At 44.1% G+C, this 72,089-nt stretch overlaps 1 protein-coding gene across 1 annotated transcript; it reads right to left on the reverse strand.

The window, feature by feature from the left end:
* Positions 1-33,325: 33,325 nt before the first annotated feature.
* Positions 33,326-48,530, reverse strand: LOC311239106 (uncharacterized protein). Its single transcript, XM_084327350.1, has 7 exons — positions 47,633-48,530; positions 44,407-44,500; positions 43,145-43,764; positions 42,781-42,849; positions 35,733-36,573; positions 35,345-35,405; positions 33,326-34,734 (listed from the first exon to the last, which is right to left on the reverse strand). The coding sequence occupies exons 1-7, from the start codon at positions 48,023-48,025 to the stop codon at positions 34,698-34,700; spliced, it is 2,115 nt and encodes a 704-aa protein (XP_084183476.1). The 5' UTR covers positions 48,026-48,530; the 3' UTR covers positions 33,326-34,697.
* Positions 48,531-72,089: the final 23,559 nt, after the last annotated feature.

A 72,089-nucleotide genomic window follows, 5' to 3' on the forward strand; every position in this document is an offset into this window, starting at 1 on the left:
TTGGTTTAGAACCATGAAAGTAATAATGTTGTCTTGTGTTACGTATTAGAAATTCAGATTGTTGTCTTAAAATGGCGTTAATCTCTTTTTTTAACACATCGATTTGAGATTCCAATCGATCCAAGTAGTTGTATTGTAAAGAGGAAAATAACGAAGAGTAAAGCGTTTCCAGCTCTGCCAGTTTTGAGCAACGATTCTTGCGTAGTTTGGAAGAAAAGGTATCTGTGGAAGTCTTGATAAATCCCTTTACCGACATCCATAATATTCTGGGGTCCTGCATCGATTCCGCATTCTCCCGCAGGAATTCAACAAGTGCTTATTTGAATTGTGTAGTAAATTCATTGTTTTTCAGCAATTTCGAGTAAAATCGCCATCTTGGGGCCCGGGATGAATACCAAATGATCCTTTTAGTAGTAAATAGCAGTGATCTGATAATGCATTGGGAACCATTTCCACCTCATAATTATCAAATAGTCTAGGCCCTAGACTCTAGGGGATGCAAAAACATAATCTATCCTAGAGAATGTCTTGTGTCTTAAAGATTGACAGGAGTACTTTCGGGTCATTGGGTTTAGTGATCGCCATAGGTCATTTACACCTGTATTCTTAGACCAATCCTTTAGTGCATTAGATGCTTTTTTTTGCTCATTGGAAATAGTGGGATAAGATTTATCCATCCCGGGATCCCAAATGGCATTAAAATCTGCGCCTGTTATAAATGAGTATTCAGGAAGGTCTAACATTTTTCTAGTGAGTGTAGCGTAGAAGTTAGCCTCATAAAGATTTGGGGCATATGCCGCTACCAGCGCTATTTTCCTGTTTCTGTATATAATTTTAGCTATGGTTATCCGACCATCTGTATCAGACCATACGTCCTGCAATTCAATATTCAACTTCCTTTTCACGACTATAGCAACTCCACTGGATCTCGTTCCAAAGGAAGAGTGGCTAATGTTATGGTATATGTTGTCCGCTAGCCTTACTTTATCTTCCACTAAAAGGTGCGTTTCGCTTAAAAGAGCCACATCCACCTGTTCGTTTTTCATCAGTGTGAGCACGCTTTTGCGTTTATTTCGGTTGTTTATACCCCCAGTGTTCCAAATCATTATATTCAAACTAGCCATAATCTATACAAGTTGTTGTGTATTTGTTTGTAATTCGTCTGGAGTACGAATTCACTATGGATATATATCCAATCATTGAGGTCCTGTTGAGCGCCGAGCTTAAAAACATACATATATATAATCCCCTGATCCCCCCTCCCTTAAAGAGCCGTACAAGGTACCTATTTGATACAACTCGCGTACAACTCCATCCTGTCTTGCACCTCCGGTCAGCCCAGAATGAGCAATTTATCCTAAACTTTCCTATGTAAATTACCATAGAATCTAAACTTTTAATTCTAATTTAATAGAATGTCACCTGTGGCCAAGCCACTCTCCCGTTAATGTAATTAAACAAAATGAAAAATATACCTCAATTAGTATACTCATTTAAACCTATTTTAATTTTTTTTAAACCTTCTACTAACATGTATTAGTTAGAACATTTCAGAAATAAAGAAAAAGAAGGAACGATGTTTAGAATTAGATTATCGAAATCCATAAAATCAGGGAATAACTACTTAATTTAAATTTTTTTTTTAAAATAACTTTGCATGTTTACACATCTAGATAACAAGGAGGTTTTTAAATATTTGTATGCAGATCGTCCCCCGTCAAGAGTGGTCATTAATCTGTTATTGTGGTCACTGTTCTTCATATCTATTTCATGTACAAGTCTCATATCGTTGTTATTTTCCAGGGCCATCATTGAAAAAGGCATTGTATTCCAGAATGCTGTCAGCCGATCATGACTTGCAGATTGTTGTTGTAATGTTCCAGTACATTCCTCGTGTCATAGACCAATATCAATCCAGTGTATTCCAGTATATTCCATTATGACACATAGCCTTCAAGTAAAAAAAGAAAATAGAAAATTCTAGAATGTTCCAAAAAAGTCGGTATCAAATCATGACCTGCATATTACCATGAATCTATATAATTTATATATTGTTTAGCGTTTTATAATAAATTATTTTATTTAAATAATTTACAATATTATATATTATATAATCTGTATGTAATGTGCTCCTTATCCCATACATATATATATATAGTATGTATGTAATGTGCTCCATATATCCCATACATATATATACATATACGATATACCCTGTAATGTGCTTCCTTATCCCATACATATAGCCTGTATGTAATGTGCTTCCTTATCCCATACATATATATACATATAGCCTGTATGTAATGTGCCTTCTTATCCCATACATACATATAGCCTAATGCTTCCCACCTGAAAGAGAGGAGGGCGGAACACATCTTCTATTCCACCTGCCTACTTTGCTATCGCAATCTAGTGAGTTAGATATGGATCATATAGGCAGCGTGTTGGTAGTAACATCTAGTGAGTTAGATATCGATCCTGTAGACAGCGTGTTGGTAGTAACATCTAGTGAGTTAGATATCAATCCTGTAGACAGCGTGTTGGTAGTAACATCTAGTGAGTTAGATATCAATCCTGTAGACAGCGTGTTGGTAGTAACATCTAGTGAGTTAGATATCGATCCTGTAGACAGCGTGTTGGTAGTAACATCTAGTGAGTTAAATATCAATCCTGTAGACAGCGTGTTGGTAGTAACATCTAGTGAGTTAGATATCGATCCTGTAGACAGCGTGTTGGTATTAAAATCACCACAACAAAGATTTGAATGTATTTTTTGTGTGTATCTCTAGGGGTATAATGTATGTAGCCATACACCACCACTTCCTTCTCTGGCCAGTGTGGCCACTTAGCCTATACCTACCTATCCTGATGATCATTACAATACATAGGAATGTGCAATCTGTCATGGTTTTGGCCTTATTTCACCTTTCTGTGAGGGACAGCTGTCTATTTCGCCTTTCTGTGAGGGATAGCTGTCAATCACTGGCCTCTGTGGTTAATTGCCTCATGGGTCGGCAGGTGCGTGGGCTTGATTGCACCTGATGCAGTGCAGCTGTGCCTAAAGCTGAGTCTATTTAGGTTTGAGTCTTGCAGTGTTTGCTGCTTTTTCATTTCCTTTGTGTTGGTTATCCTTCTGGTCAGGCTTGTTATATTGAAGTGTAGTGCTGATCCCTGCCCTATTTTTCTTTTGCCCACTATGGCACATAAACTCCCTTGGTGGAGGTTTATTGTTTTATGTTTTCAATATAAACTGTTTTTAGGAGTTGCCTTTGTGGCTTATTTATTTTTCTACAATACCTCTTTATTGAGTGTTGTCCTGTTTTTTGGACTTGACTTATTTTCTTAAATACTCACTGAGGCTTACACCTGTAAAGGTTGTTTTTTATTGTCTGCGTAAGCAGTTTAGTGGTTATTCGTTACACGGATAACTTAAAGAGTCCCTATTATCTGTTTGTGACCCACACACACATGCAGCCCTTACACAATCAGCAGACTCTCAACACCATTCAGTTTTGTGTTATGATTGTGTCATGACACTGTTATTTCACAAGCATAATACATTAATAGATGGAAAAATGAATGCGTTATTATTAATGTCCAGTTAATTAAATGCATTACAAAATGATTGTTTATCTGCATTTAAAAAAAAATTATATATATATTTTTTCCCCTTTAAAACCTCTTAAGCCCGGAGCCTATTTTCTGAAAATCCACCTAAAATACATACCTAAGTAAAGGGAATATTGCTCCACTTCTACAAGGCCCATTTGCATATTATTGGTATCTAGGGTCATCTATGGACCTCAGTGAATGTATTCCCAGTGTCAGAAATATTGTGTCTATTACTAGGCTTGCTTAAATTGTGATGAAACAAAGGAGAATATGAATTATGATTTTTCTTTGCATATTTGACAGTGAATAACACCATGCTAATAATGACCAAACATTAAAAATGTCCACTGATCTCATTCAGTACCTTCTTGAGATCATGTGTACAAAAGATCTAAGGAAATTAATAAAGGGAAGATGATTAAACAGAAGGTTCTGTAGATAAGAGTACTGAATTCTCCCATCCGGACCAATGCAATTTGAAACATTATTATTATTATTGTTGCTCCCCAGGTGACTCTGTCAACAGTTATTAAAAAAATGCATATATAACTATGAACTTTGAACCCCATAGAAGTGTAGTTTTAAAAAATTCCAACGCAGATCCAGAGCTATGGATGTCCGCTACAAAATGGCCACAAAAAAACGACAATTCCCATGATTCAAAGTTTTCCAAAATGGTCGCCTCTCGCAAAATAAAAAGACACTTCGAAAAGGAAAACACTTTAACCTATTCCTAAACTAACGTAGTGATGATAATATACATTATAAATGCTGTTGTGACATGGTTATGAGGTTTATACTTGAATACGTTTGACCAAAAAAACTATACTTTTGTAGAACATTCTGGGGATATTGATTCATGACATGATGTCATTTTGAGGCCGGTACCGGTCCCGTCGGGTGGAAGAGGTTAATAATATGTAATGTTGCACTGTACAACTTGAATAGGAGCATTCCAGTGAATTACACTGCTGGTTAGGCTACACATCGAAGCGTAACGGATTACATTTTGAAAGTAATCCTGCCACAGTCATATATGTTGTGTAGATTTGTCTCCGACTTGCTTCCTTGGATGCCCGACCTTTGTGCATTCATGTGCTTTTTTCAATTGGCATGAACACACACACACACACACACACCTTCATACACATACACACTCACTTGACCTCCATGCCCAATTTCAGCCTCCTAGTGCGAAACCTGTGGCTGCTAGAGGGTGGGGAAATGTTTGTGGACCAACCAACCAATGAACCGAGAGAGTGACCTATAGAGCTGCCTGTCACAGCTAACTAACATGGAGGTCTTGGAGATCTTATTTGGTTATCAAACTATGTATTGTGAATGCAAAATTGTGGTTATTGGTTTACAAACTGCATGATTTTAATAGCTTCTCATGGCTCATTCTCACCAAAAGCAGCCAAGTCTAACAGTGTGGCTGCTTTCAATTAATTTCCGATGTAGAGGAGCGTATGCAGCCACAAGGTACACAATGTAGAGGAGCGTATGCAGCCACAAGGTACACGATGTAGAGGAGCGTATGCAGCCACAAGGTACACGATGTAGAGGAGCGTATGCAGCCACAAGGTACACGATGTAGAGGAGCGTATGCAGCCACAAGGTACACGATGTAGAGGAGCGTATGCAGCCACAAGGTACACGGTGTAGAGGAGCGTATGCAGCCACAAGGTACACGGTGTAGAGGAGCGTATGCAGCCACAAGGTACACGGTGTAGAGGAGCGTATGCAGCCACAAGGTACACGATGTAGAGGAGCGTATGCAGCCACAAGGTACACAATGTAGAGGAGCGTATGCAGCCACAAGGTACACGATGTAGAGGAGCGTATGCAGCCACAAGGTACACAATGTAGAGGAGCGTATGCAGCCACAAGGTACACAGTGTAGAGGAGCGTATGCAGCCACAAGGTACACGATGTAGAGGAGCGTATGCAGCCACAAGGTACACAGTGTAGAGGAGCGTATGCAGCCACAAGGTACACGATGTAGAGGAGCGTATGCAGCCACAAGGTACACAGTGTAGAGGAGCGTATGCAGCCACAAGGTACACGATGTAGAGGAGCGTATGCAGCCACAAGGTACACGATGTAGAGGCACGTATGCAGCCACGAGGTAATAATAATAATAATAATAATAATAATAATAATAATAATAATAATAATAATAATAATAATAATAATTAATAATAATAATAATAATAATAATAATAATAATAATAAACTTTATTTCATACTAAACTTTCATACAAGAATTGCAGCTCAAAGGGCTTTACAACAGAAAAAGACAGGCATAAAATGAGCACATAAAGTGCAGACATATAAAATCACAGTTTTTCACATTAGGATAACATCCCAATAGGCCACCTTGTTTATGGTTTAAAAACTAGACAACAATAAAAAGAATGAGATAGAATAGACAGAGTAAAATAATGCAATAGTGCAGTGCAATAAAATAGTAGAATAGAATAGACATAAAATGAGCACATAAAGTGCAGACATATAAAATCCCAGTTTTTTTACAGTGCAATAAAATAGTTCTGGATTACTGTTAAGTCGTCTTTACCTTCTCTGTTTGGTATCCACAGTTTAAAACCTGACAGTCTTCCCCCCTGTTTGATACCCACTTTGACCCTTCAAACCTCCCACTCAGGGCAAACCTCCCACTCAGGGCAAACCTCCCTCTCAGGGCGCAGTTCCCTCGGTGCAGTTCTAGGCCTGGGTCCCCCACACAGTTTTAAAACCTGACAGTCTTTCTTCTTACTTGATACCCACACAGTTTAATACCCGACAGTTTAGAACCTGTAATAAAAAGTAATATAGAATGGACAGAGTAAAATGATGCAATAGTGCAGTGCAATAAGATAGTTCTGAATGACTGTTTAACAGTTTAAAACCATCTTTACTTTCCCTGTTTGATATCCACAGTTTAGAACCCGACAGTCTTTCTTCCTGCTTGATACTCACACAGTTCGATACGCCAGGGACGCTGGAAGGGGGGGGGGGGGGGGGGGGAAATCTGGAGACGCTGGGCTTGCCTGTTCGAGCCCAGCGCTCCACATTTGCTTTCAGTTTAGCTGGTCGTCCGTACTAATACACATTGGCCGTATTAGGGGGTGGGAAACTGATGGGTGGGGATCGGGCGTTGTGGACAGCGACTCCTACAGGTCGGTTGGTGCGCCTGCGCAGTAGAATCAGGATGTGTCGGGGGCAGCGTGAGCCTCCCACGCGTTACTCCTCGCCACTGAGAGATCGAGCTGCGCAGGTGAAAAGATGCGACTGCTGTTACCTCAAGTACCGGAGGGGACTTGTGCTATGTATGACTTAGTCCACATTGCAGCCGGCTTGTGGGAGGCAAGAAACAGCGTTCGTGACAGGGGAGGGTTGAATTGGATGATACGAAATTGGGATGGGAGAAAATATAGAAAATGGGAGAAAAAGTGGATAAAAAAAAATATTTGTATATACTGTAACTGTATATAAGCCTAACCCTAACTGTAACACTGTATATTATAAGTTTATCCTGCTCAAAGCACTTCACCATTTTAATATTGTGTGTATTGAGCCGTACTGTATTGTAGCCATTCTCCAATCTGTTAAATAAAGTTTTCATTCATTCATTACACTACTGTATGTACACAATCATACGTGTAAAACCGAGTAGATTTTCGAGTGATGACAGACTGTCACAGACTGATTGAATGACAGGTGAAACAACTAATTGTATTCACCTCCCGTCTCCCGCCCTTCCCACGCGCCACGAACCACTGAGCTACTGTGATACAGTGCTTGCGCAGTCAGTCGATTTTAGCTAGTAGTCAGACTTTGCTAGCACAGAATGTCTCACTTGCAGAAAAGAAAAATATCAGATTTATTTTCGAAACGTCCCGCCGGTCCCAGTGACAGTCTCACTAAATCTGATAAACGTCAGAGAGAGACAGAGACGACAGGTTCAGCCTCAGCATCAGGTATTGAAGAGTTAACTGAGTCTGTTCCCCTATACCCCCCCTCGGGCGCCAGGGGCTTCCACTGAGGGGTGATGCAAATAGGGATGGGGTGTTATGGCAGCTCATGATGGAAAGAGTGCGCACCGAGTCTGATCCTGAGTTGAAGAATTGGCTCCAAAAGAGAGACAACTGGATGAGTCCAACAACATCCAAAACGAAATCTTACAGCTGTTTGCCCATGATATTCAGCGACAAATTAGAGGCAAAGCATCCAAAAGCCCAATCTTTGGCTTGAGCGCTGACGGAACCACTAATGTCACTCACTGGAAAAGAACAATTCTCGTGTAATATACAGTTCGCCGATGACAACTTGGAAGCTCAGAACTTCTTTTGGGTTTTTTACAATGCCCGGCCCAGACACAACAGCCGAGACGCTGTTTTTGTGTATAAAATACATTTACGCCTCGACCTGCCCATGGAGAGGCTGATAGGATACTGTTTTGACGGGGCCAGCAACATGTCTGGGGGGTACAGGCTAGACCAGGGGTTCCCAAACTTTTCAGGCCACGACCCAAAAAAAACGGTGTCAGAGAGCCGCGACCCCCACTATTATAGGAGGTAAAAAAAAAAATTTAAATGGAAATGTATGGTTGAAACATGCAAACGTTCAAACGCACACACACTAATAAGCATTGGAGGCTTTTAACCAGGGCCGGACTGGGGAAATCATTCAGGCCAGGAAATATAGCCCCAGTCAGGCGACTTTTTAAGCAGGGGGTCTGGGGGTCCCCCACCAGGATTTTTTTTTGTTACAAAGACTTAATTTCCTGCATTCTGGTGCAGGCATTTTTTTTATTTGTACCCTTTAAATGCCAGTGTTTGTGATGGCATCACAAATTATTGTTAAAAAACAGGCTAGCATATGTATGATTAGCAACAACACAGATTTTTATGGATTTTCAGTTTTTTGTAATTGATAAATACAATATTTTATTCAACTTCAGCCCTGATCATAACACCACATATTCATTTTATAATTCTAACCCTTTAAATGCCAGTGTGTGTGATGGCATATATTTGCAATATATCAAATGCAAAGTAAATTTTTCTGGGGGGGGGTTATTACAGGCTAGCATGTGTCAATGATTAGCAGTTTTTCGTAAGGATCCCGCCTCCACCAATCACATGCGGCTCCCTTTGTGTGTGTGTGAGAGCAAGAGAGAGAGAGAGAGATAGTTCTCCAACTTGTGTGAGTTGCAGTGATCTCCTGGTTGTTCCCCACCTAGGTTATCTAACTATTGCGCTGGTGCAACTAGAAACACTGGCCTGGCCTGCTTCTAAGTTCAGTGGCCTGACCGCAAAAAAACAAACAATTTTTTTTTTTTTATCATCTGGCGACCCCCCAGCACCCCCTGCCGTTTTATAGTTCAACCTGTGATGAAAGTCATAAAAGAGTAAAATAGAATGCACAGGTACACACAAGGTACTGCATACGCTCCTTTACATTGGAAATTAATTGAATGCAGCTGCACTGCCAGACTTGGCTGGAGGCGGTCGGAATGGCCCCAGTGTCAACTGACAGAGTTTTGCTTTTTTTGTTACTGAACTACAAAAGATTTACCAATCTGTAATTGGTTAAGGCGATTACTTCACAAATTGTGCAATTCTTGTACCATCAAGATCCAACTCCACCCGAATTTTTTATTTTGTATCAACTTTTTCTCCCCATTTTCTATTTTTCTCCCTTCCCCAATTTCGTATTGTCCAATTCTACCCTCCCCTGTCTCAAACGCTGTTGGCCATGCCTCCCACAAGCCGGCTGCAATGTGGACGAAGCCTTGCATAACGTGTCCCCTCCGGTACTCGAGGAGGCAGCCGTCGCATCTTTTCACCTGCACAGCGCGATCTCTCAGTGGCGAGGGTCTGCGTGGGAGGGACACGCCGCCCCCGTCGCTTCCTGATTCTACTGCGCAAGCGCACCAACCGACCTGTAGGAGTCGCTGTCCACAAGGTCTGATCCCCACCCACCAGCTTTTCCATACTGCCAATTGTATTAGTATGAACGACCAGCCAAGCTGGTAGCAACGCCGAGAGCTGGGCTCGAACCCAGCATCTCCTGCGTTGGTGGCGAGCGCCTTGCCCACTGCGCCACCTAGCCGCCCCAACTCCACCCGACATTTGACATTCAATTCACATTTGACATTTGTCACATTCCAGGCACGCGGGAACTATAAAACGGCAGGGGGTGCTGGGGGGTCGCCAGATGAAAAAAAAAAAAAAAAAAAAATTGCGGTCAGGCCACTGAACTTAGAAGCAGGCCAGGCCAGTGTTTCTATTTGCACCAGCGCAATAGTTAGATAACCTAGGTGGGGAACAACCAGGAGATCACTGCAACTCACACAAGTTGGAGAACTATCTCTCTCTCTCTCTCTCTCTCTCTCTTGCTCTCACACACACACAAAGGGAGCCGCATGTGATTGGTGGAGGCGGGATCCTTACGAAAAACTGCTAATCATTGACACATGCTAGCCTGTAATAATCCCCCCCAGAAAAATGTACTTTGCATTTGATATATTGCAAATATATGCCATCACACACACTGGCATTTAAAGGGTTAGCCATCAACACTGAGGAAGGAACATAATTGTTCCGAAACATGTTTGTTTCAGGCTGCCATTAAATATACCAAAATCTGTGAGTGCTTGTCCAAGCGTATTGCTTTCTCTTTCTAAGGGTTAGAATTATAAAATGAATATGTGGTGTTATGATCAGGGCTGAAGTTGAATAAAATATTGTATTTATCAATTACAAAAAACTGAAAATCCATAAAAATCTGTGTTGTTGCTAATCATACATATGCTAGCCTGTTTTTTAACAATAAGTTGTGATGCCATCACAAACACTGGCATTTAAAGGGTACAAATAAAAAAAAAAGCCTGCACCAGAATGCAGGAAATTAAGTCTTTGTAACAAAAAAAATCCTGGTGGGGGACCCCCAGACCCCCTGCTTAAAAAGTGGCCTGACTGGGGCTATATTTCCTGGCCTGAATGATTTCCCCAGTCCGGCCCTGGTTAAAAGCCTCCAATGCTTATTAGTGTGTGTGCGTTTGAACGTTTGCATGTTTCAACCATACATTTCCATTTAAAATATTTTTTTTACCTCCTATAATAGTGGGGGTCGCGGCTCTCTGACACCGTTTTTTTTGGGTCGCGGCCTGAAAGGTTTGGGAACCCCTGGTCTAGCCTGTACCCCCCAGACATGTTGCTGGCCCCGTCAAAACAGTATCCTATCAGCCTCTCCATGGGCAGGTCGAGGCGTAAAAGTATTTTATACACAAAAACAGCGTCTCGGCTGTTGTGTCTGGGCCGGGCATTGTAAAAACCCCAAAAGAAGTTCTGAGCTTCCAAGTTGTCATCGGCGAACTGTATATTACACGAGAATTGTTCTTTTCCAGTGAGTGACATCAGTGGTTCCGTCAGCGCTCAAGCCAAAGATTGGGCTTTTGGATGCTTTGCCTCTAATTTGTCGCTGAATATCATGGGCAAGCAACTGTAAGATTTCGTTTTGGATGTTGTTGGACATCCAGTTGTCTCTCTTTTGGAGCCAATTCTTCAACTCGGGATCAGACTCGGTGCGCACTCTTTCCATCATGAGCTGCCATAACACCCCATCCCTATTTGCATCACCCCTCAGTGGAAGCCCCTGGCGCCCGAGGGGGGTATAGGGGAACAGACTCAGTTAACTCTTCAATACCTGATGCTGAGGCTGAACCTGTCGTCTCTGTCTCTCTCTGACGTTTATCAGATTTAGTGGGACTGTCACTGGGACCGGCGGGACGTTTCGAAAATAAATCTGATATTTTTCTTTTCTGCGAGTGAGACATTCTGTGCTAGCAAAGTCTGACTACTAGCTCAAATCGACTGACTGCGCAAGCACTGTATCACAGTAGCTCAGTGGTTCGTGGCGCGTGGGAAGGGCGGGAGACGGGAGGTGAATACAATTAGTTGTTTCACCTGTCATTCAATCAGTCTGTGACAGTCTGTCATCACTCGAAAATCTACTCGGTTTTACACATATGATTGTGTACATACAGTAGTGTAATGAATGAATGAAAACTTTATTTAACAGATTGGAGAATGGCTACAATACAGTACGGCTCAATACACACAATATTAAAATGGTGACGTGCTTTGAGCAGGATAAACTTATAATATACAGTGTTACAGTTATACAGTTACAGTATATACAAATATATAAATACTGTCATAAAAAAAATTATAATAATAATAATTATATATATATATATATTTTTTTTTGCAATAACTGAGAGGGGGTGCTGCAGCCCGGGCCCGCACCCCCCCTTCCTGCGTCCCTGTCACATTCAAGGGGTTCTGGGAAACCCGAAAGATAAGATAACATCTTGTCTTATCGTATCGTATCGTATTGTATCGTATCGTATCTTATACAACGGCATGCAAATTTCTCGATTCTGATTGGCTGAAACAGTCCATTTACACGTATGTATCTGTCACAATCCACGCTCCTGGTCCCAGGACCCGCCCACAACCGAATCACATCACTCCGGCGTGCGGATTTTTCGGAAAAACAAGATGGCGGACAATAATCTTTAACAAATGGATATGTTGATAGCGTCATAACGACTAAATATAAAGCTATTCTGTCACGGCGAATGTCTTAGTCCTTTAAACAATGTTGGATGATGTAATTGATGGGTCATGAGTCATTGTAGAACAAAAGAAAAATCGCGGATTGATTGATTGATTATTTGCAATTTTTTTCCCCTTCCCCCTGACTGCAGACCTCACTCTCACACTGTCTGGCACACCCACCCACCCACCCACCCACCCACACACACACACACACACACACACACACACACACACACACACACACACACACACACACACACACACACACACACACACACACACACACACACACACACACACACACACACACACACACACACACACACACACACACACACTCCTGTCTGCAACGGCGGAGGAGAGTCAGACTGAGAGAGAGCTGGGTGTTGCGCTGTTTTAAGTGAGCATGGCCTATTGAATTGATTGATTGGTTGATTGCTAATTTTATTACTGTATGCCTGGTTTCCAACTGGTTAAGTTTAGGCCTTCTAAAGTAGGTTTAAAAAAATAAGGCGAGGGAAACCTTTTTTTTCCCTATAGGGCAAAGAACTTTTTAATTTGTTTTACCTACTTTCTATAGAAGCATCTAAGAATGAAGTTCTATAGAAAGTAGGTCTGCATACCCTTAACAATTGTGTGTATTGAGCCGTACTGTATTGTACCCATTCTGCATCTGGTAATAAAATGTTCAATCAATCATTCCAATAACACACAGTTGGATGTGTTAGTTTGTTGGATCCGTTGGATGCACTTCCGAGCTGCTTCCACATGGAGGCAACTTCTCTCAATCATTCCAATAACACACAGTTGGATGTGTTAGTTTGTTGGATCCGTTGGATGCACTTCCGAGCTGCTTCCACATGGAGGCAACTTCTCTCAATCATTCCAATAACACACAGTTGGATGTGTTAGTTTGTTGGATCCGTTGGATGCACTTCCGAGCTGCTTCCACATGGAGGCAACTTGTCTTTTTTGTTGTTGTGGGAACTACTTTTTCTGGCGGATGGTTTTTTCAATAAATCTTCGATTAATGTGTGTTTATTGTATAGCAATAAATCAAATCAAATTTATTTATAAGGCCCAACAACACACGTTACGGTCCCCATGGGCCGTACAGGTCTTCTTTAAACAAGTCAAGAAGAAAACATAACAATAAGTCAAGAACAGAACAAGGACACCATAAGGTCCAACAAATTTAAAATAAATGCAAATAAATGAAAGAATGCAAGCACTCCCAGACATACCCCACGCGAAGGTAAGGAAAAACTCACTAAAACCTAACAATAGGTAAAAATGCTCCACAGGCAGTGTGGAGGAGAGAAACCTTAGAAGGGCCATTCAAGGGGGGATCTCCCTTTTTAGATGTCGGTGATAGTAGTAGTGTTGCAGACGGACAGTTGGTAAGCATGCAATCAAGTGTGTAGTGAAACACAGATGAGTGCATGCAATAGCAACTGACCATTTTGAAAGATTAAAGATAGAGCTGATAGCGATAGCAACTGAACATTTTGAAAGATTGAAGATTTTTGGTACACACAAGGTACTGCACTATTTGAGGCACAGGGGCGGCGCAGAGAGGGTTGGATGAATGTGGCAGTTGTTTAAAAGCATTACACCACTTGCAGTCGTGATTTGTGAACCCCTAGGCATGGTTTATTGTTCACAAACCACTCCTGCGCGTGATGTAATGCTTAATTATCTTGCGGAATATGTGTATGGATGAATATCTGTGTTCTCAGTAGAAGAAGAAGTCTTTATTTGTCATGCAGATTAACATACACATTCGAGATGGGCGACACACAGGAACACACACACAGACACACACACACACACACACACACACACATGCATTGAGTCGCCGATGAAATGTCTCTCTGCACTTGACCCATCCAATCGTCCTTCCCCCCAAGGGCAGCCAGGAGCAGACATGGGCTGTGGCGTGGGCCGCACCCGGGGACCAATCCAAGTGCTCCTGTCCGTCTTCGTCAGGGACACGACAGCGTTAGCGATCTGTTCTGCATATTTTTCCATTGGGTTTATCTTATCGGAGCCAAGGGATGATACATTGAAATAGCTACAAAATGACACACACACACACACACACACACACACACACACACACACACACACACACATGGCGGTGGCGGCAGTCGCAAACGGCGTGCCGCTGCCGCAGCCACTGCCTGTTCCTGTCCCTGATGATCTAATAGGTCATCTCTGGCAACGTCGCCCGGTGAGAGGGGTGGACGTTGTCTACCCATTTTTTCCCTCAATGGGAGCCTATGTTCGTCGGGGCCAGGTGGTGTCCCACATCATTGGCCTCACCCCCGCCTACGTACAAGTTACGCGGGTGGCGGGTTTGGTCGAAGGTATGAGAGAGGGCGTGCCACGGCTTGATAGGCCGATGGCCGCGCTCCTCTGTCCGGAGGTGGTGTGGGAGCCGTTACGCAAGCCGGTTCCTCAAGGGAAATCGGCAAGGCGGTTGGCTTACTGGAGCGACCAGTCATTTATCGCCGGAACACAATCTCTAGCTGCCGCGTCTAACATCGCGCAGCTGGCAAGATTCATGTCGGGGATATTGACGGGCGGCATGGAGCTGAGTGATGTACAACAACCAGCTCACCCAGTCGGCAGGAGCTATCCTGCATCTGACTCAGCCGCCGGCCATAGCCGCTTGGAAAGTGCGCGCCCTGGCAACTCTAACCCAGCGCCACCTTTGGCTGGAGCAGGCCCGTGTGCCGGAGAAGAAGAGGATTCCACTTCTGACGGCACCCCTCTCCGATGCTGGACTGTTCGGGAAGGCCCTGCAGTTGATGACCTCGACGTGCAGAGAAATGCAGGAGGAGCGCTCCGTGCTCCAACCTCATTTTCCCCCTCCCGACATCGCCGGTGGAGTCAGACGGCTGCCACGTCGTCGAGCTTCCTCCGCCGTGGCTGCTGCTGCTACCACCGCCACTGCTGGCCCTTCGAAGAAGGCCAGGAGGAGAGAGGGCGCCGCCGCTGCAGCCGGCCCATCTGCGCCTGGAGGAGACGGTAGGGATCGTCGTGACCAGCCGGCGATTGTCTACCGTCCCACCGGGGCTCCCCGGGGTGGCAAATCCCGAGCGGCTCGAGGCGGCAGGCGCCGCTAGACCCAGTGACTTTTTTCCCCTGCGGTCCCCTCTGTTTACCCCTCCCCGGCCCTCTCATATACTTTTGTTCAGAAATAAAAAGTCCCCTCTAAAGGGGGACTGTATTTTTTGTTAACAAACTGTGTGTTTCTTCACCAAACATATGATGAGGTTGCAAAGTGTGTATCTTCACTAGTATGCATTGATAGGAGGGTTACGTTCGTGTTATGAGCTTAAGCAAGGTCTGCATCCTACACTCGGTTATAGAAAGGTTTTCTACCTCTGCCTGAGACTCCACATGCAGGTAGAGGCTAGTTGTATGGTCTGTTGCTTACACAAGTAATGTTGAGCTACAACACTGTTGTGTTAGTTGCAGTAATGCTTGTATGAACACGTACCACGGCCCAGCCGTTTCGCTCTCTCTATCAGTGTTTTCTATGTACAACATGGATGCGGGTGTATGATTCACACACACACACGACTTGGTTTGGTTGTAAACCCTGTTCACAGTTATCTGTGGGTAGCGTGCATTGTATTAGCTTGCGCTATTTCATTAGCATTCTACCAAAGGTATCATGTGCTAAAGTTGTTGTTGTGTGCAGAGGGGAAGGGCTTGTGAGGGGGTACCGAATAAACCCCTCCTTCCCTCTTCTGATTGGTCAGGGGGGTTTTACTCATCTCCTGTCAGGCCAGTCAGGGCCAAGCCGTTAGGCGACTTGGCAGGGAGGGGGGGGGGGAAGGGTTGCCCTGACTCTGCTCCTATTAACAGGCGTTGAGTGTTGGGTTTCCCCCCATCATAGCACACGTCACTACGCACGTTGCTGTTGACGATGGCTTCCGTGAGTTAGATCTGTACGTACGATCTATTGTTGTCAAAGTATCGGGATAGAGCGTAGGACTTACGGGTCCACTACGCTCGATTTATGTGTAACTTGAGTCGGTTGGTCACATGACTCGAAGTTACCATGGCTTTTTCATTCTATGACTCACGTGGGAAGGCTCTCTGGGGAATTTCAGTCTAAAATCCTCTGTGGTAGGGGTGACTGGATGTAAAAATGTGAACAGTTTTACCCTCAGATGTGTCAAATGGGATTCATGTCAGTTGGTGCTTCCTTCTTTTTAAATAAAAGAGTGTGGAGTATAGGAAGCACCACACCCTCCTTGTCGTTTCTCCCAGGCACCTTGGGGATTCAATGAAGGGTCTAAATAGCCTATTCATTGATGTGGTTGTGTCCCGACGCATGCATGGTGCTAGCTCGGGGTGTTTCTGTTAAGAATCATGCGGGTAGCTAGTACGCCTTGGTTGCTTGTTGTTAAAACGGCGTTTTTATAAAGCAACTGGGATGGAGGTTTTGTCCTCTTCCGAGAACCCGTTACTGGTTCTCGACGGATTCTCGTTCATATCTGGGGGATGATAACGGAATGGATCTGAACATAGGTAGAGGGGTCTCACGCCCTTGGGGTGGGCCACCGAGCGCGGTTCACAACGGCCCGTCTGGGTGGCGCCCTCTTTTCATGTTTTAGATCAACACGCATATCTGCCCCTTCTCCTGGAGTAGGCATGTCGGCGTGGTTAGGGCACGGGACTGGTTCTGGTCACGCTGGTCCAGGTCAGTTAACCCGTTTGTCCACCGGGGATGCGGATCTGCTGTTCTGGTACCCTGAGGGACTTGGGCTTTTTTCAGGGGGAAAAAGGCCGGGTCGGCCCGGGGCGTCACAAGGTTAGGCGTTATGGAGACCCTTGTTGGGTACTCTTTTGTACCTGGCACTATCATAAGGGGCTGGTTCTCTTCTCCGCACCTCTCTCACGCATGGCGGAGAGAGGGCTGTTGGGGTGGTCTTCTGGACCTCCTCTGGTAACCCTGTGTGCTTCCCGAGCCGCCGGGCCCGGTCCGAAGTAAAGTTTCGTTGATACCGTAGACCTGGGATAACCCCTTTTTCTTGAGGGGTTATAGGAACAACCACCGCATATGGTAACGACAGGGTGGTTGATTCCCTGGTGTGTTGGAGCAGAGTCAACTCCCGGGTTGTCCGGTTGAGTGTGCCCCTGCACGTTCATGACGTCTGCCAATCATGTCAGCCTTCTCTGCCTTGACCCCTCTGGGTGGGTTTTTTTTTGATGGAGGCTTCGTCATGGTGATCAACAACGCCAGCATCCGCCCCTTCCGCCGGGAGGGCTGTTTTCAGCTGACTCCTTTGGCGCCTGTCTCGTCCGCAGTGCTCCAGGCTCAGGTTACAGCCTGTTGCCTGGTTTCCCCGGTATGCTGCCTGCTTCCGTTGGTTAACCTTTTGAGTGCTTACGGCCATGCTGACTGCCTGTTCTGCAGGGTCAGTATGCCAGGCGGTGTGCTATTGGGGGGTAAGGGCCCACTCTTGGAGGGGCCTTATCCGAATACGCTGGCTATGTGGGGGGCGGTGTCACTAAGTGACTACCTGGTGGGGTCTTGATGCCTGGCGCTGCTCTGATGGCTGCCTTTCTGATCGCTCCGACGAGACTGTGCTTTATTTTGTTAATTTTTATAGTATTAGGAGTTTTATTTGCACCAACTGTTGGTGCATTATATGTGTATGACCGTCAGTCAATCATTGACATTGGATTAAGAAAAACTTACCGTTTGGATTGCTCTCTGGATCGGATCGCTGAACAGCAGAAATGGCCCGCCGAGATCCTTTGTTATGCCGGCCATGGCCGAGACCAGAAACCGCCGCGAAGACGAGGAAAGAGAGCCGGGGTCCGGAACAGACTGAGGTCCAAACGACACAGAACCACATTGCCCAGCATATTGTTGGCCAATGTGCAATCGATAGGAAACAAATTGGACGACATCAGAGCAAGGATCCAATTCCAGAGGGACATTCGGGATTGTAACGTCCTCTGTTTCACAGAAACTTGGCTGAGTCCAGATGTCCCGAATCACGCAATAGAACCGGCAGACCATTTCTTCGTTCTCCGCAAAGACCGGACGGCAGAAGAGTCATTAAAGACGAGAGGAGGCGGCATTGCCTTCATGATAAACAAGGAGTGGTGCGATTTAGGCAACACAAAGGAACTGTCTAACCACTGCTCCCCAGACCTGGAGTTTATCACGATAAAATGTCGACCCTTCTTCCTCCCAAGAGAGTTAACGTCCATCATCCTCATCGGAGTGTACATTCCACCACACGCGAACACTGGGGTCGCACTTTCAAAACTTCACGACGAGGTAAACAAACTCCAGGCAGCTAATGTTGACGCTGCCATTTTGGTCTTGGGGGATTTCAACAGCGCGCGTCTTAAAAAGGTGCTGCCGAATTTCTATCAGCATGTGACCTGTCCCACCAGAGGCGAGAACATATTAGACCATGTATACTCGCAATTTAAGAATGGGTACAAGTCACAGGCTCTTAGTCCATTCGGTAAAAGCGATCACGCCGCCATCTTTCTTTTGCCAAAGTACAGACAAAGTCTCAAGCGAACGCCGGTGGTCTCGCGAGAGGTTAAGCGTTGGGCCGTGACGTCAGTGGAGTCACTCCAAGCAGTGCTGGGAAGCACAGAATGGAGTGTATTCCGTGATAACACAGCCAATATTAACGAATACACCGAAACGGTGATTGACTATGTCTGTACTCAGGTAGAAGTAATAATCCCCACCACCAAAATTAATATCTACCCAAATCAAAAGCCCTGGGTAGACAAATCCGTCCGTGAGGCTCTGAAAGTGCGCACATCAGCATACAACACCGGGCTGGTGACAGGCAACATGGAAGAACACAAGATGGCAAGATACAACGTCAGGAGAGCAGTAATAGAGGCAAAACGGCATTACAGGGATAAAGTTGAACTTCAGTTTGAACAGGCTGACTCTAGAGGCATGTGGCAGGGCCTCAGAACAATGACAGACTACAAAGGAACCCCCCTCAAACTGAACAGTGACATCTCCTTAGCAAATGATCTCAACTCCTTCTATGCGAGGTTTGAGGCTGTGAATAACAACACCAGCCTACAAACCACGGAAATGGGGGGGGGGGGGGGTCTGCTGATGGAGACTCAGTGTTCAGGGTAACAGAGCATGAGGTGAGACGGATCTTTAAAAAAGTGGATATCAGGAAGGCAGCAGGACCGGACGGCATCCCCGGCCGCGTCCTAAAAGTCTGTGCCGACCAACTGGCCCCGGTATTCACTGACATCTTCAACCTGTCCTTGGAACAGGCCGTCATCCCTACCTGTCTGAAGAAGTCCACCATCATCCCTGTACCCAAAAAATCTACGCCCGCTTGCCTCAACGACTACCGCCCTGTAGCTCTCACCTCCATAGCCATGAAGTGCTTTGAGAAGCTAGTGAAGGGCTACATCTGTTCCTCCCTCCCCATCAACCTGGACCCTCTGCAATTTGCATATCGCCCCAACAGGTCCACGGAGGACACCATAGCCCATGTGCTGCACACAGCAGCATCACATCTGGACAAGAGGCAGGGGAACTATGTGAGAATGCTGTTCATCGACTACAGCTCAGCATTCAATACCATAGTCCCCTCCAAACTCATAGCCAAGCTCAGGGACCTGGGCTTGAACTATGACCTGTGCCAGTGGGTCCTGGACTTCCTGACGGGCAGACCCCAGGTGGTAAGAGCCGGCAACTGCACCTCCTCATCCATCACGCTCAACATAGGGGCCCCCCAGGGCTGTGTTCTGAGCCCCCTCCTCTACTCCCTGTACACACATGACTGCGTAGCACAGCGGAACAACAACACCATCATCAAATTTGCTGATGACACAGTAGTGGTGGGCCTGATCTCTGCCAACGACGAAAGGGCCTACCTGGAAGAGGTAGAGAACCTGTCACAGTGGTGTCAGGAGAACTGCCTCTCCCTGAACGTCAGCAAAACAAAAGAGATGATTGTGGACTTCAGGAGGTCGGGGGTCAAGGACTACAGCCCCCTCAGCATCGACGGGGCACCAGTTGAGAGAGTGAACAGTTTCAAGTACCTCGGAGCCCACATATCCGAGGACTTGACATGGACCACACACATTGACAGTGTTGTGAAGAAGGCACGACAACGCCTCTACTTCCTCAGGCGCCTAAGGAAGTTCCAAGTCAGTCAGAAGATCCTTAGGAACTTCTACTCATGTACAATAGAGAGCATCCTGACCGGCAACATCACCTCCTGGTTTGGGAATAGCACTGCACAAGACCGTAGCAGACTACAAAGAGTGACACGTTCAGCCGAACGCACAATTAGAGGGGGGCTTCCCACCCTCCAGAACATTTACAACAAGCGGTGCAAGGGGAAGGCTAAGAGAATTATTAAGGACTCGAGCCACCCGAACAACTGCCTCTTTGAACTGCTGCCGTCAGGCAAGCGATACCGGAGTCTTATGGCGAGCACAGAAAGACTCAGAAGGAGCTTCTATCCCCAGGCCATCAGGCTGCTAAACGAACAATAATCGCTAAACGAACAATAATCACTATGCAACAACCATCAAATGCACACAGCACACACACCCACACGCACACACTCACTCAAACAAACAACTCACTGCAGCACCCACTCTCCACACTTTAGATCACACAAACACACTTACACTTTATATTTATTGATAAAGGATTTGCACTACAACTCGTACACCTACTGTGAATTGTACCTAAACTGCACCTCGTCCATTTATGCCTTGCACTATATAGTATTGTATATTAGTACACTGCACAGTATTGTATATTGTATGGTAACTACGTCTACGAACATTGTACATATGTCTAAACTGAACACTGTGACTTCTTTTTTTACTTCTAATTTTTACTATGTTTTTATTTCATACTTATCTTGTCATGCACAGTCTCTGGAGCGCAACAGTAAGAAGCATTTTGTACAAAAGTATTCTGTACTTCTGTATAACAACTATTAAAGAAACTTGAAACTTGGCGTCATTGACCTCTCCGGGCCCCCTTTTTTCAGTGGATCCAGTCCCTTCAGTGGGTCTGGGTCTTCCTTCGCGCTCCGCTGCTACGGCCTTACCATGGGGTTGGGTTTTCTCTTGACCTAGTGATTTTGGAGGCAGTAACGAGGTTGTTCCTTCGTTCGTTCCCGGGTGGCATGCGGGTTGTGCGTGTGTGTAGTCGTGGGGTCAAGCCACGGTCTGCTCACCCTGTGCGTTGGGTTGCTTGAGTGCCTCTTCGCACGGTCGGATCCGTCGCCCTCCCGTGAACCTCCAATAGGGGGGGTATCCTCCATTAGGGAGGGTCGGAGGGGCTCGGTCCTCCCCGGTCTGATGGTTGTGGGGGGCCTCAGTGGGGTACATTTGTCGGGCTATGGCTCCCGCTCAGCTCCTGTTGCAGACAGGTGCTGAGCAAGCCATAACGACATAGAACGAAGGGTTATGTATATAACCCAGTTCTATGAGTTATGGTGCGCTCAGCACCTGGACGCCGCTGCGGCCCTTGATCTCGCCTTGTGGTGAAAGTTTGTGAAGGAGGCGAGTAGGTGACCACACACCTGCTTATGAAGGTAAGCGGAAGGGGGTGTGGTCAGACGGATGTTGGGATGTAACGGTACATGGTGGAATTTTTTATTCAGTGCTCGTGCACGAAGTGAAGTACAGTGCAGACAGGTGCTGAGCGCACCATAACTCATAGAACTGGGTTATATACATAACCCTTCGTTAGCTAGCTAACGTTACCATGCAATGCATCATCTCCCCTGTCAAAAGCCCAATGTTAAATCTGCCAAGAAACAAATAAATAATTTAACCCTTGTGTCTGAAAACTAAAGTGTTATACTCTTACCATATTAGGGAACTAAATTGAAAAACGCCATAAAAAGATTATATGTTGAAATTATTTCCCACTTTCTTTTCCATAAATATTTTATTCAACTTCAGATTAAAAATGAAATACTCACACTTTTCAGAAAGGAGTTGTTAAATCTGACATTACAAAAAACAATATGTGGTGGTTATGATTGGGGCTGAAGTTGAATAAACAATTTATGAAAGAAAGTCAAAATAATTCCAAGATAATTCAAAGATTACACACCTTTGCCACATATATTGGCTACAAACATAATCACTGCAAAGTTATCAAAAAAATAAGAATCTGATCAGACACAAGGGTTAAGTTGTTGTTCCCTTTCTAATTTCCTCAAAAACATCTAGTCTAGTTAATGTGATCAATATTATTTAAGCATTACATCACGCGCAGGAGTAGTTTGTGAAAAATAAACCATGCCTAGGGGTGGTCGTTAGACCCCCCTAGGCATGGTTTATTTTTCACAAACCATGACTACAAGTGGTGTAATGCTTTTATACAACTGGCACATTCATCCAACCTTATTGCTATACAATAAACACACATTAATCGAAGATTTATTGAAAAAACCATCCACCAGAAAAAGTAGTTCCCACAACAACAAAAAAAATAAGTTGCCTCCATGTGGAAGCAGCTCGGAAGTGCATCCAACTGTTCTCAGTAGGACATCCAACCAACTAACACATCCAACTGTCTTTCAACTAAGACATCCAACCAACTAACACATCCAACTGTCTTTCAACTAAGACATCCAACCAACTAACACATCCAACTGTCTTTCAACTAAGACATCCAACCAACTAACACATCCAACTGTCTTTCACCTATACATCCAACCAACTAACACATCCAACTGTCTTTCACCTATACATCCAACCAACTAACACATCCAACTTTTCTTTAGTTTTTAACCTACTTTCTATAGAACTTCATTCTTAGATGCTTCTATAGAAAGTAGGTAAAACAAATTAAAAAAAGTTTTCTTTGCCCTATAGGGAAAAAAAATTGTATTTATCTTTTTAAACCTACTTTCTATAGAAGCAGCTGGGAGGTGCGCTGTTTTAAGTGAGCGTGGGTTATTGAATTGATTGATTGCTAATTGTATTACTGTCCGCCTTGTTTCCAACTGGTTAAGTTTAGGCCCTCTTTCGAAGTTGGTTAAGGTTAGAGTTTGGAACCAGGGCTGGTGGTCTATCGCCCTGCTCTAAAGACAAACTCTAACCTTAAGCAACTTCGAAAGAGGGCCTAAACTTAACCAGTTGGAAACCAGGCGGACAGTAATAAAATTAGCAATCAATCAATCAATCAATCCGCGCGATTTTAATTTTGTTCCACAATGACTCATGACCCATCAATTACATCATCCAACATTGTTTAAGCAACTAAGACATTCGCCGTGACAGAATCGGTTTATATTTAGTCGTTATGACGCTATCAACATATCCATTCAGTCCACCCTCACTTAAAACAGCGCACTTCCCAGTTGCTTCTATAGAAAGGAGAAGAAAAATTAAAAAATAAATGCAAATTAATCAATCAATCCGCGCGATTTTTATTTTGTTCCACAATGACTCATGACCCATCAATTACATCATCCAACATTGTTTAAAGAACTAAGACATTCGCCGTGACAGAATCGGTTTATATTTAGTCATTATGACGCTATCAACATATCCATTTGTTAAAGATTATTGTCCGCCATCTTGTTTTTTCCAAAAAATTCGCACGGCGAAGTGATTGTAATTCGGTTGTGGGCGGGTCCTGGGACCAGGAGCGTGGAATTGTGAAGAATACATACGTGTAAATTGACTGTTTCAGCCAATCAGAATCGAGAAATTTGCATGCCGTTGTATAATTGACAATTGATGCTTTTTGTTGGAAATTTCCGTCAGTGAGCTCATACTTTGAGATCATTTTATAGTTAAAATGATTGAGACAATGCAATCTTCTGTCTTCGTTGTGCATGCATGCGTGTGCTCACCACACGCGATACATGTGTCACTATTCTGGCAGTGGCTACTGTTATTATAGTATTGTAATGAAAGGTCTGTTATTTAATGTTTGTGTAAAGGGCTATTTTAACTGTTGATGGGTAGTGCATCAGTAAAGTGAATATGGTATTGTGCTCTTGCTCTGTTTGAATAGGTGGAGAGAGTGGTTAACTGTATTATAATAGTAAATAGACAAATTGTCATAATCACAGCACGGGCCTATTTCACTCCCCCTCCTTTTCCCCTCACGTCCTCCACACGCTCCTCTTCATCCCCCTCTCTATCCACTGCGCACTCCTCATCATCCTCTCTTTCTTCAGTCACCCCTTCCTTCACCCTCATTCACCCAGCTGTATTCCATCCCCCTAATTCACACACGGGCAAGCACCCCACTCTCCCCAGCTGCACCCTATCCTCCCCTGATGAGGGGACTATATCTACACCTCGACGCTGACCAGAAGCTGTCGTGGTATTAATTACCACTGCCCAGGTACGACGTCTCTGCCACAAGCTCTACTGCTAGATACCCTCCGTGTATTGGCTAACTCTAACCCGTTTCTCTCCTGTGCCCCAAAGGACCGCCATCCCTGTCTGGACGTCACCTGTTCCCGAAGAGGAACGCCTATTCTCCCGCTGCCACCCAGCAGCTCCAGCGTCCCTGTCTGGACGTCCCCTGTTCCCGAAGAGGAACACCTATTCACCCGCTGCCACCCAGCAGCTCCCCCGACAAGCACCAGGACCGCTTGCTCGCTCACTGCCGCCGTGGCAGCCACAGGACAGAACATTAACCCTGTTCTATTTCCCCCCAATTCCTGTGTTGCTCAATTTCCATTAAACACCCTTGAAACCGCTCCTTTCTCTTCTCGTGTATTCAGCAATTGGGCTGTGCTCCAGACTCCAGTTCTCACACAAATATGTTGTGCTCTTGCTTTTTCTTTTTGAAGGTGGAGAGAGTAGCATAGTTTTATTTGAGGTTCATAACAGTACATTGTAGTAAGCAATTGTTGGCTCATTAGTTTGTGATTCACATGCACAAAAATTCACCAGAATGCAGGAAATTAAGTCTTTGTAACAAAAAAAAATCCTGGTGGGGGATCCCCAGACCCCCCGCTTAAAAAGTGGCCTGATTGGGGCTATATTTCACGCTATATCTCCCGGTATGAATTATTTCCCCAGTCCGGCCCTGCTCCGAGGTACTTAAAACTGTTCACTCTCTCAACCGGTGCCCCGTCGATGCTGAGGGGGCTGCAGACCAGGCTGCAGAAACAAATTAGTGGGGGGGCATAAAATATTCTCGGGGGGGCAATGATTTTTCAACAAAACAGGTTCCCTTTCATCTGTTTCAGCTGGGACAGCGGCGCTGTGACTTGCTTGGCGCTGCCCACGGTGCTGAACTAAACAGCAGAGAGGCAACTGAAAAATCACATTTCTCTCTCTCTTAAGAACATTCACTTATGCAAAAACAGACTGAACGGATATATATCTTTGGAGGGTCTCCATTTATTCAACACTTTTGAATTCACTGACAAACTGAGCTGAACTGACAAAAATAAGGTGCATAAAAAAGCAAACAAAATTCCTCCACAGGCTACTCACCCATTATTAGTAGAGCCGCGCGGCAGTTAAAACACTGTCCCTCCACTCATTCCAGGACTTTTTTGTTAAGTCCTTCTCAAACTAAACACCTACTGTATGTGCTGCTGAAACTAAACACCTACTGTATGTGCTGCTGAGACTAAACACCTACTGTATGTGCTGCTGAAACTAAACACCTACTGTATGTGCTGCTGAAACTAAACACCTACTGTATGTGCTGCTGAAACTAAACACCTACTGTATGTGCTGCTGAAACTAAACACATAATGTATATCTGAAACTAAACACCTACTGTATGTGCTGCTGAAACTAAACACCTACTGTATGTGCTGCTGAAACTAAACACCTACTGTATGTGCTGCTGAAACTAAACACCTACTGTATGTGTTAAAGTTATGTGATGTGTACGATTGCATGTAACTGTCTAACTGTTTCCACAAGAGGGCGCTATAGGCGGAGCTATTAATGCTGATGCCAGGTAAGAGGTATAAAAGGAGATGTTAACTCCCCCTCTGTCTCTTCCTCCGTCGCCTCTCATAAGGAGAAGGTCTCGTGTACTGTTGGGTGCAATGATAATAAACCACGCCAAAGGCTAAAGAGAGAAACCTTGTCGTCATGACCAAGTTATTGTCGCCCCATAAGTGACTCTGCCAACAGTATGTACTGCTGAGACTAAACACCTACTGTATGTGCTGCTGAAACTAAACACCTACTGTATGTGCTTCTGAAACTAAACACCTACTGTATGTGCTGCTGAGACTAAACACCTACTGTATGTGCTGAAACATCCTGATTGATTGATTGACAACTTTATTAACAGATTGCAGAATGGGTATGAATGAATGCATGAAAACTTTATTAACAGATTGCAGAATGGGTACAATACAGTATAGCTCAATACACACAATTTTTAAGGGGATGCAGACCAGAGAAAGACTTTTGTCTTGTTTACATCAGGGTCCCCCATTTTCAATTCATCATGACATTTATGACATACACAACATACAGATATACAGTACTGTACCTGCATGGGAAGCAAAATGCAGCATCTGCCTGAATCGAGTATTCCAGCCAGTAAAATCTTCCATACCAGGAGCTGCAGAGTGCACTGCAGAATGATATTTTTTTCCCAGAGAAAAGGCGTGTAGGAAATGTCTTGCTTTATTCTGTTGTTGGGCTTCTCAGTACCTCAGTTGTGTTATTATTCAGATCAGTGACAGTGCTGCAGTGGCCCGAACTGGAACATCCTCCCGCGCTGCCCGTTTTCTCACGATTCTCCGACCCAGTTGTCGTACTTTAAAAAAAAACTTCCGATTGGCTAGGTAGTAGGAAACTAGGGCGGGTCATTTGAGTAGGGTATATCTGCAGTGCCGCAACCCCACACGTCGGGTCATTACTCCATTTCGTCATCATCCTAGTAACAGCGTTATCTCACGGAGGAGATAAAACTGGGAACAAGGTTAGGAACAGCACCAGGGCGGGCACAGCTGACTCAGTGGGAGGGCCAGGACCCCTAAAGCCTGCCCATGCCGCCGGGTCTGGGGGGCTGTAGTCCCTGACCCCCGACCTCCTAAAGTCCACAATCATCTCTTTTGTTTTGCTGACGTTCAGGGAGAGGCAGTTCTCCTGACACCACTGCGACAGATTCTTTACCTCTTCCAGGTAGGCCCTCTCATCGTTGGCAGAGATCAGGCCCACCACTACTGTGTCGTCAGCAAATTTGATGATTGTGTTGTTGTTCCACTGTGCCACACAGTCGTGTGTGTACAGCGAGTAGAGGAGGGGACTCAGAACACAGCCCTGGGGGGCCCCTATGTTGAGCGTGATGGATGAGGAGGTGCAGTTGCCTGCTCTCACCACCTGGGGTCTGCCCGTCAGGAAGTCCAAGACCCACTGGCAGAGGTCATAGTTCAAGCCCAGATCCCTGAGCTTGGCTATGAGTTTGGAGGGGACTATGGTATTGAATGCTGAGCTGTAGTCGATGAATAGCATCCTCACATAGTTCCCCTATACCTCTTGTCCAGGTGTGATGCTGCTGTTTGCAGCACATGGGCTATGGCATCCTCCGTGGACCTGTTGGGGCGATATGCAAATTGCAGGGGGTCCAGGTTGATGGAGGGAGGAACAGATGTAGCCCTTCACTAGCTTCTCAAAGCACTTCATGGCTATGGAGGTGAGAGCTACAGGGCGGTAGTCGTTGAGGCAAGCGGGCGTCGATTTTTTAGGTACAGGGATAATGGTGGACTTCTTCAGACAGGTGGGGATGACAGCCTGTTCTAAGGACAGGTTAAATATGTCAGTGAATACCGGGGCCAGTTGGTCGGCACAGACTTTTAGGACGCGGCCGGGGATGCCGTCCGGTCCTGCTGCCTTCCTGATATTCACTTTCTTAAAGGTCCTCCTCACCTCATGTTCTGTTAACTGAACACTGAGTCTCCATTGGCAGTGCCCCCCCCCCCTCCATTGCAGTGGTTTGTAGGCTGGTGTTGTTATTCACAGCCTCAAACCTCGCATAGGTATTGAGATCATTTGCTAAGGAGATGTCACTGTTCAGCTTAATCTGTCATCGTTTTGAGGCCCTGTCACATACCTCTGGAGTCAGCCTGTTCAGACTGAAGTTCAACTTTATCCCTGTAACGCTGTTTTGCCTCTATTACTGTCCTCCTTACGTTGTATCTCGCCGCCTTGTGTTCATTCATGTTGCCTGTCACAAGCCCAGTGTTGTAGGCTGAGGTACGCACTTTCAGAGCCTCACAGACGGATTTATCTACCCAGGGCTTTTGGTTTGGGTAAACTCTAATTGTGGTAGAGGGGATTGTTTCATCTACCAGAGTACAGACAAAGTCAAGCACCGTTTCAGTGTAGTCATTAATATTGGCTGTGTTATCACGGAACACACTCCAGTCTGTACATTCAAGTGCAGCCTGGAGCGCCTCCTCTGATTCTACAGACCAGCGCTGCACATCTCGCGTTACTACCGGGGCACGCTTGAGACTTTGTTTATACTTTGGCATAAGAAAGATGGCGGCGTCTGATTTGCCGAAAGGACTAAGAGCCTGTGCCTTGTACCCATTCTTAAATTGCGAGTAGCAATGGTCTAATATGTTCTCGCCTCTGGTGGGACAAGTCACATGCTGATAGAAATTAGGCAACACCTTTTTAAGACTTGCGCTGTTGAAATCGCCCAAAACCAAAATAGCAGCGTAGTATACTTGAGAATAATTATATGTAAGTGTAACGGTTGTGACAACGTCACCTCAAACTTCGATGCCCCGAGTGGGAGTCGAACCCCGGTCTCCCACACCACAGGCAGCAACACAGACCGCTATACCAAGAGGTGAATCCACTACTTTGCAACATGTCTATCTGTCTTTGAGGATGTGAGAGTGAGTTTAACCCATAGCACATCTACTCACCCCAGCCCTTCTTGACTGCGCTTCACGATACCATCCGTTACACTCACCCTCTCAAACTCACTCCACTCCACCCAAGGCACTTCGATGCCCCGAGTGGGAGTCAAACCCGGTCTCCCACGCCGCAGGCAACAACACAGACCGCTATACCAAGAGGTGAATCCACTTCTAAGTAATGGGTTTATGCGGCTTTTGAGGATGTGAGAGTGAGTTTAACCCATAGCACCGCTACTCACCCCAGCCCTTCTTGACTGCGCTTCACGATACCATCCGTTACATATAGACCAAGATGGCCACAAAAAAAGAAAACAAAATAAAACATAATATAACAAGCTGTAAACAATTTATGTAAACAAAGAAACAAGAGGAATTCATAGACAATTATATAGGATATAATGTGTTTTGTCTCAAGTGCCATGCTTTCTCCAAAAATCCTGCAAAACTGAAAATGTCTTCCACAAAAAGCCAACTCAACATACAACTCTCAGACTGCCAAAACAACTCCGGATTTTAAAATGTAATTTTCTCAAATAAAGCCCTCCTCAAATCGGTGTACAAGGGGCAGTGAAAAACAAAATGATATTCATCCTCCACCACTCCCAGATCACAGAGAACACACAACCTCCTCCTCAGGTTTACCTTGGAATCTACCCACTTCCACAGCCAATGGCAGGCTGTACAAATGTACAAATGTGACTCCACCTCATAAAAAAACTAAAAACTCACCCCCAATTAAAAACAATAAATGGTTTTGCTCAATGGTTCCCAAAGGATCTGGCTTTCTCCCACATGCATCTCCTAACCTCTTATCCATTACATGGGCCATCAGAGAGGAAATGGACATGTAACACGGAGGACAGAGTCTGAGACAGACAGGCTCCGTTCGGACCAATTATATATGTATACTATACATGTCCAAATGACTACAGACCGGTGGCACTCACCTCTGTGGTCATGAAATGTTTTGAGAGGCTGGTCAAGGACCACATTTGTGCCTCCCTCCCCAGTGATATGGACCCTATGCAATTTGCATACAGGACAAACAGGTCCACTGACGACGCGGTCTCCCAGGTACTGCACAGCACCCTCTCCCACCTTGACCGTCAGAAGGGGGGCTATGTGAGACTGTTGTTCATTGACTACAGCTCAGCGTTCAACACCATAGTCCCCACCAGACTGGTGGACAAGCTGATCGAGCTGGGTCTGAGCTCCGCTCTGAGCGCCTGGATACTGGACTTTCTGAGCGAAAGACCCCAGGCGGTCAGGGTGGGGGGTCAGACCTCCAACACCATCACCCTGAGCATCGGGTCCCCCCAGGGCTGTGTTCTAAGCCCCCTGCTGTACTCACTCTACACACACGACTGTGTGGCCAAGTTCAGCTCCAACTCCATAGTGAAGTTCGCAGACGACACAGTGGTGGTGGGGCTGATCTCGGACAACGACGAGAAGGCCTACCGGGAGGAGGTTGAGGTACTGGAACGCTGGTGCCAGGACAACAGCCTGCTCCTGAACATTGGTAAAACCAAGGAGCTGATCGTGGATTATAGGAGAGGACAGCAGGAGACACACACACCACTGATGATTAACGGGGCTACCGTGGACAGGGTGAGCAGCTTTAAGTACCTGGGGGTCCACATCTCAGAGGATCTGACATGGTCAACACACATAGACACAGTAGTAAAGAAGGCGAAACAGCGCCTCTACCACCTGAGACAGTTAAGGAAGTTCAGAGTATCGGGGAAGATACTCCAGTCCTTCTACTCAGGAGCTGTAGAGAGCATCTTGACCGGAAACATCACTGCCTGGTATGGAAACAGCACGGCACAAGACAAGAAGGCCCTACAGAGAGTGGTGCGCTCAGCCGAGCGTACCACGGGTATGGCACTACCTCCCCTGCAGGTTCTATACAACAAGAGGTGCAAATCCAGAGCCTGCAGGATAATGAAAGACCCTCACCACCCCAATAACAGCCTGTTCCAGCTGCTGAGGTCAGGCAGACGCCTGCGAACCCCAGCTACTAGGACAGAGCGGCTTAGGCTCAGCTTCTTCCCCCAGGCCATCAGAGCCCTGAACAATGAACATTGAGTGCCACAGAACACTGAACTATCCACACACAAGCACACATGAACACACACACGACACGCACGCTGTGCACGCTCACACACTAGCAGCCACTTAACACATTAACATGAGCGGGCACACACTCATGCCGCACACTTATGGCCAAAAGGAAAGGCCACTTTAAATTAGAATAACAGGAACAGTGTATTGCACTACCAAAGCTACCTAGCATGTCCTATATGCTCTGTAAATAACTATGTACAGATACCGAGATGTCACACCATGTTACCTGTTACCTGTTTATTGCACAATGTTTTTTTTTATTGGATTCTATTATATGTTGTACCACTGTATTGCACATCGTTGCGGGCAAGACCACCCGCATTTCATTGTATACTTGTATGCCGTGACAATTAAAACTCTTGACTTGACTTGACTTGGAGTGTGTTAAATTGAAAGTTTTCATTTATTTAGAAATTCTAGAAACAACGAAAAGAGGATATTCTGTATGCCGATACGATGTCCTATATAGAAATGTAAAATGTTTTAAGTAAGAAGGATAGTTAAAGAAAATGCATTAAAAAACAAATGCCTTCTAGATTTAGGCGTTAACCAATTAAGTGACTTGTACATAAAACAGTGATGCGTTCTAAAAGGACACCTCAAAACAAATCTACAGAGACTATTATAAACTACACTAAGTATTCTGATAAGACAATATCTGCATACTCTAGTATTATTATATTATATAGTATTGGTAATATTAGCTGTGAAATAATTGTTTTCCTAACCTGTAGGGTGAAACAGTCGATAGAACAATATAATATTCTCAGGCTGCAATTCATTTTCTTTATCAGTGAGTCAATATGGGGCTGTGTTGACTTTGACATTGTTGGCTTCTTGGTCTGTATATATACAACATTGTGCCTTCCCTCCCTTCCGCCTCCACTGGGCTATAAGGAGACAAGTTGGCAAGTAAACATAAACATTTTGATGGGGATTAAAAGGCTTGCCAGTAATTTACGTCTGGCACGTCACAGCGGGGTGGGGGTGGGGTTGGTTTAGGGACAGTCATGGGACAATTAGCCACACAATGGGTGACGCAAATGGGGACAAACAGTGATGTCCGTTTTGGGACGAGGGACATATCTCAAATCATGGCATTAGGTGTGTGTGTTTGTGTAAAGAGAAGGTACACACACTTTAAAGTACAGACAGAACAAAGGGTGATTAGCACGAAGGTGTTCACGCGGGGTTCCTCCGAGTTCTCCGGTTTCCTCCCACACCATAAAAGACATGCATGCTGGGGTACATAGTCCTGGCATTGCCCTTGGGCCAAGGCACTAGCATCACAGCTGGAGGTGGGCAGTGGACTGTGGATGGCTGCCCTCTGCTTCTCAATAGTTAACCCTTTCACTACCACCCTTTCACTGCGACAATACAGAAGGTTAACCCTTTCACTGCCATACGACAAACGGTTAACCCTTTCAAACCACACTACACAATGTTAACCCTTTCACTACTATGCAAAAAAGAATGAGCAAATAAATAGATTCTTATTCTAACCCTATTTCACTATTATGTTGCCCTGGATGTTGGGATAGCTGGTCCAAATGCACAGAGATGTTGCCATCTTTCACTACAGCTGCTACAGTATGTGGTCAATTAAAAGATGAGGCTGAATCTTAAAAGAACACGCCAACATTTTGGGAAATAAGCTTATCGTCTTCTCCAGATAGATACCAGTTTCCTCTCTCTGTACGTTCAGTAGAAAGCTATCTGGCTGCATGTTAGCCTAGCTTAGCACAATGAATGGAAGCGGACATGGCCCGTTAGCCTTCGGGAGAGGTGTTAGTTGGACAATGCCTAGGCTAACCGGCCATGTCCGCTTCCATTCATTGTGCTAAGCTAGGCTAACGTGCAGCCAGAGAGGAGACTGGTATCTATCTTCTTATCTCTCTCTGGTGAAGATGGTAAGCTAATTTCCCTAAATGTTGGTGTGTTCTTTTAACAACCAATCAGATATTACTGACCTGCCAAGTGGGTGCCCCCGGGGTTGCATCCGAAAACTAAAACCACCACTGTGTTCCTCGTCAGAAAGTACAAACAATGTGATCAGAGGCTGGGAAATTATTATTATTATTATTTCATTTTTACATGTTTTTATTCAACATGAAGCTGCTGGTGCCTCTGGGAGTCTGTGGAAAACCTTTATTGCACAGGTGATTAAACTCGCTCAACAATATTGCCTACTGCAGCTTTAAGATGCAATGTTTATCCTTTCATTTCACTTTACACACCTTTGTGTTGTAACAGTTGTCATAATTGTCATAATTTACAAAAGCAATTTTAATACAGCTCTTATTTTGTTCAGTTGTTGTGACCAGTGACTAGAATGTATCCCTTTTCAATGCCACAACAACATGTGTTCTGTTTAATGTCATAGTGAAATACAGGAAATGGTCAAAGGGTTCGAATGTGACTCCATGTATTACCTATGATCTAAAGCATAAATGCCTTAAAACAATGTGAAATTAATATAAAAAGAGGAGCAACATAGTTGATGAGGTAAAAGTACAGTGTGATTTTATTAAAAGTATTTACAGTATAACACTGAGTTATGTACAGCACTATTCTAGTAGCAAGTCAATCAATACATTCACATTTTATCAAACAGATACAACAAGAAAAACATAGTAACACTTTATTTCACAAATACATATAATAAGGACATTCATAATTAACTCTTCAGGTGTATAATCTCATCAATGAGATTAGAATTTTGGTTAACCGTCTGTAGTGTGGTAGTGAAAGGTTAACCTTCTGTAGTGGTAGTGAAAGGGTTAACACAAAACACTACCGCAATGATGAGGCTGATTTAGACTTGCTTCACATTACAAGATACATTACATGTTATAAGAGCTTCTAATGCCTCATACACTGTTAGAACTCATAATAATCCATTATGGCTGCAATCCTTAAAGGTAGACTAACCAAGATTTAGATTATTTCAAATGAGGACCGTGTAGATTCATAAAGTTGTGAAAAGAAGTCAGCACACCGTCTGCAGTGTTCCCAAGTTTAATTCAATTTAACACAACGTTTCGGCCTGTGGCCTTTTTCAAATGTCCACACACACAATGTCATGGACTATGCATATAGTTTAGTCAACAAGGTCCTCATTGCCGGATGAAGACAGTCGATTCAGCCAATAAGGCATGTGCTTATGCCACAAAATTGTGTGGCCATATGTTTCTCACTTCAAAAGAAAATATTCAAATCTTAGTTAGAGCACCTTTAAGCAAGTCAAGTTACCATCTTTTTAAAAGTGCAAAAGTTATTCAAATTCTGTAGGATTCCTTTTATAAAGATATGTTACAAATATAGTAAAAAGTGTATAATACATGTATCGACATATGAGATGTTAGCTTGACGTGTGTTGCAGAATAACCTGAATACTGGAATTATCCAGTTTTCCCACAGCATTTCCTAAGAGATAGAATTAACGACCACGCCATTTGGGGGGCGGTTTCTTAGTTCTGGAAAGAGAGAGAGAGAGAGAGAGAGAGAGAGAGAGAGAGAGAGAGAGAGAGAGAGAGAGAGAGAGAGAGAGAGAGAGAGAGAGAGAGAGATTTACTTCAATTGTGGCTCAATTCTACAAATAGCTTAATTCATTCAGTTAAAGGTGTACAGTAACCTGTAATCCAAATGTAAACAAGCAGGGTGCACCAACACTGAAGCCAACTCATGAGATTGGAGAGATTTTTTCGAATTACAGTCTTAATTACAGCTCAATGATATGATAAGGTAGCAGTGCCGATAAGACAAGTCTTTGCAAATTTTCATCAACATCATTTCATGCTGCTGTAATTAACACACCACATCAGTTGTACCGATGGCATCATTGGTGGCCATATTCAAACACATCTACTCTCATTAACATTTGCATTAACATTAACTGAATGTGTGCAACACTGTTTAGCGTATTTTGATGTGTGTGAGGTTATGCGTAAAATAAATCAGCATAGTTTTTGTTGAAATGCCCCTTTAAGCACAATATCAATTCTCAAGCAGAAATACTGTATAATATATATATAATTTTTTTTACACTGTGTATTCAGCATCCATCAACTAGTACTTCATACTCACTCTGGGACTTGAGTGCTGGCATAGCGCTGTAGGTCATGGAGATGTTGTTGTAATTCATTTGCTGTTAACAAAATGCAAACATTTTGAGTTATTGCAGTATTGCCGTGTACATTCTGAGTAATCTGTACATTCATTGTATATTGATAATGATTTTATTTTTCGAATGTATTGTTCATCATAGCGCTTCTCTAAAGCAAAGGGTTTCGCAGAAAATCTAAAGAATAATATGAATAAACATTTAAAATAAAAAGTTAAATAATTTTCTTTTTTAATGTGTATTAATATTACTCTTTAAATAGTACACATAATAATAGACGGTAGTATAATAGACAGAAAAGAAAACAACATATAAACAAGAAATAACGTCTCTTATGTCACTCATTCTTACCTGTGCCTGAGGCCCCTTGCCCTGCTCCGTATGAAGACCCCGTCCCGCCAGAACTACCTCCCGTGTTCCTTCCTAATCCACTATTCCCGAGCCCTGTACTGCCCAAACCTGTTGAACTTGACCCCAACCCTTTAAAGACATTACCCCACGCTCCTGCGCCAGCCGATCCCACCCCAGTTGACCCCTTGTTGCCCAGCGACGAGGACCCTGCTCCCCCTAATCCAGTGCTGGGGTTTGAGCCTGTCTTACTGGAGCCTAGCCCAGTGGAGAATAAGCCAGTTTTGGACGCAGTTGACCCAAAACTCGACCCAGTACTGGGGTTCGAGACTGGCTTACTGGAGCCTAGCCCAGTGGAGAATAAGCTAGTTTTGGACGCAGTTGACCCAGAACTCGACCCAGTACTGGGGTTTGAGGCTGTCTTACTGGAGCCTAACCCAGTGGAGAATAAACTAGTTTTGGACGCAGTTGACCCAAAACTCGACCCAGAACTCGACCCAGTACTGGGGTTCGAGACTGGCTTACTGGAGCCTAGCCCAGTGGAGAATAAGCTAGTTTTGGATGCAGTTGACCCAAAACTCGACCCAGAACTCGACCCAGTACTGGGGTTCGAGACTGGCTTATTGGAGCCTAGCCCAGTGGAGAATAAGCCAGTTTTGGACGCAGTTGACCCAAAACTCGACCCAGAACTCGACCCAGTACTGGGGTTCGAGACTGGCTTACTGGAGCCTAACCCAGTGGAACCTAAGCCCGTATTTGACCCAGTTGACCCGTAGCTCCTGTTCCAGGGTGACCCAGACTGACCCTGGCCACCCGTTCCAGAGCTTGCACTTCCGGACACACCCTGTAATAAAATGAGAGATGATCATTATTACCATGTGAACAATGATACTGATATTGGGTTATTATTCTTTACTTGAGGCGCATTCCAGATTCAAATTCAGATTCAGATAACTTTTAATCGCCATTATGTTTAAAAAAATAAATAAAAAAACACACATAGGAACGTGATACAGCATTTACAGTGCAGTGCATATACTTTTTTCACAGATAAAAATACAACGAGACAAAACAATGAAGTGCAATGGCTGATGACATGTTGACTGTCAGTGCAAAATAAAGTATAAAATTCCAACTCTAGCAGTTCCCCATAGCGAGGGGGAGGGGGGCTTGGAGCAGGGGGACACCTGACTCATTAGCTAGGCGAGCTGCTGAGGGGAAGAAACGATTAGTCTTCGAAGAATTTTTTATGTCTTGGGCAGCCGTAGCCGTCTGCCGTGGCCGTGGGGGAGCATGGTGAAGAGGTTGTGACCTGGGTGGGCAGAGTCTGCCATGATCTGCATTGTGAACAATGTTAATGGGCTACAATGGATATACGAGCCCCCTGAGTCCCCTCTCTAGAAAGACGTCAAGGACCAACATTGAGATGGCTTGGTGCCCGTCCACATCAGGGCCTTCTGACTCAGTGATGCCCACGGCAGTGCAGGGGCGGACACATTATACATGCATTATGCCACAGTAGCAGCAGACGGTTCCCTGTTCTCGCCCCTCTGCCCTCATGTTCTCCTGCTATTGTTCCTCACAGACAATTTTCCTCTTCCTCTTCCCCTCCTCTCCTCCCCTGCCCGCTGTAGCTGGATCATATCCAGCATCCTCCCAGCTCGCTTTGATCCCATCGCCACACGTGTTATGTAAGATCTTTATATGTCTCAAAGTGGCAAGACGTGAGGTTTGTTTACAACGAGGCGCCTTCATATAAACAAAGGCCGTCTTTTGATGACGCTGCGGCGATCGCGGACATGGGAACGTTTGATCAAAAGCAAAGGAAACTTTGTGACGGAGGACAAACGTCAGAGAGGGGACTCCCTAGAAACTTGGTGTCTTGTGTATAAACCTCTAACACTAATCTTAAAAGACTAATGTAATGATGCATGGTGCATATTGCCTATACTGTCCATGTGCTAATAATAATATCAATTACAATTATTACTAATATTATCAATTATATGCATTGTCTAGTGAGCTCCGGTGTTCTACTGTGGACCAAGTCTGAAGTTTGTTGTCTATTCAAGAAGACTTCTCCATTCTGAGAGCACCGGGTAGGCCTACACTACGGTTACCTTTTATGTGGGTGGGTGGCCTGAGTGCAAGACATTTCATCTAACATAATCTCAGTAAAAATGTATTTTACCAGGTGTGAAATGCAGCTAGCATTACACAAACACCTGGGACCAGCCAGTGGGTAACCTGCTAAGGGAAGGTGGGTATTGTGAGACTTTGGGCATCCTATTTGTGCTCACACTGGCCATTCTGTACATTTTACTGTATATTTCTGGCTGTATATTTGAGATCTTAGAATGTATATACATACCAGTATTTCATTCTTTATTCTTATTTTTATTCTTATTCGTGACTTTTGTTTTTGACTACCTAAATGTTTACCGTTTACTGTGAGCGATCTGTAGTGTTGAATTTCCCTCAGGATAAATAAAGGATTTATATTCTATTCTATTCTATTCTATTCTATTCTATTCTATTCTATTCTATTCTATTCTATTCTATTCTATTCTATTCTATTCTATTCTATTCTATTCTATTCTAGTTCACACAAGGAATGTGATAGTATTCCTATGGACCTATACAACAGCCACCTGTTGAGAGTCTCTGTCTAAACGAAGAGTTTTAAAAGCTCAGCAGAAATTCTAGACCATCTTTAAGTCCTATTTTTAAAAACCTATAATCATGTCCTTGTTTGGTCTTGTTTCATTGTTACTATTTTCATCATTGGCTTAGAATTTAGTATGCCTGGTGATAGTATATAAGACGCTTGTACACTCTGTTCTTGGCAGAATGTCTTTGACATCTCCATGCTACAGTATATTCTACCGTAAGTGTCTGTGTCTTTCAAATCCTTTACATTTCAAAGTAAAATTGGAACTGAAAAAGTGAATAAGCAATGTTATATTCTGGATTTTAAAATGTGTATATTAAAAGTCCTGTAAGAGGCCTGGCCAGTGTATTAGAAATCCTCCTCGAGGTACTAGGTTGGACCTAGTTTTAGAAGTCCTCTGGGAGGCCAGGTATATTCTGTATTAGTAAAACTTGAGTTGTAAAAGACCTTGGAGGCCTTACCGCTGTAGACAAAGTCTTACATAGCCTGTCCTAGGACAGTGAATGCAGGAATGAATTACAGATTAATTATGAGCAGATTTTATGTCGACTAGTCTGCATTTGTTCTCATACTTGTCTCATTGCGCTGTACTTCAGTCTGCAGGGTAAGCTTAGACATACAATTGTTAACATTTAACGGGTAGGATGTTTTATGTTTTGTGTATGTGTTCTGTTGTGTGAGCGGTCGCTCAAGCAGTGTGTATAGAAAATAGGGTACTTCCTGACCCGACGAGGAAACAAACTGGGACTGGGTCCACTGGGAGGATCTGAGGGACATGCGGGCCACCATGGGTCAACTGAACAGGTCACAGAGAAGACGAGGAGAACGGCCATGGTCAAGGAAGCCAGAGCTCCCATCAACCTCACCGGCTCCCTCACCATTGTGTTATCTTTTACATTTTTTTGTTGATTACGTTAATTTGACGTCTCCACGCTAGAGTATATTCTGCCCGTTGCAACATGTTTTCCCCTTGCAACGTATTCTTTTTCCCATACTTTGCTTGTTCACCTTTGAATAAACCTCTGAAAGATTCATTCTACCTTTCATTATTGAAGATTTTCAGATAAACGCAACAGTAATACTATAGTCTACTACTGAAGATTAGGCAGTGACATTGATTGGCATATTCTAAATGTCTAGAAGAAGTGGTGGGGTATACACAATATCCCTGTATATACCCTCGACTACACCACTGATGTGCTGCCTTTCTTGTTTTGATACGTATGATTATTATTTATGTTCTAATATCATTGGCCGGCCTCCAGATTACTACTTCCCTTCACACTATTGGAGGAAATGACAGCTGATAAAACGTTGTTTGTTTCAGCAGCTGCTGCACAGCTCTTCTAAGTGAGGCTCCAGGGCCCTATTCCCCGTACCTGGCTAACTGAGTTAGCTGGATAATTTTCAGCATAGCTTGACTTAAGCCAGACATTTCCGTTCCCCGACGTCAGATTTTCTAAGTCGCTATGGCAACAGATCGAAAAGTTTGAACCTGCTCCAGAGCAGGTTTAGTTGAGTTAGCTGGATATAAGCTGGCCACTCCCTCGGAACAAAATGGCAGCTCCCTTCCTCAGAGATTGATTGATTGATTGATTGGAAACTTACAGATTGCAGAATGGGGTACAATACAGTACGGCTCAATACACACAATTGTTAAGGGGATGCAGACCCAGAGAAAGACTTTCGTCTTGTTTACATCAGGGTCCCCCATTTTCAATTCATAATGACATTTATGACATACATGACATACAGATATACAGATATATCATGACATTTATGACATACATGACATACAGATATACAGATATATCATGACATTTATGACATACATGACATACAGATATACAGTACTGTTATATTTGTGACATACAAGATATGCAAATATACAGTACTGTTAAACAGAGATCCTAACAGAAAATATATATACGAGGGGGAGGAAACTGTACATTGGGAGGGGGTGGGTGGGTGGGAGGGGCTGTTTGGACATTTACGGGGGCCAGTTTCTAATTGCAGCCTCCCGTAGGTGCTCTTTGATCCCATTATACCATTCTGAATAATGTTTTCGCGAGATGATTTACAGAATGTATTGATTTCATAGAATGTGTGAAATAGGCCTATAATTAAAAACAATTAAAATACATTAAACTGGTAAAATAAATGCTTTTGAAATGTAAAATAATAGACCTAAAAAATTCTGATAATAAATCATATTCAGCCTATGGATTTCCTACATACTGCACGACACCTGTTTGAGCTGCGGGATGAGGCGCGCTTGTTTCTGATGGAGAATGTGTCCCAGATCGCTGCCCACCTCCGATGCCGACTAGATATCAATTGAGGGGGAATACGCACAGCTATACCTACCTATTCGAAAAAAACATTATCTGCACTGACCTATATAAAAAATAAGTACAGATCACGTCTGAATGAATGTGGAGGATGATCTCCGAGTCGCTGTCTCCAAAATTAAACCCAGACTATTGCCCATCCATCTCATTAGGTGAGTTGAACATTATAGCCTTCTAAATGAAACACGCTATATGTATTCATTTTATGGTTGTTTGATTATTGTGTTATTTTGTGTAGTTATTGTGCGTGTTAAAAGCCTCCAATGCATATGTGTGCGTGTGAACATTTGCATGTTTCAACCACCTCTATATAATAATGGGGGTCGCGACTCTCTGACACCGTTATTTCGGGGGTCGCGGCCTGAAAACTTTAGGAACGATGTATTTATTATATTACATGATACCTAAGCGCATACAGTACAGATATCCTCATAAGTATCTATTAATTCGTATCAATTAGATATACTCTTTATCTTTGGGCTTGTTTTTGTATACTTATTCTGAAAGAGTTGAAATAATTATTTTCGCTAGCAAGATTTCATTCGATTATTCATTCCATTAAGCCTATTGCCAGCAGTTACATTTAAATAAATATAATCTGATTGATTGGGGTAATGAGGGACTTAAAATCTGCCTATAGATTATGCATTTAACTTGTCGGCAAGGCTATTGAGCCGTACTGTATTGTACCCATTCTGCAATCTTGTTAATAAAGTTTTAAATCAATCAATCAATCAATGCCGTTAGAAAATCAGGATTTCTGCGATCGACACCTGCTGTCTTTTCAACTGAAGCGGCCGCGCACACTTATCCTGAGTATCAAGTCTGGTTCGAATGAACTAGACTGAATCAGCCTTCGAGGAACAGGGAAATCCTGGATTCAAACATCGGGTTAATTGAATCTGGATAATGGGACTTTTGATCGACTTAGTTGAACCAGGTACGGTGAATAGGGCCCTGGACACATACTTATGTGTAGACTCTCACCAGGACAAAGACACAAGAGCACTCTCTTGTGATATATCACATTCACCTATACTTCTGTGTAGACTCTCACCAGGACAAAGACACCAGAGCACTCTCTTGTGATATATCACATTCACCTATACTTCTGTGTAGACTCTCACCAGGACAAAGACACAAGAGCACTCTCTTGTGATATATCACATTCACCTATACTTCTGTGTAGACTCTCACCAGGACAAAGACACCAGAGCACTCTCTTGTGATATATCACATTCACCTATACTTCTGTGTAGACTCTCACCAGGACAAAGACACAAGAGCACTCTCTTGTGATATATCACATTCACCTAATACTTCTGTATAGACTCTCACCAGGACAAAGACACCAGAGCACTCTCTTGTGATATATCACATTCACCTATACTTCTGTGTAGACTCTCAACAGGACAAATACACCAGAGCACTCTCTTGTGATATATCACATGCACATAATACTTCTGTGTAGACTGACTCTCACCAGGACAAAGACACCAGAGCACTCTCTTGTGATATATCACATTCACACCAAGTGATTTGGCAGTGATTTGGATTGACTGCAAATGCACGGGCTGTCCAAAGATTAGAAGACTTATAGAAACATAGTCATAGTTCAAATGGACCAATATTTGGTTGCTGGCTGGTATTCACTGGTTGTACACCTTCACTATGTTTACTTTATTTTCACCCATAACCAGACAGACTTTTTATTTAATTTTTTTTAATTATTTTTACTTCATTAGTTCATACATGAATTTTCTATAAATCGACTTTACAGATTCATCATTCTGGCCTCACTTGAAATATTCTCAAAGCTCTAGAAATGACAAGAGAAAAATCCGAACTGGAAACAACTAGTAAGGGAGTAGAATCCAGGTGTTCAGTGACCGATATTGATTTTACTGTACCAATAAACCTTTTTTAGAAGTTGAAATATTTGATAAAAATGGGACTGAACTTGTAAATAAAGGTTAAAGACTATGGTGAAAGACAGAAATGTGCTAATCCTTATTATGTTTCTTCTCACCTTGTGGGCACATGAGGCGTTGAGCTGCCTCTGCTGATCTTTGAGGAGCTGGATCTCTTCATTTTTCACCTTGATAGAAAGATAAAAAGATAGATAGATAGAAACAATAGTTACTGCTGTGTGATTTATCTGATGATATTTATCCGATAAGCACTGCCCATACGTCCTGTCCCATATGTTTATTTTTGTGCATTACTTCACAACAACAGTGACAACGACAACAATGACAACGACAACGACGAAGACAATGACAACAACAGCGATGACGACAACAACAACAATGACAACAACAACCGCAACAACAACAACAACAACAACAACAGCAACAACAGCAACAATGCGACAGACATCTGTTCTGTTTCACCTTGAGGTTCATGTCCTGCAGCTCTCTGTCTCCACTCAATCTCTTCTTCTCCACCAGCAGCTTCTCCTTCTCCTGGTCACACATCAGCTGGTGCTTCTGTGTGCTCTGCGTGTGCTCCAGGATCAGGCCACTCCGGTTCTTGCTGCACCAGATGTGGTCCTCCCTCAGTCTCCAGTTCTCCGCCTTCTGGCGGCTGCTCTCCTGCTGGATGCGAGACACCTGGCTCCCCACGTTGTCCAGGTAGCGCTGGAACCGGTCCTCCACCTCCCGCGACAGGCTGGTGCAGTTGCTGCGGATCTGCTCCAGGTTGTCCCGCTGCTTCTCGCAGGTGAGCTGGAAGGAGATGTGGTGGGGGAACAGGGAGTCGATCTTGCCCAGGAAGGCCCTGGTGACGTTGGAGATGCCGCTCAAGGAGTGTGCGAAGTCCTCCTGGCACTTGACCCTGTAGTCGGTCAGCTCCTTCTCCACCGTGGCCTTGTCCCTCCTCAGTCGGATGGCGTCCAGGTTGATGTTGTCCCTCTCCTTGGTCAACTGCTCCATCTCCCCCCTGGTCCTCAGGGAGCTCTGGGTGAAGTTGGACTGCACCAGCTGAAGACGCATCTCACAGGTCCTGTCATTGCCTATTATATGGTCAAAGTACACAATTTATTTTTTAACCCTTTCACTACCACACTACCAAATGGTTAACCCCTTCACTGCAACAATACAGAAGGTTAACCCTTTCACTGCCACACGACAAAGGGTTAACCCTTTCACAACCACACTACAGAAGGTCAACCCTTTCACTACCACACTACATACGGTAACCGTCTGTAGTGTAGTGTGGTAGTGAAAGGGTTAAAAGCAAACTTTTTTTGTTTGTTTTTTTGTTTTCAGACCAGGAATTGACAGATGGGACTGCTTTTTTGTAGCTAAGTGTGTGTCGTGGCAGGGTTTCACTCTGAAAGCAAGAGGTTCCAAAAAGCTATTCATTGACTGTTACCACAGGAGAACATTTTGTGGTGCAAATGCAATACAGAGCTGTTTCAGTCTTTTTAATAATTTTTTGGTGCTGAAAAGAACCCATTTCAATGGTTCTTTATAACACCAACAAGTTAACAAGGTTCTATGCAGCAACAAAAGAGGTTCCCCTGTGATTATGGCCCAACATGCCTCTGGAGAGCTGTGTATGAGAAGAAATGTTGAACGGGTTGTTTTGATCCGGTGTATTCAGAATTCAGTAGGCCTATTCAGAAATGGAACGAGATGTTCATTGAACTTACTAAAAGCATTCACAATTGGAGTTCGACATCCTGGTGCTGAAGGGCATTGAGGCGAGGAGAACTTGCACATCTGCAGATCCATATTGCATTGAAGCTGTTGATATCAATCAAAGAGGTGGCATTATTATCTTACAATTATCCAAAGCGCTTTACAACATATATGCCTCACATTCACCCATTCACTCACACATTCACACACCGACGGCAGAGGCGACCATGCATTGGTGCCCAACCTGCTCATCAGGAGCAGTTGCTCCAAGGACACTTCAACACGCTGCCGGGTGGAGCTGGAACCGAATCCGATTACCAGACGCCCGCTCTACCTCCTGAGCCCCAATTCATACTACGGGCCAGTTTGACCAAAACAGAAATATTCTAGATCTGGTCTTGCACAATCTTCATGTTTCCAAGAGCCATCTAGCTGAAATGCCTGCCGTCTGTCTGTTTGTGCAGCCTAGTCAGAACAACCATGTAAACCTTCATTTCTGTAGGCCTTGTTTTTGAATGGGGATTGGACACATTGAATTGAATGCGTATCATGTATGTATTGTGTTGTGACATCATGTCCCTGGCCACCTTGGGCTGGAATTTTAAACTCTATTTTGCACTGACAACATGTCATTAGCCATTGCACTTTATTGTCTTGTCTCGTTGTTGCACCTTGTCCTGTTTAGCACTTTTTTTTATCTGTGAAAAAAGTGTATGCACTGTACTGTAAATGCCGTATCACGTTCCTATGTGTGTTTTGTAAACATAATAGGTCGATTAAAGTTATCAGAATCTGAATCTGAATCTGGAGATGCTGTGGGCTAAACTGGATAACAATCTGTCCTCAACGCATGTTGGCTGCATTTTACACCTTAACTTTCATTACATTGTTTAAAGGGATAGGTCAGATTTTTTAAACCTTTTTTCTTCCTATGGGAGACAGATTTTATTGTTTGAGATGTTTTACTGAAATGTACTTTATTCTTTTATAGTGTTCTCAATTCTGAAACGGAACATGTACCCGTGTACTCAGAACGCTCCCCTGGGTGCTCTCAGCGTCCCCTATACAATCTTCCCTGACGCATTGTCTACGGAGCAGCTTCAGATTGGACACCTGATGACCAGGGGCGGCGGGGGGGAGGAGCTAGCAGGGTCTTAAGCCCCCTCTGAAAAAGGCTTAGCCCCCTCTAAGCCCCCCCTCCCAGTTATGTTTTTTATTTTATTTATATATAAAATACATTACGAATGTATTTTAGCGAAGAACTGAGAAATTTGGCAGAGAGACGGCAACATTATCGTGGGTTTGCGTGATGAGTATCTCCACCTCTTTTATTGTGAAGCTGTATCTATCTACCGGACGTCATCAAAAGCATGTCTGTCACTATAGCCAATTGAAATGCTAGAAATGGTCACGTGGACTGGGAGAACCAATGGAATAGTCCCACCGGGACTACACCAATAGTCCCTAACGCACTTTCACTTCCGCGTTCGAGATGCGTGCGAGTTCAAAAAACAAAACAAACATCTTTGGATATAAATAAGAACGATTCGGGGAAATATAACGCTTCTTTTAATAAACAGGAGCCATACATAAAATACGGGTTTATCGCAACAGGTCGGTGATTCTTGCATGCCGAGCCGACGTCCTCTCTGCATAATATGTGGCGACAACAACAACAACAACAACGAGGCAAGTTGGCAGATAAAGTAGCTGCTGCATTCAACGCCAATCTGGAATTGGAGGGGCGGCGAGTGGATATGTGACATGTTTCAAACATTAGCAGGGATTTTGGAGGACTTAACAACAAACAAGGTAGGGTGAGTCGTGTTTGCATGCATTCTGATCTGTTCGTCACCCGCCGCGGTGATCTGACTGCAACAGCTGATCTGCTGTTCATGAATGAATGAATGAAAAACAGATTGCAGAACGGGTACAATACAGTACGGCGCAATACACACAATTGTTAAGGGGATGCAGACCAGAGAAAAACGTTTTTATTTTTTTTCAATATCAGTATATTAAATTAGCCATTGTTTTTGATCCTGGCCCGCCAAGAAACGGCTTGTGGAAAATATGGCCCGTGGCCAAACCTAATAGCCGACCCCTAGCCTATATTAGCCGGTATTTTGTTTGTTGCATTAAAATTCATTAGCCCCTGCTATAAACAATCCAGCCCCTCCAAAGCTCCCGCGAGGCCAATTCTCTGGCGCCGCTACTGCTGATGACATCAAGTGTGAGTTTTAGCACTCTAGTTTTTGGATTTGGGAGAGCGTTGTTTGTGTTCACTAATATTTGTGGACTGTTTTAGACCAGAGGAATAACATGCATGAATTCAGAAATTGTCCGTAGTTCCCTTTTAATTCCTCTTCCTGAATCAATAAAGGAATATCTTATCTTAACACCCTGTGAGGCCCTCGTTGCAAGATTACAACATCACTTTTAGCTATTTCTCAGCTATAAGTCTGTAAATGTTTATTTAAAAATGTTTGATCACATTTACATAGTCAATGGGTCCTGTTGTTCAGCCTCACAATGCTATTGGATAGTAAATGTGTTTATATGTCCCACATTCTGGCCTCTGAAGTTGATAATGTCAATTACATTTGGGCCTTACAGTATATGGTTTTAAGAGTGTTGAATTAAATTCACACCAAGACACATTTTACTAGAAACAGATAGTCAAAAGACAGGAACGTTCACAAAAAGCTCAGACCAAATGCAACAAATGAACAGTTTAATAGTTTAATAGTTTAAGGCTTTACATTTTGGGTGGGGGATTGTTACCTGAAATGCATCAATCTAAATTTCTAAAATAAAATATTATATTGGCCTGATTCCATAATGTTTTAGGAAACATTTTGTATGCAAGGGTGTCACCCCCCTCTTTATATGTTTAACATAACTTTTCACATATTCAATGCATGTCGTATAATTTTACCAAATAATCCATATGATTAGTTAAGAACATGTCATTTGATATGTGAGCACATTGTTTTTAAGCGTGTTTACTAGGGACATGAGTTGTACATTTGGAATAACTAGCTGCAGCACATCAATTCCACGATCGTCTAACGGTTGGTTTATAACAATATAAAACTGAATTGTCCCTATAACTTGTTTTGCCACACAACATGGCGCTGTGCCACAGCACTCCGATTGTCATTTAATGATAATCACCTGCTATTTACTTACAATCCCCATTTTTTTTTGTCAGCAATGGAATAGTAGGAATCTCACCAGCTTAGAGTTGAAGTCGCTGATGATGGCGTAGGAGGTGTTGGCCAGGTAGCGCAGGTCGTGCAGCGTCCTGTCGTACCACCACCTGTCCGCCAGGGTGCCGTTGAGGACCTGTGTGAGGTTCCTCCGCTGCTGCCGGAGGTCCCTGTTCTCCACGGACAGCTTGGTGAAGCTCTTCTCCAGGTCCTGGATCCGCGTGGAGGACGCGGAGTCCGCCTGCTTGCCGTACACCAGGAAGAGCACCAGGCTGACGATGATGAGCGACTGGATGAGCGAGGAGAAGAAGAAGATGATGCGCATGTAGTAGCCGCAGCTCTTGCCCTTCTGACGCTTCTTCTTCTGCGGCGTGAACTTGGAGGCCGGCGAGTACCTGTTGCTGTAGCTGCTGTACATGATGCTGATGGAGCCACGGGGTGCCTTTAGAGACTAACGTTTAGAGATCTAGAGACGAGGCGCTACAGTGCGGCTTATGACCTCGAGGAACAACTGATGACGGTGAATTCTTGAGCCACTAAAGGAAGCAAAGGCAAAGTCAGTCTGCAACCCCTCCACCCTGCAGCAGAGAATAGTCAACACCAATCTACTGAACACTTCTGAGTGCCAAGCCCAGCTCAATAAAGGTCCACTCTCAGCAAGACCAGCGCCCGGTCTCCTCCTGGTCACTTTGACGGTCCCAGGGCTCTGCTCTTCTATATCAAAACGGCAAAAGATAATGGTCAATAATGTCGGCGGAGCCACCAAAGTTCAGGGTTCTTCTCTCCGATAGTTTCCTTCACCGCTCTGGAGACAAGGGCTGAGTTATGGCCTCCTCCTGCCCAGAGACGGTGCTCAGAGTCCTCAGACGGCCCAGAAGCAGAGGAGGCAGGACAGACGTTTCCTCTCCGTAGTGTTGATACCGTGTGAGTAGATACGATTGTGGGTGAGGTGTAAACACGACAGGGAGTTTATAAACTCCTGATGGCCACACACTTCCCATGTTGAGTCTCAAACCTGACTGAGCCCCTCCCTCTCTCTCCTCTCTTCCCTTTGTAACATCACACACACACACACACACACACACACACACACACACACACACACACACACACACACACACACACACACACACACACACACACACACACACACACACACACACACACACACACACACACACACACACACACATTCACACACACACACACACACACACACACACACACGCACACACACAAACCAAAAGGCAGAAGTGAACACAACGTCACAGACACACGCATGCCTCACACACACACACACACACACACACACACACACACACACACACACACACACACACGCACATACGCACATATGCACATAGACACACACACACACACACACACACACACATCCATGAACCAAAAGGCAGAAGTGAACACAACGTCACAGACACACGCATGCCACACACACACACACACACACACACACACACAGACACGCATGTGTATACTGACAGTGAGCATACATACATGCACCCATAGACACACTGTCTTTTATCACGTGCACTGCACACACACACACACACACACACACACACACACACACACACACACACACACACACACACACACATACACACACACACACACACCTTTATAGTTTTCCTCCCTGACCCCAGGTTGTGTGTGTGCTACTGCTTTGTTTGCCAACACATCAGACCATGTGACAGAAGGAGTTGTTTGGAAAAGACGTTGTTATGATCTCTGTCACCTGTCAGAGAGGAAGGGGCCGACATCCCCCAAGGACTTTGTGTTCGGTAACACTTTACTTTAACAATGCAGTACCAGAGTCAGATGAAGAAGATAGATTTCAGTTGAATTTCTGTGCGTCCAGTATACAGAAGGAAATGCGTGCTAGCTGAAGTTAGCGCAAGAACTGGAAGCAGGGGGAATCTGGGAATCTAGCTCAGTCAAAAGTGAATTAACATTGTACTCTGGTTACTCTGGCCAATCAGTCAGTCTGTCTTTTCTCAGTAGTTGTAAATGATATCAGTTAGCTGCTAGTCCACAAACAAGTAATGAAACTAGTTTGCTGACTTCCGGTTTGAGATGTTCGGGTAGACGGCCATTGTAAAGAGCTCCCGGTCAAAGAACAACGAAAAAGGAAGTTAAAATATCTAAAACAAAATAAAAAGTGACAATTCAATGATATAAGAGAAAAGGAAGGATGAACACGAGAAAAAGGGAAAGAAAAGCGACCCCAGAAGAAGTACAAACACCGGAGGAAAGTTATCAATACGAGGAGGTGACGCAGGACGTAAATCAAGTTAGCATGGCGCAAGGCGACAGAGCAGAGGTGCCCACTTGGGTAGAGGAGCTACAAGCTAGCATACAGACAAGCATCCAAGCTAACACGCAGAACATCCAGAACAATATCGACAGACTCAGAGAAGAATTAAAGAAGGGTCAGGACGAGCTCAGAGAAGAAATAAATAAGAGACTTGAGACAATTGATGGAAAACTACAGGAACAAGAGAAAGACATAAGGATGTTAGAAGAAAGGACGGCTGGAAGGGAGGAATGGAATACAGAAATATAAGGAATTCTAATGGCGACGCTCGAACAACAAAACATGATGAGAGAAAAGCTAACGGACTTGGAGGGGAGGTCAAGGAGAAATAATATACGAATATGGGGACTGAGAGAAGGGATAGAAGGAGACTCGATGACCAAATATGTAGACAACCTAATTCGAAAAGAATTAGAAATGTCAGACCTCGCCAAGATAGAGATTCAAAGGGCGCACAGGGCCCAGGCCCCGAAGCCACAGATAAACAGACCACGAGAGCAGTTATAGTTAATTTCTTGAAATTCGAAGTCAAAGAAAACATTCTCAGAGCAGCCTGGCAGACAAAGATGGAGGTGGAGGGGCAGAGGATAACCTTCGACCATGACTATTCAACAGAGGTGGCTGTAAAACGTCTGAGCTATGTTGAGATAAAAAATACTTTGAAAGAGAAAGGAATCAGATTTCAATCACCAATGACCACGCTGAAGGTCCATTGGAAAGAAGGCATCAAGATGTACAACGGCGCGCGGGAAGCGACAAGGGACATGAACCGGAGAGGATGGAGGGTGCCGGGAGGAGACGGAGAGAGACCAACGCTGATGCAGAGGTTGGAGAAGGCGCGCAAATGGACCAGGGTCGAGGGACGACGACGAGTAGAGGAAGACGGGAAGGTGAAGGAGATCTGAACCGATTCAAAGTAGAACAACTGAGAAGAACGATGAAAAAACACGGGGAAGGGGAGCAGAGAGGAGACGAGAGGGGACACGGTGATCCAAGGAAGGATAAGTACAATACACATTGGACTGGTATACATGTGACACACACAATACAAGTAAATGTAAACATGAAAATGACTTATGCAATGAGAAGATGGTAAAGTACATGCGAGATAACTATACCAAAAGTTGTAAAAAAGGACATGGAGATTCAAGAGATATATTGGGACAGACATGAAAGAACCATAGGATTACACGTGACACATAATACAAATAGACGGGAACATGAAAGTGACTAATGCAGAGCTTTGACCGGGAGCTCGGAGGTCGCACACAGAACAAGTTGGACATGTATAGTGCGCATCTTTTAGCCACTAGGGGGAGCCCTCTCACTAGGAGAGCCACTACTCCCCACCCGCCAGCGGGGGAAAGCGATATACGACTGAGATCCTCTACTACCATGGAAGTACCAGATGTTAATGTTGATGTTAATGTTTATTATGGTTATATGTATGTAAATCAGACAGGGATAGCAGTGGCAACAACCACAAATATTATTTTATGTGACATGGGTAGAACTGGAGAACATTTAGAAAAGAAATATGACACAAGTTAAGGGTATCAAAATGATGTCGCTGAATGTGAATGGTATGAATAATCCGATCAAAAGGAGTAAGGTGATGACGAAACTTAATAAAGAAGAGGCGCAGGTTATCTTCTTACAAGAAACACATCTAATATCACAAGAACATGAAAAACTGAAGAGATTCGGGTATGAGAATTTGTTTTACAGTTCTTTTAAACAGAACCTTAGAAGAGGAGTAGCTATACTAATTAAGAACACAGTGAAGTTTGAAATGATCAGGGAAATAAGGGATAAAGAGGGGAGGTATGTAATGGTCATGGGGAAAATGGAAGGTCAAATGGTAACACTAGTGAATGTGTATGCTCCACCAGAAAGTGAGAAATATCTATTTGAAACAATCTTTGATATCATAGCGATGGAAGGGGAAGGGGAAGGGGTCCTAATCTGTACAGGTGATTTTAATGTAGTACCAGGGGTGCAGTCGTAATATCAGAACTGCCTGTACTCTATTTAAATGACGCCACGTGCACGTGTGCTCCTGCGCGTGCATGCGCATACATGTTCCCTCGCGTGCGCACAGAACAGATGATTATTATGCATAAATAGTAGGAAACATGTTTGTATAGGAAATTACTAGTTTTAGTTTAGTTTTTGTAAATATTGCCTTGAAATAGAGAAAAAGGTAGCAGGATGTAGCCTTCAATATATAAAGAAATTATATTGTCAACAGATATGGTTGAAAAACAAACAATGTTTTAAATGTAATTGTAGATACAATATTGTAATTACAATTTATTTAATTTAATTAACTTAAACTAGAAAAGTAAATACAAACTAAATTAACATGTAACTTACAGTTTACAGTTTCCTTCTGAAGAACAACGAAATGTCTCATACTTCCAGTCGGGACCATTTGGTTCCACAGCTTTGGTACAGGGCTTCTATTTTGGTTTTGCACTTCTCTTTCTTTGTTATGCTATTGGTATCCTATTATTATGCAAAGTCTTGGTGATAGATCAAGTTTCAAGTTTCTTTAATAGTTGTCATACAGAAGTACAGAATACTTTTATACAAAATGCTTCTTACTGTTTCGCTCCAGAGACTGTGTTAGACAAGATAAGTATGAAATAAAATAGTATAGCATGTAAAATAGAAGTAAAAATAGAGGTCACAGTGTTCAGTATAGACATATGTACAATGTTCGATGCAGAATAGAAGTAACTGGGTTACCATACAATATACAATATACTATGCAATGTACTAATATACAATACTATATAGTGCAGAGCAGAAATGGGATGAGGTACAATTTAGGTACAATTTACAGTAAGGTGTACAAGTTGTAGTGCAAATCCTTTACCAATAAATATAAAGTGTAAAATGTGTTTAGGTGTTCTAAAGTGTGTAAAGTGGGTGCTGCAGTGAGTTGTTTGTTTAAAGTGAGTGTGTGCGTGTGGATGTGTGTGCTGTGTGCATTTGATGGTTGTTGCATAGTGTTTATTGTTCGTTGAGCAGCCTGATGGCCTGGGGATAGAAGCTTCGAAGATAAGTGCCGGGTACTTGGTGCACGGCGCGACGAGTCGAGTGAAAGTTGTGAACGCATTTTTGTGTGCACGCGCATGCACATCTGTGCGCGTACTTCTGCTCAGAAAACTGCTGGGTCGGCATGGTAGTGCGTGGGACCACCACTGCACCACTGTGTAGTACTGAACTATGACATAGACACGACAAGCACAAAGAAATGGAGGACAAACATTAGCAAATATATGACAAGTCCATGATCTCCAATAAAGCGGTGATAGCATGCGGGTTAAGTGATCATTATATGATTTTCTGTACCCGCAAAAAGCTAAAACAGAAGGCCGGCTGTCACAAAACAGTCACATCTAGAGACCTCAAAACTTACTCTAGAGAGGCCTTTAACCTAGAACTGGGGAGCTTGGACTGGTCAGATGAACTCAGTGGTACACAGGTTGAAGAAACATGGCTTGGATTCAAAACCAAATTCACAGCAATACTCAACAACATGGCACCCATAAGAACCACCAAGGTTAAAAATCGCGCTGAGCCATGGATGCACACTGAAATACTGGCCGCTATGAAAACCAGAGACAAAAAATGCTCTGAACTTCATAAAAGTCAGACAAAGCTTTCCAAAATCTCAAACAGTGAACTCCAAGCCCACGTGGTTGAACAAAAAATTCAAAGAAACAGACTAAGAAGTGACGTAAACACCATGATCAAAACCGCAAAAAAGGAATTTCATCAACGACAAAACTGAGGAAAACAAAAACAAACCCTGCAAACTTTGGAAATTACTCAATAATCAACTAGGCTGCAGTAAAAAACTTAAAACCAGATTCTCAAACATAAACATAAAGACGGACAACACGCTCATCACAGACAAGCTGGATGTAGCCAATTACTTAAACATCTTCTTCACAAACATAGCCACAACACTGTTGTAAACAAACTACCCTCCCACTCAGGGCATTATGGGGTAGAACACATAGTAGCATACTACAAAAACCTAGGGGTCCACAAAGACGACTTCAAACTTGAAATGGTAACAACCGATGAGGTGCTCAAAGAATTGAGCGCCCTCCAACCTAACAAGGCCACTGGCCATGACAACATCCCCTCCAAATTCCTCAGAGACGCAGCAGACGCCATCACCCCAGTCATCACACACATAATAAACCTCTCTATAAAACAGGGACATGTCCCCAAGGACTTCAAAATTGCTAGAGTGACCCCTCTGCACAAAAAGTGCAGCAAATTAGACCCAGGCAACTACCGCCCTGTTTCTATTCTTACCTCCATCTCGAAAGTCATGGAGAAAATAGTCTACGAACAGGTCGAAAAGTACCTGGCGGAAAGAAATCTAATCTACGAATTCCAATCTGGCTTCAGAACGTCCCACTCCACTGACACATGCCTCCTCTATTTGAACGACCACATCAAACAAGAGGTGGACGCGGGCAAATACTGCGGCATGGTCATGCTGGACCTACAAAAGGCCTTCGACACTGTCAATCACTCCATTCTGATTGACAAGCTAAAAGCAATTGGTTTTGATAGCTTATCAGTGAGCTGGATGCAATCCTACCTGGAGGGGAGAGAACAGATGGTAGAGGTAAACGGTACTCCTCTATCCCCCCCCCCTCACAGTGAGCTGTGGTGTTCCACAAGGAAGCATACTAGGACCGCTACTCTTCCTAATTTATGCAAATGACATGTCGTCAGCCTGTGACTGCAACGTGTTCCTGTTTGCGGACGACTCAGCCCTGCTGGTCTCTGACAAGAACAAGTTGCAGGTTGAAAAAACCCTCAGCTCGGAACTAGGCAAAATCTGCATATGGCTCGCTGATAACAAACTATCATTACACATGGGCAAAACAGAGTCCATTCTCTTCGGTTCAAATAACAAACTCAGCAAGACCGACGGCTTCTCAGTTACAGTGGGTGACAATATTGTCACAAGGAAAGACGAAATTACCTACTTGGGTTCCATCCTAGAGGCAAATCTATCCTGTGACAAAATGGCATCCAATGTAATAAAAAAAGTCAACCAACGAACTAGATTCTTGTACCGGATCTCCTCTCTGGTAAACAAGAATACCCTGAAGACTCTGGCAGGAGCACTCATTCAAGGGTACTACGACTATGCGTGCACCTCATGGTACCAAAGCACCTCAAAGGCGCTTAAAACAAAATTACAAACATCACAAAACAAACTGGTCAGACTACTACTTGACCTGAACCCTAGAACCCACCTCACCCCTGCCCACTTTGACAACCTAGGATGGCTTAGAGTAGACGACAGAGTACAGCAACTTGCAATGGGCCTGGTATACAAGATACACTATACGACTAAGGTACCCATGTACATGTCAAAATACTTCCCAAAGGTCAGTGAATACCACAACCACTACACCAGAGGAAGCTCAACAAATCATGTTAAACCCAGAATCGGCTCAAACAAGGGACTAAACACGTTTCGCAATTATGCCACATCAATGTGGAACGCCCTACCCAAAGCTGTAAAGGAATGTGAATCCCTACCCACATTCAAAACCGCTCTTAAAGAGCACCTACGGGAGGCTGCAATTCGAAACTGGCCACCGTAAATGCCCAAAACCCCCACCACCTCCTAATAGACAGTCTCCTCCCCACCGCATGTATATATTCCCTCCCCGCCGTATGTATATTTCTCTCCCACCCACCCACCCCCTCCTAATGTACAGTCCCCTCCCCATCATATGTATATACTCTGTCAGGATCTAGGGGTAACAGTACTGTATATTTGAATACCGTTTATGTCACAAATGTATCAGTACTAAATACCTATATGTCCCTATGCCATAAATGTCATGTATGTTGTGTATGTCATAAATGTCTATATGAATTGAAAATGTGGGACCCTGATGGAAACAAGACAAACGTCTTTCTCAGGTCTGCATCCCCTTAACAAGTGTGTATTGAGCCGTACTCTATTGTACCCATTCTGCAATCTGTTAAATAAAGTTTTCATTCATTCATTCATATACAATATACAAATGGCAGAATTGGGAATCATGGATATATGGAGAGAAATGCACACACTAGACAGAGAATACACACATTATTCACATCCACACACAACATATTCAAGGGTAGACTATTTTCTCATGACAACAGGGGACAGATACAGGGTAGAAGACTGCAGGATAGGGGTAACGGACATATCAGACCATAGCGCAATATATCTGACAGTGAACCTTAAAAGTAGACGGAGAAATACAGTTTGGAGACTGAATGTAGGACTATTAAATAACGAAGGTCTGGTTAACGAAGTAAAAGGAGACATAATTAGATACAGAGAAGAAAATGATAATGGAGAGGTAGACCCAAACATTTTGTGGGATGCACTAAAGGTAGTAGTAATACGTGGGAAATTGATAGCAAAGACGGCATTACTCAAGAAGGCCAGAATAGAGACATACCAGAACTTGATAAAGAAACTGAAAGAATTAGAGAAAGAACACCAAAACTCAAAGAACCAAAAGACACTTAGAGAGGTAAAGGACGTTAGAGGAGGGGAGCTCCAGTAGCTCACCACGTACCGCGAGTGCTATTTCAGCGCCGTGGACAACCGTGCTCGTCACGGATCTGGGGCTGAGCGAGTTCGAATCCCGGACTGCAGCCGTGCCTTTCCCAGAGTGTCTTCCCCCCCATCTGAACCCTTTCAGCCTGCTTCTGTCGGTCGAACTTGACCAAGTATAAATGCGATAAACGTATAAAAGAGCCAGGGAAATGGCCAAAGTTTAAAAAAAAAAAGGACGTTAGAGGAAAGATAAACAAAGAACTGCTGACAGAGATAGAGAAGAAAGCTAGGTACATGAAACAGACATACTATGAAGGAGGACCAAGAGCGACCAGACTTTTAGCTAGACGAATCAGGACACAACAAAAACTGAACACAATACACACAATAAGGGACACGAACACAAACAAGATACTAAGATAACCAGCTGAAATAGAGAAGACATTTGAAGAATACTATAAGAAACTATACACGCAACCGATAGTGGCAGGATAAGAGGAGATAGAGACATTCTTAGAAAAATTTGATCTACCATCGATAGGGAAGGAACAGAACGAAATATTAAATGCAGAGATTACAGAACAGGAGGTGGGGAATGCAATCAGTAAAGCAAAGAACAGTAAGTCACCGGGTAGCGACGGATTCCCCTCTGAATTCTACAAAACATTTAGACAGGAACTGAGCCCCATATTAGAAGCAGCATTCAGACACACGATGAAAGAAGGCACAATGCCACCTTCATGGAAAGAAGCCATAATTACTACAATTCCAAAAGAAGGGAAAGATAGAGAACTATGTAGCAGTTTCAGACCAGTGTCTATACTTAATGTAGATTACAAGATGTATACATCAATAATATCCAAAAGATTTGAGACATTTATGACAGATATTATAGACAAAGACCAGACCGGATTCACTATTTGTGCCTCAAATAGATTTGCTATCAGCTCTATCTTTAATCTTTCAAAATGTTCAGTTGCTATCGCTATCAGCTCTATCTTTAATCTTTCAAAATGTTCAGTTGCTATTGCATGCACTCATCTGTGTTTCACTATACACTTGAGTGCATGCTTACCAACTGTTAGTCTGCAACACTACTATCACTGACATCTAAGAAGGGAGATCCCCCCTTGAATGGCCCTTCTAAGGTTTCTCTCCTCCACACTGCCTGTGGAGCATTTTCCCTATTGTTAGGTTTTAGTGAGTTGTTCCTTACCTTTGCGTGGGGTATGTCTGGGAGTGCTTGCATTCTTTCATTTATTTGCATTTATATTAAATTTGTTGGACCTTATGGTGTTCTTGTTCTGTTCTTGACTTATTGTTATGTTTCTTCTTGACTTGTTTAAAGAAGACGTGTACGGCCCATGGGGACATTAACGTGTGTTGTCGGGCCTTACAAATAAATTTGATTTGATTTGATTAAAGGAAGACAGACACAGGAAGGAAGACAGTGTAGATAGTAGAGGAGATACAAAGGGAAGGAGGAAGTGCAGTATTAGTTAGCCTAGATGCAGAAAAAGCATTCGACAGTGTAAGCTGGATATTTCTATATAAAGATTTGGATTAGACAAAAACGCTATGAAAACAATTAGGGCATTATATCGAGAACCGACGGCAAGGATTAAGGTAAATGGTAGTCTGACAGACCGGATTAAACTAGAGAGAGCTACCAGACAGGGTTGTTGTCTTTTGCCGACGCTCTTCGATGTATTCATCGAACCACTGGCTCAACTAATTAGACAGACCAAAGACATCAAAGGGGTGGAGATAAGGGGAACAGAACATAAATTGGGACTGTTCGCAGACGACGTGATAGTATATATGAGACAACCAGACACAAGCTTTCCGATACTGATGGATTTACTGACAGAATATGGATATTACTCAGGGTATAGACTCAACGTGACGAAGACACAGACTTTAGCACTGAACTACACTCCAACTATAGAGATCAAAGAAAAATACAAAATTAAATGGGACATGGACAGGATCAAGTACTTAGGGGTGACCATTACAAGAGGGGTGGAGGGGTTATATGAGGCAAACTATACACAGATTAATCAGAAAATCAAGAGAGACCTAGAAAGATGGACAGTAATGCCCCTAGATTTCAGCTCAAGGATCGAAATCATTAAGATGAACATATTACCAAGGTTATTATACCTATTTCAGTCTTTACCTATATTAATACCACAAAAACAATTCAGGGAATGGGATAGACAGATATCAAGATTCATTTGGGGGGGGGGGGGGGAGACCAAGGATCATATATGTGACTCTACAACTACCAAATGAGAAAGGAGGAATGGCAGTACCCAGTTTAGAAGACTATTACTATGCAGCACAGCTTAGGACAGTAGCATGCTGGTGCAATGTGAATTATGAAGCCAAATGGAAAGATATAGAATCCAAAAGAGAGGGATTCAAAGTGCAGGCACTAATAGGAGATAGGGAGCTGTTCAGAAGACAGGAACAACTACTAGACCCAATTACCAAATTCACTATAAACATATGGAACACAATAGTAAAGAAATACAAGCTAGAAAAAGAATCCAAGATACTGAGATGGATAACACACGCCAACAAATTCAAACCAGGGATAGACGACCATGGGTTCAAAATATGGGAACGGGGGGGGGGGGGGGGGTGGTAACAGCAATATGTGATTGATTGATTGATTGAAAAGTTTATTAACAGATTGCAGAATGGGTACAGCTCAATACATACAATTGTTAAGAGGATGCAGACCTGAGAAAGACTTTCGTCTTGTTTCCATCAGGGTCCCCCATTTTCAATTCATCATATGACACACATGACATACAGATAGACAGTACTGCTACATCTATACATTTATGACATACCAGATTTTCAAATACAGTACTGTTTGTGATACTAAAAAAATCCAGAAGAAGAGTATATACATTTGACATAGAAACTGTGCATTGGGGGAGGTTGGGTAGGTGGGGTGGGGCTGTACATTGGAGGTGGGGGGGGGGGTTGGGTAGGGGGGACACACACTGTACATTGGAATACTGACATACATTTGACATGTACAATGATAGAAGGAGGGGAGATGCAGACTCTACAAAAATTGAAAGAAAGATTCAGACTAGAGAATAGATACCACTTTAGATATTTACAGATTAGAGATTACTATAACAAAGAAATAAAACAAGACAGAGACAAAGATCAGAATGGGATAATTAAGATAATGGTAAAATCATATGAAGGAAGGAAGGGGAGGGTTATATCAGCACTATATCAGGCAATAATGGACAGTAAGGAAATTACAACCTTGTATATAAAAGAAAGGTGGGAGAAAGAATTAGAAATAGAGATAACAGAGGAGGAATGGTACTGTATAACACATGTAAGATACAACAATCAACCACAGGATCAAGGATATGGAGGGAGTTTGGGTGGAAAAACATAATTAGATTCTTTATAACACCAGAAATACAGGGTAATTACATGCCAACACAAAAGCCATGTTGGAGAAAATGTGGGCAAGAAGTAGCGAACCACACACATATTCTGGGAATGTCAGAAAATAAGAAACTATTGGGAGGAGATAGGAGGGATAATAAATGAAATAGTAGGATATGAAATACCCCAGACAGGTCAAGTACTATACTAGGGAACTTGACACAGAAAGAAATTCAGGGAGAAGACAAATATCTGATTAAGATACTATTAGTAGCAGCCAAGAAAGTATTGACTAAACTGTGGTACAGGCACTAGCGGACTGGCCATCGGGAGCACTGGGAGTTTTCCCGGTGGCCTGGCAGACTGGCATGGCCTAGCTGCCCTGGCAGACTGGCAAATGCTTTTTTTTATTTAAATTTTTTTTTGTTTGTGCCCGCAGTCAGGCCACTGAACTCCGAAGCAGGCCAGGTTAGTATACATGTTTCTATTTGCGCATATATAAGTTCAGACAAGCAGGCAGGAATGAGTTAACTTGTTATTCACAACCCAGCGCGATGCAGTGCGCCTGCGCAGGCCTCGCCAGTCGCCAATCTCAAACAAGCCTATTAATTTAAATCATGATGAGATCAACTGCCGAAACCCGGGAGATATGAACGTTTTGGATAGCTCTAGAATGGGTGAAGACGAACGTTGTACTAAAATTGAAGGAATAAGATGAAAGCGGGGTGCAATCAGAGGTGTTACTACACAAGTTTTGAATCAGATGGACATTGAAATTGACGTGGAAACTCCGGATGTTGATCACATGATCACTTTATTGGATGTACTGCTGGGAGTTAAAGAAGACAGTTTGTTGAAACCTGACCGTGAAATAGAACAGCTATAAGTCTGATGGATGATTTAGATGCTGATATTGAAGCCGCGGAGAGCGCCAGTGAAGTAGAGAAATGTAATGTAACTGCACCGGTAAACTTCTATAAAGGACACTTTCGTATTATAACCCGACATTTGGACAATCCATTATTTGGAAAGTAGTTATTCTACACTTTGGTGTATACAACTTGTATGGTCCGTTTTGTGACCGCGTCGCTGTCCATGGTGCTGAAGGTCGCATTTATACTAGTGTATACAGCCTCTACAGTGCCACCACGTGATACAACGCAGCAAGATACAAAATGCAGTTTTTTCCCCGGGGGGGGGGGGGGGGGGGGGGGGGGGGGGGGGGGGGTAGGGGGGGGGGGGGTATGGGTATGGGCCTGGCCTGGCCTGCCTGAGTCAAATTCCCGGTAGGAATTATGGTCCCAGTCCGCGACTGGGTACAGGGTAGAAACACAGACGAAGGAAAAATGGATAGAAATAATAGAGGAGATACAGGAAATGGAGAGAATCACACATATGCTGAGGCTACAAGAGGAAAAGTTAGAGTAAAAATGGGAAAAGTGGGAGGAATATAGGAAGAAGAGGAACGACATCACAGAAGAATGAAAAGGAAACAAGAAAAGAATTTGAAATGTAAATAAACAATGTAAAGATAGAATTGACCGATGAACCCATGTCACCCCCTCTCTTTTATTTCAGTTTTCTTTTTGATATTATAATTTTTTCTTTATTGTTTCTGTCGGTTTAATTGTATTGTAAATTCTGTCTTTGTATTTTGTACCTGGAAGACCAACTGATCTGATGTTAATATTCACTGATGATGTTGTTTGTATGTTTGTAAATAAAAAATTAAAATTAAAATTTAAGTTTAAAAAAAAAGAAACTAGTTTGCTACAATTTACAATTGCAATTTTAGTGATTCAAAAACATCCACAGAAACTGTGACAATTTACTATTTATGTTAATCCCCCAAAGCAACTGATCACACTGGTCCCATTCATTTGTTTACATTTGAAAGCTTCATGTATTAACCCTTTCACTGCCGCACTACCAAAACTGTTAACCCTTTCACTGCGACAATTCACAGAAGGTTAACCCTTTCACTGCCACACAACAACCGGTTAACCCTTTCACTGCCACACGACTACCTTTACTATCACACAACCGACGGCTCACTTCTGAATGAAAAGCATGAAGATGTTGTGGATATCTGTATGATCATGTTGTTTTATAAATCTCATTCCAGTTAATCTCCAGCAGGATGTTTAAATCAAATCTAATTATATAAATATTCTGTTGCAGTGATCAAACCTTTGAACAGGAATTTTAATTGCTGCTGCTCTCAATCCCTATCAGTGATCCAAATGTAACGAAGGGGTAGCTTCCATCACCAGAAAAATAAATAGGAATGGAGACATGTTTTCATTCTATAGTTGACCTCTTGATATAAGGACAAACACTAGAAAACATAACGTGAGTTTGTTTTTGTTATATTTGTTGTGTTGTGTTTTTTGATCGTCACCAATAAAGCACTGTTAGAATACATTTTTGCAAACTATGAACCCATGATCACATTAATGACAATATATAATTTTGTTTTACAGAATAGTATTTGTTTTATTTCCTCAAAATGTATATGCATCATTTTCAATCATGAAGATTTATATATGCAGTGGTTTTATTTATTTCAAGTGTGGGTAACCTCCATTTCACAAATAAAAAAAAGTTTATCAAATGAGTTTAGTTGGGTTTACGCTCCACTGCATCACTGATTGTCAATCTGAAAATGATGTTCATCTGGATTCCTGCAAAATTGACTTTTCGGAGTTACGTTTCCATCAGTAATTTGTCACCTATGTTATGGGGCGACAGTGGCTCGGGAGGTAGAGCAGTCGTCTGGCAACCCGGAGGTTCCTGGTTCGATTGCCGCTCCTCCCGGGCAGCGTGTCGATGTGTCCCTGAGCAAGACACTTAACCCCTAATTGCTCCAGATGAGCAGGTTGGCACCTTGCATGGTTGCCTCCGCCGTCGGTGTGTGAATGTGTTAGTGAATGGGTAAAATGTAACAAATTGTAAAGCGCTTTGGTTAAAAGCGCTATATAAAAAAGCAGCCATTTACCAAGCAGCCATTTTATTATTTAACTGGTTACTTAACGATATTTTGATTCACAACTCCTTGTGCAACTTCTAATTCTAGGAACTACTGTATAAAGAGACCCCATGCTGACTATTCACACACACACACACACACACACACACACACACACACACACACACACACACACACACACACACACACACACACACACACACACACACACACACACACACACACACACACACACACACACACACACACACACACACACACACACACACACACACACACACACACACACACACACACACAGTATTATGCAACTTCTAATTCTCAGAACTAAAGTTTGTAAAGTGAGAACTGATTGGAGAAAATTAAGCTTAACTCCCCACCCCCATGCCAAACAGTGACCCCCACCCTCATGCCAAACAGTAACCCCCCACCCTCATTCCAAACAGTAACCCCCCACCCCCATTCCAAACAGTGACCCCCACCCCCATGCCAAACAGTAACGCCCCACCCCCATGCCAAACAGTAACCCCCACCCCCATGCCAAACAGTAACCCCCAACCCCATGCCAAACAGTACCCCCCACCCCATGCCAAACAGTACCCCCCCACCCCATGCCAAACAGTAACCCCCACCCCCATGCCAAACACTTCTTCTATGACAGCCTGACTACTACCATATAGATTTACAACTCCATACATACGCAACTTCCATTTCTAAGAACTATACATATTGTCTTAACGAGCAAGCCCCCCTGCTGGGTATGATTCCCAGTAGCAGATTCCATCTTTATGGGATCATGGACAAGGTTTTCCGGTCTGTAGCTGCGGAGCCTGGAGGACAATAGCACACTGTGTTCCTCAGCCGTGCTCATCCAGGACAACCCTTTGATGCCCTGTGTCTCAGTGCAGGCTGATGACGTGAGTAGCTGACAAACTCTCATACACACAGACACCGTGAGTCACACACACACATGGAGAAACACGCACAGAGAGCGACACACACACAAACACACAGACACAGACACAGACACAGAGACAGAGAGAGAGAGAGAGAGAGAGAGAGAGAGGAAGAGAGAGAGAGACACACACACAGGGCCGCCTGGGAGAAATGCGAGGCCCTGTGCAAGATTTAAACGCGACCCCCCCCCCCCCCACCCCCCCTAAAAGGTAAAGAAAAAAGAAAAAAGAAAAAACATACAGTCAACATATTCTTAAATAATAGCGCTGCCCGAGGCTGGGCATGATACAGTCAACATATAGTAAAAGAGAGAGCGAGAGAGAGCTCCCGTTCTACAGTTGATATACAGTGTTATCGCTGCACAGACCCGGCAATGCCCCTGACCCTCCACCAGAGCAAGGCCAGAGAGAGAGAGAGAGAGAGAGAGTGAGAGAGAGAGAGAGAGAGAGAGAGAGAGAGAGAGAGAGAGAGAGAGAGAGAGAGAGAGAGAGAGACACACATTGGAAAGAAACAACCCAAAACCAGAGCAAATTGAAATGCTATTTGGCCCTAAACAGAGAGTACACAGTGGCAGAATACCTGAGCACTGTGACTGACCCAATACTAAGAAGATCCTTGACTAGGTACAGACTCAGCGAGCACAGCCTAGCCATCGAGAAAGGCCGCCATAGGCAGACCTGGCTCCCAAGCGAAGACAGACTATGCACCCACTGCACACAAGATGAGGTGGAAACCGAGCTCCACTTCTTAACAACCTGCCCACTATACCAAGACATATACTTCCCACAAATTGCAAACACCCAGACTTTGAAAACATGGACAATAACTCAAAACTCCCATACCTACTGGGAGAAATACAAGAATGTGAAATAAAGCCCATTTGAATTGAAGAGAGAGAGATAGATAGAGCATGTCTGTGTGTGTTAGAAAGAGAGAGATAGAGAGAGAGCATGTCTGTAGTCTCGCGAGAGGTGCAGAAATGGGATCTGACGTCAGAAGAGACGATCCGGTCAGTGTTTCACCACACAGACTGGATTGTGTTCCGCGACACAGATAACATTAATGCCTACACGGAGACAGTGCTGGACTATGTCTGTACTAGGGTGAAAGAAACAATCCCCACTACCAAAATGAAAGTTTACCCAAATCAAAAACCCTGGGTAGACAAATCCGTCCGTGAAGCTCTGAGAGAGCGCACCAAAGCATACAATGACGGCCTAGTGGCAGGCAACATGAATGACCACAAGGTGGCGCGACACAACGTAAGGAGGACAGTGTCAGAGGCCAAACGGCGCTACAGGGATAAAATTGAACTCCAGTTTGAACAAGCTGACTCTAGAGCTATGTGGCAGGGGCTCAAAACGATGACAGACTACAAAGGCGCCTCCCTCAAACTGAACAGTGACATCTCCTTAGCAAACGACCTCAATACCTTCTATGCAAGGTTTGATGCTGGTAATAACAACACCAGCTCACAAGCCTCGGCAATGGGGGGGGGGGGTCGGCTGCTGATGGAGGCGCAGTGTTCAGGGTAACAGAGCATGAGGTGAGGCGGACCTTTAAAAAAGTGAATATCAGGAAGGCAGCAGGTCCGGACGGCATCCCCGGCCGCGTCCTAAAAGTCTGTGCCGACCAACTGGCCCCAGTATTCACTGACATATTTAACCTGTCCTTAGAACAGGCTGTCATCCCCACCTGCCTGAAGAAGTCCACTATTATCCCTGTACCCAAAAAATCCAAGCCTGCTTGCCTCAACGACTACCGCCCTGTAGCTCTCACCTCCATAGCCATGAAGTGCTTTGAGAAGCTAGTAAAGGGCTACATCTGCTCCTCCCTCCCCATCAACATGGACCCCCTGCAATTTGCATACCGCCCCAACAGGTCCACGGAGGACGCCATATCCCATGTGCTGCACACAGCAGCATCACACCTGGACAAGAGGCAGGGGAACTATGTGAGAATGCTATTCATCGACTACAGCTCGGCATTCAATACCATAGTCCCCTCCATACTCATAGCCAAGCTCAGGGACCTGGGCTTGGGCTATGACCTCTGCCAGTGGGTCTTGGACTTCCTGACTGGCAGACCCCAGGTGGTGAGAGCAGGCAACTGCACCTCCTCATCCATCACCCTCAACATAGGGGCCCCCCAGGGCTGTGTTCTGAGTCCCCTCCTCTACTCCCTGTACACACACGACTGTGTGGCTCAGCGGAGTAGCAATACAATCGTCAAATTTGCTGACGACACAGTGGTGGTGGGCCTGATCTCTGCCAACGACGAGAGGGCCTACCTGGAAGAGGTCAAGGTCCTGGCGGGATGGTGCCAGGAAAACAGCCTCTCCCTGAATGTCAGCAAAACGAAGGAGATGATTGTGGACTTCAGGAGGTCGGGGGTCAAGGACTACAGCCCCCTCAGCATCGACGGGGCACCGGTTGAGAGAGTCAACAGCTTCAAGTACCTCGGAGCCTACATATCCGAGGACTTGACATGGACCACACACATTAACAGTGTGGTGAAGAAGGCACGACAACGCCTCTACTTCCTCAGGCGCCTAAGGAAGTTCCAAGTCAGCCAGAAGATCCTTAAGAACTTCTACTCATGTACAATAGAGAGCATCTTGACCGGCAACATCACCTCCTGGTTTGGGAATAGCACTGCAAAAGACCAAAGCAGACTACAAAGAGTGACACGTTCAGCCGAACGCACAATTGGAGGGGGGCTCCCCACCCTCCAGAACATTTACTACAAGCGTTGCAAGGGCAAGGCTAAGAGAATCATTAAAGACTCCAGTCACCCGAACAACTGCCTCTTCGAACTGCTGCGGTCAGGCAAGCGATACAGGAGTCTCAAGGCGAGCACAGAAAGACTCAGAAGTAGCTTCTATCCCCAGGCCATCAGGCTGCTAAACGAACAATGAATGAACACTACACAACAACAACCACCAAACGCACATAGCACACACATCCACACGCACACACCCACTTTAAACAAACACACTGTAGCACCCACTCCACACACTTTATAGCACACACCCACTTTAAACAAACACACTGTAGCACCCACTCCCCACACTTTATATTTATGGATGAAGGATTGCACTACAACTCGTACACCTTACTGTAAATTGTACCTAAAATTGTACCTCATCCCATTTCTGCTTTGCACTAGATAGTACTGTACATTAGTACACTGCATAGTATTGTGTATTGTATATTATATGGTAACTCAGAACATTGTACATATGTCTATACCGAACACTGTGACCTCATTTTCTTCTTCTAAATTCATGCTATATTATGTTATTATGTTATTTGATACTATCTTGTCTAGCACAGTCTCTGGAGCGTAACAGTAAGAAGCATTTTGTATGAAAGTATTCTGTACTTCTGTATGACAACTATTAAAGAACTTGAACTTGAACTTGTGTGTGTGTGTTAGAGAGAGAGCATGTATATGTGTGTGTGTGTTAGAAAGAGAGGGAAAGATAGAGAGAGAGAGCATGTCATTTTGTGTGTTAGAGAGAGATATAGAGCATGTCTGTGTGTGTTAGAAAGAGAGAGAGGGAGAGAGAGAGAGAGAGAGAGAGAGAGAGAGAGAGAGAGAGAGAGCATGTGTGTTTTTGTGTTAGAGAGAGAGAGCATGTCTGTGTGTGTGTGTGTGTGTGTTAGAGAGAGAGCATGTATGTGTGTGTGTTAGAGCAGTGGTTCCCAAACCTCTCCTCGAGACACCCCAGCCGTTCCATGTATTTGTTAAATTCCACCACCAGCACACCTGATTCAACTAATAAAGGGCTTGTTAAGTTGAATCAGGTGTGCTGGTGGTGGAATTTAACAAATACATGGAACGGCTGGGGTGCTTCGAGGAGAGGATTGAGAAGCACTGTGTTTTAGAGAGAGAGAGAGAGAGAGAGAGAGAGAGAGAGAGAGAGAGCTCAACGGCGGGAATAGAATAGGTTGCATGAAAAACTCACCATAACGCAGTATCAATGGCAAAGTTGGAAGGAGACGACATCGACGCATTTTCCGTGGAGATGAAAAGTACCAGTCCCTTGGGAGTCCTAGTTTATCTGCCACACGTTAGCACTCGATAACTTAGCAATTAGCTAAAGGCAGGGATGCGTAACTAGTGTTAGCTAACGCTAGCTAGCTAGCTAGTTACACGTCCCTGCCTTTAGCTAATTGCTACTAGTACTAGCCGACATAGCTATAGCCTGACTGAAGGTTCTAACATGCAACAACTTTCATCTTCAGTCCATCTGCCGAACATCCTCTTCGTCTTGGCAAAGTTGGCATAACCATCATACTTGGTATTGATAACAAGCTTATGGCACACAGTGTTATTTCTTCTGCTCCATGCTGCTTTTCAAAAGACATCCACTCGCTCCTCTGGATAGTGCTGAATAGATCCTGTACCTCGTGGATCCGGGAAGAGCCCAGAACACTATTCTACAAATGTGTCTATCTGCAGAGCAGCAGAGCCGCAGAAACCGGAACACTATTCTATAAACGTGTCTATATGCAGAGCAGCAGAGCCGCAGAAACCGGAACACTATTCTACAAACGTATAATGTGAAATATATAAGCATGTAAGCAAAACTAGATTTTAGGTCTGTGATGAAAAAGGGCCTCGCAGGAAGGGGGGGTCTCGCAAAAGAAAAAAAAATTATTTTTATTTTTATTTATTTTTGCGAGGCCCCCCTTCCCGCGAGGCCCTGTGCGACCACACTGCTCGCACACCCCCTGAGGCGGCCCTGCACACACACACATACTGTACATGCATAGATACACACACACACACACACACACACACACACACACACACACACACACACACACACACACACACACACACACACACAGAGAAACACTCACACAGACACAAATACAGAGACAGTGATACAACACCAACACACACACACACACACACACACACACACACACACACACACACACACACACACACACACACACACACACACACAAGACAGACAGATCTTTTTCCTGTTAGGCATTGTTGGCGTGCCAGGCCTGGTCCTGCGAGGAAACAGTAATTCATAGAGGTATTGTAGATGGTTGACGCAGGACTGGCGCTTTACCTTTTAGCACAAGAAGATCTTAGATTAATACCCGTTGCCAACAAACACCGGATATCGCAGACAAATACAAGACAAACATTTGCCGTGTTGATTTTATTGCAGCTGAAGCCGCTTGTTTATCTGGAAACCAAACAGCCGCCGATCAGAATAGCATTTGAGATTGTGGAACCGTGCCGACGCTGTTCGTGTTATTGTCTTGGTTTGGCAGCTCTCAGGCGGTGAAATACATTTTGGTCGTCGGTTCGTGACTGCCGAAGATGGAAAAAGCTCTACGGATGTAGAATCTGGAGTTCAAACGCTCAGAATTCATTGAATATGAATGATGACAACCCCTTACTTACCCTGGAAAGTTTTCTACATAATTACATATTTGCAGCGACAGCTTGTGGAAGTTGTTTCAGGATGAGAGAGGGACACACACACACACACACACACACACACACACACACACACACACACACACACACACACACACACACACACACACACACACACACACACACACACACACACACACACACACACACACACACACACACACACACACACACACACACTTCAGCTGTTGACAGGCTTCAGCTGGGGTTGAGTGCCTTGCTTAACTCTTTCAGCACCAGCCGCTTTAGCTATCCTTGTACAGCGCCACTGCTGTAAGAGATAGGGATTTTCACTGTGCATTGTGGTGTTTGCAGGGCTATATCTATATTCTAGCTATGGAGACAATACTATGGCTCATTTGACATTAACTATCCATCGTTCAACATGTGAAAAAGAATAAATTTTTTCATGTATACGTTTGTGTGTTATACCGTGGTGAATATTGTATAGTTTCAGAGTGATCCTGGCTAATTCCTGGTAACTGTGCTATGGAGCGATATGTGAATTTTGCTAAAAGTGTTGGCGTTGCTCACCTGGACACGCTACCATTTCCAAATCAAAAGGTATATAATAGGTATTATGTTTCATCATGAATGCATGAAAGGGGGGGGGTAGTTTTTTGATGCTTTGATCGTCAGCAACGGCATACGTTTTGGAGTACGTTACATATGATCGTTGCGATCGATGTGAATTCATTGTTGGATCAAAGTAGGTTGATGTCATATAGTCCTTACCTTTACTAGGAGGTATCCCAAAAAGAATATTCCAATTGTCTGATCGCAATTTCCAGTATTGATGTCGGGTCCCTGACATAAAGTGGCACAAGATATGCCTCAAATGTGCTGAACACGTTTCGAAGTGATCGGATTAAGCGATTTACTTGGCTTGATCTAAATTATCCGCCCGGACGAAAAGAAAAGAAAAAGCGATGAAAACCCGACTATACTTGGGTATGGTGCTCAACCGCTGGCGAGATAACCCGACTTTACTCGGGTCTGGCGCCCAATGAGTTAAGGGCTAGTCCAGGGACTCATACCGAAAAACTCCTCTCTAACCATTACGCTACCACTGCCCTTATGGAAAAGGCTAAATGATTAGTATAAGAGAGTAGGCTTGTCTGCTACTAAAGAAATTCTTCGTTAACTGGTAGTCATGGATTTTGGCGACTTATCTGTAAAATTGTGTTGCCCACATGTAATCATGCAGAAAGACCTCTTTAAACTTAATGCTTACCAGAGAAGCCTGTCGAAGCCTTCAACCTACCTTGATCTCACCTGGTCGGGGACTGACCCTTAGTTTAATCTGTCTAGTTTAGTCTGTTATCTGCTCCTATGTCTGCTTCTCTGCAGTTCAGAATTTTTTAACCCTGTCTCTCTGAGTGAATATATCGATATAGACATTCCTGTTATGGTTTGTAACCGACCCCAATCGCACAACACAAGACAGGTATGAGAGTAAGCCAAGAACTGGGCATTTATTGAAAACAACAGAAACGGCACTGTCCCTTTAAGGGAGAACACAAATTACAGGAAAACATGAACTTGGGAAAATAGGCACAGTGCCTTTAAGAGGCGAGCTGGCTAAGGGGAAGGCTAAGGGAAGGCTAACGGACTGGGCCAGGGCAAGGGACAAGGCAGGAACAGGGAGGACTAGGAGGACTGGACAGGGAGGACTAGGAGGACTGGACAAGGAGGACTAGGAGGACTAGAAGGACTGGACAGGGAGGACTAGGAGGACTAGAGAGGGGAAACAGGGACAGAGGCCCGCGGAGGCGGGCTGGGGACAGGGAGGACTAGGAGGACTAGAAGGACTGGACAGGGAGGACTAGGAGGACTAGAATGGGGAAACAGGGACAGAGGCCCGCGGAGGCGGGCTGGGGACAGGGAGGACTAGGAGGACAGGACAGGGATGACTAGGAGGACTAGGAGGAACTGGACAGGGACAGAGAGAAACAGAGTCAAGGCCTTGGACAGGGCGAGGGCTGGAGCTGCTTACAGGGAGGAGTAGGAGGGCGCAGGCTCGGAGAGCGCATCTGGCGCGGAGGTCTGAGTGGTGCGCGTCTGCTTGGAGTACGCGCCGGTACGGAGGGCGCATCTGGCGCGGAGGTCTGAGTGGTGCGCGTCTGCTTGGAGTACGCGCCGGTACGGAGAGCGCATCTGGCGCGGAGTCTGGATGCGCGTCTGGAGTGCGTCTGGATGCGCGTCTGGGGTGAAGAGCGCGTCTGGCTCGGAAGTCTGGATGCGCGTCTGGAGTGCGTCTGGATGCGCGTCTGGATGCGCGTCTGGAGTGAAGAGCGCGTCAGGCTCGGAGGTCTGGATGCGCGTCTGGATGCGCGTCTGGATGCGCGTCTGGATGCGCGTCTGGAGTGAAGAGCACGTCAGGCTCGGAGGTCTGGATGCGCGTCTGGATGCGCGTCTGAAGTGAAGAGCGCGTCTGGCTCGGAGGTCTGGATGCGCGTCTGGATGCGCGTCTGGAGTGAAGAGCGCGTCTGGCTCGGAGGTCTGGATGCACGTCTGGATGCGCGTCTGGAGTGAAGAGCGCGTCTGCTGCGCGGAGGTCTGAAGTGGAACACTGGAATACCTCCCGTAGAGGATTAGAGAGCGCAGTACAATGTCTCCCTCCAGGCAAACGGCGACAGGTGGCCAAAGCTTGCACCTCGTCTCACGCCGGAGATAAAACAGCATACAGACAGAAACAG

Source organism: Notolepis coatsorum (assembly GCF_963971535.1).
Source record: "Notolepis coatsorum genome assembly, chromosome: 13".
In the NCBI taxonomy this organism is placed as follows: Eukaryota; Metazoa; Chordata; class Actinopteri; order Aulopiformes; family Paralepididae; genus Notolepis; species Notolepis coatsorum.

What these genes read in the sequence shown, in the direction of transcription:
- LOC311239106 (XM_084327350.1), bottom strand. Translation starts at nt 48,025, where the DNA reads ATGTACAGCAGCTACAGCAACAGGTACTCGCCGGCCTCCAAGTTCACG. An exon ending in GCGACTTCAACTCTAAGCTG is followed by an intron (nt 44,501 to 47,632) that starts GTGAGATTCCTA and finishes TGATATCAACAG; the next exon opens with CTTCAATGCAATATGGATCT. An exon ending in GCAAGGGGCCTCAGGCACAG is followed by an intron (nt 35,406 to 35,732) that starts GTAAGAATGAGT and finishes TTTTGTTAACAG; the next exon opens with CAAATGAATTACAACAACAT.